The sequence below is a fragment of the Mobula birostris genome, chromosome 11, assembly GCF_030028105.1.
Source record: "Mobula birostris isolate sMobBir1 chromosome 11, sMobBir1.hap1, whole genome shotgun sequence".
NCBI lineage: Eukaryota > Metazoa > Chordata > Chondrichthyes > Myliobatiformes > Myliobatidae > Mobula > Mobula birostris.
In genome coordinates, this window is record NC_092380.1 from 6,414,173 (window position 1) to 6,486,261 (window position 72,089).

Here is a 72,089-nt window from a genome sequence, read left to right on the forward strand (position 1 = left end):
TCCAGTACTTATTCTTTTCCATAGATGCTGCCTGACCTGCTGAGTTCCTCCAGCATTTTGTGTGTTTTGCTCTGGATTTCCAACATCTAACAAGATTCATGATTGCTTAATGTCATTTCTCGTACACAAATGTAAAGGAGACCAAGATAATTATTGCTCTGGATCTAATGAAGCAAAAGAAACAGAATGAAATAAAGAACTCAATAATTATAATAAAAACACAATAAACATGAATACATAAGATAGCTTCTATACAAAGATTGATTGCATGTCCATAAAGTGATGCTAGGCACAGGAGTGTCTGTACATAAGACGACTCTGACCAGAAATGATAAAGTAGTGGTGATTGGGGGTGTGGGGGGGTTGGGTTAATGGGTGGAGGTGTTGATCAGCCTTACTGCTTGGGGAAAGTAACTGTTTTTGAAAATCCCTTGTGTTTAATCAATCTGATAGGTTTTTCTCTGGCAATTCTGATACCTTAAATGATACTAGTTTTCATCCTGGATCAATTAATTTAATTTGAATTTTCATCTCAGGGAGATTTTAATTTGTCGAGGATTGTTAGCCCACATCTCTTGGTTACTGTTCCAGGATTGTCACCAAAGGAGCTACTAGGCCTCATCTTAAAGAAAATAGCCTCATTCAATATTCCACTTCAACAACCTCTCAACTAAAGTTCTGCGAGGAATTAAACTGTTGGTGCACAGGGACTTTGTTTGAAGTGGATTATTGGTTATTGGCAAAAGTTAGTCAATCAAAATTAACCATCCAACACTCTCACTTCCCCAGCCGCTTGGAATCTGAACGACTGCCAATTTGTCCCCAATTATGCACACGGCTTTGCACTGTGGACTCACATCCGCTGACCTTTAATGAGGAACTCATCTCAAAACATCCAGACGTGAAGTCTCGCCTCGATTCAAGGCAGCAGCCCCAAGTGCATTTCAAATTGATTCAAAGAGAGGCATTTACCTCAGCAGTCTGGCTGGTTTGAAAAGTCCATATCTCACAGGTGAAAAAAAAATAACATCCAATAAAGTGTTTTGTCAGAGGGGAGACCTTCACGAGAGTGATCCCAGCGATGGAAGGGTTAATGTACGAGGAGCATTTGATGATGCTGGACCTGTATCTGCTGGAGTTTAGAAGAATGAGGGGGGACATCTCACTTAAACCTATCAAAAGGCCTAGAGTGGATCTGGAGGGGAGTAAAGGACAAGAGGGCACAACCTCAGAATATGAAGTACATCCCTTTAGAACAGAGATGAGGAGGGATTTCTTTCGCCAGACCACGGTAAGTCTGTGGAATTCATTGCCACAGACGGCTGTGGAGGCCGAGTCAGTGGGTATATTTAAAGTGGAGGTTGATATGGTCTTGATTAGTAAGGGTGTCAAAGGTTACGGGGAGAAGGTTGAGAGGGATAATAAATCAGCCATGATGGAGTGGTGGAGCAGACTCCATTGGGCGAAATGGCCTAATTCTGCTCCTACTTACTGTGTGTGTGATGGGCTTGTGGGTCTCCCTGTCCCCTCCAAGAATTCTTAGTGTTGCTGGTGACCTTTTGGCTTTTCTCCAGCTTTGCCCGTTATGTCTCTGCTGCAATTTGTGATAACGCCATGAATCACGGCAAGCTGAGCTCCCTATTGGAACATCACTCCTGTGGGCAAAAAGTCGATCTCAACTGTACATGAAGTCACACCTTCCATCACTGTTCTGCGCTTCCATTTCTGCCTCTGAGGACTGATGTACAACAAACGCAGTCATCCAGTCCTGAAGAAAAGTAAACTTCCCACAAAGCAAGATACACCCGGAACGTACATTGGTGACAGACTAGGGCTCACCCGCTCGGAAATCAACATCTGTAACATCGCTGTTCAAGCTGACAGAGCGAAAGATGGAATCACGGAGCACTACAACGCAAGGCCAGGCCCTTTGGCCCATCTAGTCCGTGCTGAACTGTTATTCAACCAGTCCCGCACCCGGACCATAGCCCTCCATGGCTGCACTCCACAGTAGTGCGGCAGTTAGCAACCCGCGTTCAATTCCCGCTGCTCCCTGCAAGGAGTTCGTACGTTCTTCCCGTGACGACGTGGGTTTCCTCCGGGTGCTCCGGTTTCCTCCCACGTGGGCGGCTTGGTTAAGTGGTCACATGGGTGTAATTGGGTGGCGCTGTCTTACTGGGCCATAAGATCCTGCTACCATGCCAAGTCTCTAAATAAAATAAAATAAATAACTAATATAAAACAGAAAATGCTGAAAATACTCAATGATTCATTCAGCAGTTGCTGAAAGAGAAACAAAGTTAGCACCTCTACGGGATTTCTGCCACAGACAGCCGTGGAGGCCAAGTCACTGGATATATTTAAAGCAAAGGTTGATAGCTTCTTGATTAGTCAGGGCATCAAAAGTTACGGGAAGAAGGCAGGAAAAAGGGATTGAGAGGGATAATCACTCAGCTACGATGGAATGACGGGGTAGGCTCGATGGGCTGAATGGCCTGATTCTGCTCTTATATCTTATGGCCTTATGTAAGAATTTAGAAGGTTATGGGCCAAATGCTGGCAATTGGGTCTAGGTTAGATAGGCATCTTGATCTCCATTGACCAGATGGAGAGAGAGAGAGGGGGGCATGACCTACTGAAAGCAGGCACTCTTGGAAGAGAAGAGGCAACTGTAAATGCAAAGGAAACTCTGCAGATGCTAGAAGTCTGAAACTGAAACGCAAGTGGTTGGAGACGTCGAGCCAGTCAGGTACGCCACCTGTGAATTTGTGCTGAATGACAGACGTTGACATACTAACCTACAACGGGAAATGCCAGCCTCTTAACATCATGAAGAAATGTTTTATGGATAAGAGATGTGTAAGCTCCACAGGGCCGTGTGTAAAAATTTCAATGCAACATGAATCTATTATATAATTGCCATATTCTCTATCTTTACCAAAAACCACACATCCCATATCCTAGAGATCTCTGTTCTGTTGGCCACCCACAGAGAGTACTGAGGAGAGTAAATTACTGCCAGTGACACCAGTATACTGTAGGATCAAAACTTATTTACACTTCGATAATAAATTTACTTAGAACAGGAACAAGCCCTTCTGCCCACAATGTTGTGCCGAACCGGCTAAAAAGTAAATTCTGAAAAAAGAACAAAAACTAACCCCTCCTATCTACACAACCTCCATCTTCTTCACATTGCAAGGACACGCGGGTCGGTAGGCTAACTGGCCACGTGGGTTTAAATGCACGGCACAGGTTCGCTGGGCCAGAAAGGCCAGTCACCGTGCTGGCCCTCTGCATAAATGTTTGCCCTGGAACTCAAGTGCAAGGACAGTTTCTCAACAGAGGAGCTGGCTTCAGTTGTGTACAAGCATCAGGACTGCACTCTGGCTTTGGCAGGGTAGGGTGAGAGTGAGGGTGGGATGAAGAGGGGAGGGAGTGGGCAGTTAACATAGAACAGTGCAGCACAGAAAAGGGTACTTCAGCCCACAATGATGTGCCAAACCAGCTAAAAAGTAATTTTTTTAATCCCACAAACTAATCCCTCCTCCCTACACAATGTCTATATCCCTCCATCTTCCTCACATCCGTGTGCCTAACCATACCAGGGATCTACCACTCTCTGAGTAAAAAAAACTTACCCCTCACGTCCCCTTTCAACCTACCCTCTCTCGCCTCCAATGCATTCCCTCAGATATTAAGCATTTCTAACCCCAGAAAAAAGATACTTTCTGTCTACTCTAAATATGCCTCTCAGAATCTTATCAACCTCTACCAGATCTCCCCTCAGCTTCCGCCACTCCGAGGAAAACAACCCAAGTTTGTCTAGCCTCTCATGCCCTCCAAACTTGAACTGTGAACTTTGACTGCCACCCTAGCTCAGTGCCAGAGCTATTGTCCCTTTGCATCTCCCAGGTGCTAAATCAAAGTCAAAGTACATTTACTCCTTCAAGATTCACTTGCTTGCAGGCATTTACAGGAAAAGAAATACAATAGAATTTATTTAAAATATATACATAAATAAAGACTGTTAAACAATAAGTGGTTATAAGGAGACAAATAGAGCAAATAAAAAATATAACTAATAAATAGATAGAGAGAGAGAGAGAGAGAGAGAGAGCCAGACAGACAGACAGAGAGATATAGATAGAGACCAAGAGATAGATAGATAGATAAAAAGATCAGGATAGATAGATAGGGAGAAAGATCGAGAGATAGGGAGACAGATAAAGAGATGGATAAAAAGATAGACAGATAAAGAGATAGATAGATAGATAAAGAAATAAACTGATAGAGATAAAGTGAGTGAGAGTAAATAAGTGAGAGAGAGAGAGAGAGAGAGAGAAGTAGATAGATCGATAGGTAAACATAAATGATACAGTGAACATGAGTTGTAGAGTCCTTGAATGTGAGTCCATAGATTGTGGAATTGGCTCAGAGTTGGGCTGAGTGAAGCTACCCACACTGGTTCGGGAGCCTGATGGATGTAGTGTAATAACTGTTCCTGAACCTGCTGGTGTGGCGTGGAAAGTCGCTAGTCCTATCTGCCCAGATAGCAACCTTCCACAGGCGTCAGCTCTAACTATTGCGATACTGATGGCAAACATTTCCAGCCAAACAAGGTCTAGAAGGCACTAATTCACAGCTACGGGCAGTGCTGAGGACAACAGCAAGCGCTCAGAAACAGTAGTGTAAAGACAAGTCAGCCGCAGGTCAGACTGGGGACCCCAACTTGGGACCATCTTCACAGCACCAACTCACAGACACGGCTGATGCTGAGGAAATTAGCAGAGCAACAGAGACAAAGTGGAAGAACCGACCGCTATCTGAATGCACATTGCATTCTTAACGAGGTGCACGACATAATGGCTCAAATGAAAATGGATGGCAGTGATCTAATACCTTCTCTGCAGTGTGGTTCCAAGGTGACCAAGACTGAGAATTAAATAGTCCAACACAGTTGACTCTCACAGGAGGCAGACAAAGTGGGAGAGGATTGGGATATTCCTATTATTAAAGAATGGAGAGGTTCCTTAAAGTTGTTCTAGCCAGGGGTCGGGGAGGCAGGGGCAACAAGCTCCCACTACCTATTAAATGCTCCCAATGGCGTGTGTCTTGAATAGCCTCTGACAACCAGCTCCTGGACTTCACATAAGGCTTAGCTACAGAGACTTACGGAGAAGAGGAGTTCGGTGGGTAGTAAAATGGATGAGTTCACGGTGCTAACCAGGCATCAGAGAACATTTCGGGAGTGCAGTGTTAAGTGTTTTACTGGAACGGGGCTGCACGAGGACATACCCGTTCGAAACTTCCAGACCGCTCGGGCTGACCGGAAGTGCACTGAGAGCGGTAAGCGTAAAGGAGTTGGGTGCTTACTGTTCTGGTTAACAACAGATGGTGCAATCCAGGTCATATTACGATCGAGGAACGTGTTTGTAGACCGGATATTGAACTTTTTACTCTTGGACTTCGGCCATATTCCACCGAGATACAACACTGGGCGGCACGGGAGGTTGTTCCTTCCTGTAGCCATCGAACTTTGCAGCTCCTCCCGTGGAGGGTCAGACACCGAGCCAATAGACTGGTCCTGGACTTATTTTCCATCTGGCATAGTTTGCACTTTGTTGTTTGATTGTTGGTGGTTTTTGTATTGCTATATTTATGCTCTATTCTTGGTTGGTGCGGCTGTAGCAAAACCCAATTTCCCTCGGGATCAATAAAGTATATCTATCTATCTATCTATCTAAACCTGGAGGAACTGTTTCTTCTGACAGGAGAAGGAGGAAAGACTCCTTAAAACAAGTCGTTTCAGGCAGATGGGGCTCATCAGCCCCGGATATTAGCTCTTCTAGGAGAAGGAAAACTCTGATCTCAAACCTCCGCTGCTTTGTAACTATAGCCACTCATGGGGAAGACTTTGGGAATAAACCCTGAGGGAAAAATCCGGAGCTGGAGTCCCTAAGGCTACGTTGAGTTCAATGCCGACTGGCAACTCTTGTGATGCCACAGGTGCCAAACTGTATTGGTCTCTGCCATTCCTTTAGATTCATCAGCTGCATGGAGAGGTAGGGCCTGCTGCCGGGGCAACGTGCCATACTGCCCTGACTTGTGTGCTGGCCTGTGTATCATGAAGACAGCTGGGACGCAACTTCCACAGTTGGTGCCAACCAATGGAGAGTCTCAAACATACAGTCACACAAACAATAATAGTAGTGTAGCCCGAGTGTCATGCCCTGGAGTACAAGGTAAAAAGGACAAACTGGGTCAGTGGCAAGAACAGAGCACTGCCCTGGCTCGTGTATCACATAGACAGCACACCCATGGTTGACCCCGAGCAATGGAGTGAAGAATGGGGTGAAGGAAGTAGAGAACTCAGAAAGGTTTGTGATTAAATCAGTTTGGGAGGAAACAAAAGACAGCAAGGCACAAAAAAGTTTGGTGAAAGGTCCCAAAGAGCAGTGACAATGGCCAGTGAAGTACAAATCAGGAGATTGCAAGGTCACGCAAAATTAGTGGCCCAGTAATCACTGGGTGCCTTAATCTACACTCAGTACCTCCTGTACTTAATAAAGTGGTCTTTATAGGGTGCAGGAGGTACTGAGAGCACGTTCATAGTCTTCTGCTTCAAGGCTTGACATGTTGTGCTTTCAGAGATGCTCTTCCACACACATCTGTTGTTTGAGTTACTCTCACCTTCCTGTCAGCTGAAAGCAGTCCAGCCATTCTCCCTTTGCCCACAGAACTACCACTCACTGGATGTTTTTTTTTTTTTTTTGCTTTTCACACCATTCTCCACAAACTCTAGAGACTGTTGTGCATGAAGATCAGTACTTTCTGAGATACTCAAACCACCCTGTCTGGCACCAAGAATCATTCCACAGTTAAAGTCACAAAGAACACATTTTTCCCCATTCTGATGTTTGGTCTGAACAAGAGCTGAACCTCTTGACCATGCCTGCATGCTTCTATGCATTGAGTTGCTGCCACGTGATTGGCTGATTATATATTTGCTTTCATGAGCAGGTGTACTGGTATACCTAATAAATCACACACACAAAATGCTGAGGAAACTCAGCAGGTCAGGCAGCATCCATGGAAATGAAAAAAACAGTCAGTGCTTTGGGCTGAGACCCTTCTTCAGGACTGGAAAGGAAGGGGGAAGATGCCAGAATAAAACGGTGGAGGGAGGGAAAGGAGGATAGCTGGAAGGTGATAGGCGAAGCCAGGTGGGTGGGAAAGGTAAAGGGCTGGAGAGGAAGGAATCTGATAAGAGAGGAGAATGGACCATAGAAGAAAGGGAAGGAGGAGGGGACCCAGGGGTGGTGATAGGCCGGTGAGGAGAGGCCAGAGTGGGGAACAGAACAAGAGGGGAGGGGGAGGGGGAGGGGGAGGGTTTTTATACTGGGATAAATTAATATTCATGCTATCAGGTTGGAGGGCACCCAGATGGAATATAAGGTGTTGCTCCTCCACCCTGATGGTGGCCTCATCTTGGCACAAAAGGAGGCCATGGATCGACATGTTGGAACAAGAATGGGAATCGGAATTAAATTGTCAGTTCTGCTGAGTGAGATCTTTCGCAGATTCCATTGTGTTTCTTGTATTTACTGTGAATGAGTGAATGTCAGGGTTGTATACAGTGACAGAAATGCACTTTGCTAATAAATTTACTCTGAGCTTTGAACTTTTTATAAAAAGTGGCAGAGATCAAAATCAATCAGAAGCCAGGGTCTTAAATTTAAGTAAAGCAAACCAATGAAGGCATGAAACACAAGATGACTACTTTAGAGAGTTTATCAGCAAAGATTGACATTTTAAGAACTGATACAGAATAAAAGTTCATATATCTCTGTACTCCTTGTAAATGTTAGGTGAAAAGTGATCCAGGTGTGATAAACAACGAAAGTTCTAGATCAGCGGAAAGGCATATAATGTTGTCACAAAAACTAAATAATGGGAATTATTCAGAATTTAGCAAGTGAGTCTCAAGATATTGAGAAGGAACATGAGGCACATAGAAGGAGATTTCCATAGATATACAGAAAGAAACTTATTTTTAACAGCTCGACAACAAGCCCTTCTGTCCCAATATGCCCGCACCACCTAAGTACTCCTATGCAACCAACTAACCTACTAGGCCGTACATCTTTGGAATGTGGGAGGAAACCAGAGCATCTGGAGGAAACTCACATAGTCACAGGGAGAAAGTACAAACTCCTTACAGTCAGTGGCGGGAATTCAACCCGGGTCACTGGGGCTGATTAGTAATGATAAACGAGTCCCCTACAAACTGAGAAAGGAGAAATTATTTTGGAGATCAAGGGAATGGCAGGGAATTTAAACAAATTTTTTGTGCTATGTTTTTTTTTATGGAAAACGCAGAAAATTTTCCAGAGATGGTGTTCACAGAAAGTAGCATCAATTCAGATCCAGTGTCAGAGGAATTATTAAGACGGAAAAGCAATACATTTCCAAGACCCTGATAATCATGTCCTGGGATGCTGAAAGAGGTGATGACACAGGTATAGTGTAGAAACTCAATAGATTGCAAATCTATTCACAGAAATTAGAAGGTAGCAAATGTAATCTTGTTATTTAAGAAAGAAAGGAGAAAACAGGAATTATGGACCACTTATCTTGACAGAAGCAGTGTGGAAAACACTAGAATCTATTTCAGTACTAAGGAAGTCTTCTTCTTGGGCCCATAGGCCGTCGACCACCTCCCATCCCCATCGTCCTCTGAAGGAGTCAGTTTCTCAAGCGTGGACCAAGAGTGTCCCCGTGATCTAATTTCAGCCTCAGTGCCTTTCCTCCCTGTATTCTTTGGATGTCCCCTTTTTCTCTTTGCTAAAATGGGGATTCCATTTTAATGGCTGCTTGGGGACGTTGTTGGTTGGCTTTCTCAAGGTGTGTCCAATCCACCTCCTTTGCCGTTTGCGTATATGTATCTTGAACTAAGGAAGTGGTAATGGGGAACTTTGAGAAAATTTAGAAGAGGAAGTAGAATTGGCATGGGCTTATTTATTTAGAGAAACAGCGCAAAATAGGCGCTTCCAGCCCAATGAGTCGTGCCCACCCTGCAACCCATCTATTTAACCCTCGCCTTATCACAGGACAATTTCTAATGGCCAATTAACTTACTAACCAGTACATCGTTGGACTGTGGGAGGAAACTGGAGCACCCGGAGAAAATGTACAAACTTCTTACAGACAGTGCTAGCGTTGAACTCTGAACTCTGAACTCTGAAGCCCCAAGTTGTAACAGAGTCGCGTTAAATGCTGCACTACCGTGGCACCCCAAAAACAGTGGGAGCACGTGTTGGTGGCAGGATTTGTACCTGTGCAGGAAAACCCCAATGGGTTTCTAGTCCATCACCTTGACCTCTCGGCCATGACGACCACATTATTGTAAGGGAAATCATGCCTGGAATATCTTTTGGGATGTAACTCACAGCATAGATAAGGATAAATCTGCAGGTGTGTTGGGTATGCACTTTCACGAGTTCTTCCAAATAATATTCCTCCCGAAAGTTCATGAAACATAATTAGGAGGTGCAATGGTAGATAATAAACTGGTGTGGATTGAGGAGCTGAAACAAAGTACAGCAACACACACAAAATGTTGGAGGAACTCAGCAAGCCAGGCAGCGTTTGTGGAGGTGTGTTGCACAAGATTTCCAGCATCTACAGATTCTCATTTGTGTACAGGAATGTGCAGGTCAGTTTTTTTTTTGTTGGGGTGGGGTAAACTGTGACCAGTAGGATGTCGAAGCCCCAACTAAATCCGTGAGACAATCAGGTGATATATCGAAGTTTGCTGATGACACAAAGCAGTGTCCGCTCTGTGCTGCCCTCCAGTGTTTGCTCAATGTTGCACTCCAGTATTCGCTCGGTGGAAGTACAAGCTGGATAAGGACAACTCAGGGACTGCGGCACCCGGAGAAAACCCATGAATTCCATAGGGAGGGCATACAGAGGCTCCTTACACAGAGCACCAACACAGAGCCTGTGTACAAGAATGGCCAGAGTCATCTCTACTTCCTGAGGAGGCTGAGGTCCTCTGGAGAATGCAGGCCTCTCCTTCACGTGTTCTACTTGTCTGTTGTCGCCAGTACAATCTCCTTTGCGGTGGTGCGCTGGGGCGATGGCATCAACACAGGTGATGCCAACAGGCTCAACAAACTGATTAGAAAGGCAGGCTCTGTTATAGGGGTCAAAATGGACACATTGGAGGCTGTGGTACAACAAAAGACCTGATTGAAAATCCTGGCAATTCTGGACAATGTTTCTCACCCTCTTCATGCCACAACACTTGGAGCACTTTTAGTAATAGATTAAGACAAAGATCACTGTTTGAGGTCGTTCTTACCTTCAGCCATTGGGGTCTATAAAGACTAAACCAATAGCCAGGGAAGTGATAACCCTCTCCCGTGAGATTGTTTGTGGTAACTTATTTTTTATTCTTTCTACTTCTCTTCTAGTATTTATATCTGTGCACTTGTAATGCTAATGTGACACAGTAATTTCCTTTGGAATCAGTAGAGTATCTATCTATCTAGCTACAGGGGCCATTGGGAACTCTGAACTCCGACACTGCGAGCTGTAATAGTGTCGCGCTAACCGCCACACTACCGCGGCGCCCAACATTTTGCTCCTCCAGCACTTTGCATGCGTTAAACCAATCGTGCACTTATACTCATTGTGTTCTTATACATATTATGTCTTTTAAAGCTGCACTGAATCCAGAGTAACAATTATTTTGTTCTCCTTTACACACGCTTGCTGAAGAATGACAATAAATAATCCTGAACCTCGAATGTCAAAACTAACAGGGATGATGATCATCTGTAGTGCTTTACCCAATCGCATGTGACTGGGGCGAACAGTGCAGTCCGCCACTTCCTCTGGCCCTTTTTTTTGGATTTTCCAGAATTTTGGAGCCTGTCGTAGCTCAACCAACAAGGCAAATTTCTCTTGAATGTGATTCAGGTATTTTAATTATAGAACTGAACAGATTGTCGCATCTTCTACCCGGCTTCACAGAGCCCAGCCCTTTTCATCCAACCTCAGATAAACCATGTTAATTAGCACATCGGCACCTTTTATTAACATGTCCTTACCGCCATCCAAATCGCCAAGTTTGACAGGACTGCCCTTGTCTTACATCTGTCCCTGGCCGGAAGTCCAAGTGAGCTGGAGTGGCCGTCTGTCAGCAGCTTCACCGGGACAAGAAGAGCTCCGTCTAACAGAATCAGACCTTCTGCCCATCATCAGAAACTACCCTCCCGTTCTTAAACACAGGCTGATGTAAACAAGGGATCCCAATATCTACGCAGGCAAATCAGTTGTTACCACGTTCATTCTCCGTCCCATTTGAATCAAAATCAGATACTTAATCAATTTCTCCTTCCGGTAAACAAATCCCTCCCTCCATCTCTATTCCACAGCTCTGACGTTTCACCTCTAAAACTAAAATTGAACTGAGGTAAAAGCTTTTTCAATTATATAAAGAATAAAAGGGAGGTGAGAGTTGATATTGGACCACTGGAAAGTTATGCTGGTAAGGTAGTAATGGAGACAAAGAAATGGCAGATGAACTTAATAAGTACTTTGCTTTGACCTTCACTGTGGAAGACACCAGCTGTGTGCCAGAGGTCGCTGAGTGTCAGAGAGCAGGAGTGAGTGTCATTGCTATTACAAAGGAAAAAGTACTAGGCAAGCTGAAGGGTCTTAAGATGGATAAGTCACCTGGAACAGATGGACTACATCCCAGAGTCCTGAAAGAGGTTGCTGAAGAGATAACAGATGCATTCGTCATGATCTTTCAAGAATCACTTGATTCTGGCATGGTCCTGCAGGACTGAAAATTGCAAATGACACTCCACTCTTTAAGAAGGGAGGAAGACAAAAGAGATTAGGTCAGTTAACCTAACCTCAGTGGTTGGGAAAGAGGTGGAGTCCATTATTAAGGACAAGGTTTCGGGCTACTTGGAGACAAATGATAAAATAATTCAAAACCAGTGTGGTTTCTGTAAAGGGAAATTTCACCTGACAAATCTGTTTGATAGGGTGGACAAGGGAGAGGCAGTGGATGTCATTTACTAAAATTTTCAGAAGGCATTTGATAAGGTGCCTCACATGAAGGTGCTTAACAAGATAAAATCCTATGGTGTCACAGGAGATATACTGGCATGGTTAAAGGAATGGCTGACAGGCAGGAGGCAACAAGTGGGAATTAAGGGGGCCTTTTCTGGTTGGCTGCCAGTGACTAGTGGTGTTCCTCAGGGGACAGTATTGGGACCACTACTTTTCACATTGAATTGACTTTATTATTACTTACATCCTCCACGTACATGAGGAGTAAAAATCCACGTTCTGTCTCTGTCTAAATGCGCAATTTATAGTAATTTATAATAATTATTATGTACAACAGGATAGTCAATATAAAATAGAGTTTGTCAATGATTTAGATAGTGGAATTGATGGCTTTGTGGCAAAGTTTACTGATGATATGAAGATAGAAGGAGGGGTAGGTCACTCCGCTATTTAAGAAGGGGGCAAGGAAGCAAAAAGGAAATTATAGACCTGTTAGCTTGACGTCGGTGGTTGGGAAGTTGTTGGAGTCGATTGTCAAGGATGAGGTTACAGAGTACCTGGAGGCATATGACAAGATAGGCAGAACTCAGCATGGATTCCTTAAAAGAAAATCCTGCCTGACAAACCTATTACAATTTTTTGAGGAAATTACCAGTAGGCTAGACAAGGGAGATGCAGTGGATGTCGTATATTTGGATTTTCAGAAGGCCTTTGACAAGGTGCCACACATGAGGCTACTTAACAAGATAACAGCCCATGGAATTACGGGAAAGTTACATACGTGGATAGAGTGTTGGCTGATTGGCAGGAAACAGAGAGTGGGAATAAAGGGATCCTATTCTGGTTGGCTGCCAGTTACGAGTGGTGTTCCACAGGGATCAATGTTGGGGCCGCTTCTTTTTACATTGTACATCAACAATTTGGATTATGGAATAGATGGCTTTGTGGCTAAGTTTGCTGACGATACGAAGATAGGTGGAGGGGCCGGTAGTGCTGAGGAAATGGAGAGTCTGCAGAGAGACTTGGATAGATTGGAAGAATGGGCAGAGAAGTGGCAAATGAAGTACAATGTTGGAAAGTGTATGGTTATGCACTTTGGCAGAAAAAATAAACGGGCAGACTATTATTTAAATGGGGAGAGAATTCAAAGTTCTGAGATGCAACAGGACTTGGGAGTCCTCGTACAGGATTCCCTTAAAGTTAACCTCCAGGTTGAGTCAGTAGTGAAGAAGGCGAATGCAATGTTGGCATTCATTTCTAGAGGAATAGAGTATAGGAGCAGGGATGTGATGTTGGGGCTGTATAAGGCGCTGGTCAGACCTCACTTGGAGTACTGTGGGCAGTTTTGGTCTCCCTCTTTAAGAAAGGATGTGCTGACATTGGAGAGTGTACAGAGAAGATTCACTAGAACGATTCCCGGAATGAGAGGGTTAACGTATGAGGAACGTTTGTCCGCTCTTGGACTGTATTCCTTGGAGTTTAGAAGAATGAGGGGAGACCTCATAGAAACATTTCGAATGTTAAAAGGCATGGACAGAGTGGATGTGGCAAAGTTGTTTCCTCTGATGGGGGAGTCTAGTACGAGAGGGCATGACTTCAGGATTGAAAGGCGCCCTTTCAGAACAGAAATGCGAAGAAATTTTTTTAGTCAGAGGGTGGTGAATCTATGGAATTTGTTGCCACGGGCAGCAGTAGAGGCCAAGTTATTGGGTGTATTTAAGGCAGAGATTGATAGGTATCTGAGTAGCCAGGGCATCAAAGGTTATGGTGAGAAGGCGGGGCAGTGGGACTAAATAGGATAAAATGGATCAACTCATGATAAAATGGCGGAGCAGACTCGATGGGCCAAATGGCCTACTTCTGCTCCTTTGTCTTATGGTCTTATGGTCTTATGGTATTGCTGAGGAAGAACATAGAACATAGAACATAGGATAGTACAGCACAGTACAGGCCCTTCGGCCCACAATATTGTGCCAACCCTCAAACCCTGCCTCCCATATAAGCCCCCACTTTAGATTCCTCCATATACCTGTCTAGTAGTCTCTTAAACTTCACTAGTGTATCTGCCTCCACCACTGACTCAGGCAGTGCATTCCACGCACCAACCACTCTCTGAGTAAAAAACCTTCCTCTAATATCCCCCTTGAACTTCCCACCCCTTACCTTAAAGCCATGTCCTCTTGTATTGAGCGGCGGTGCCCTGGGGAAGAGGCGCTGGCTATCCACTCTATCTATTCCTCTTATTGCAATTGCAGCAGGACTTAGACAAATTGGAAGAATGGGCAAAAAGGTGGCAGATGGAATACAGTGTTGGGAAATGTATGATCATGCATTTTGGTAAAAGGAACAATAGTGCAGACTATTATCTAAATGGGGAGGAAGTTCAAACATCAGAGGTGCAAAAAGGACTTGGAGTCTTCATGCAAGATTCTCAGAAGGTTAATTCACAGGTTGAGTCTGTGGTAAGGAAGGCAAATGCAGTGTTGGCATTTATTTCAAAGGGAACAGAATATAAAGACAACGAGATAATGCTAAGGCTTTATAAGACACTAGTTAAGCCACACTTGGAGCATTGTCAACAGTTTTGGGCCCTTTATCTCAGAAAGGATGTGTTGTCATTGGGGAGAATCCAGAGGATGTTCACAAAGATGATTCTGGGAATAAAGGGGTTAACATATGAAGAGCGTCTGGCAACTTTGGGCCTACGCTCACTGGAATTTAGAAGAATGCGTGGGGACCTTATTGAAACCTACCAAATGTTGAAAGGCCTAGATGAGGTGGATGTGGAGAGGATGCTTCCTCTGGAGGGGGTATCCAGAACTAGAGGGCACAAACTCAAAATTGAGGGGCAACCTTTTAGAACGGAAGTAAGGGGGATTTTTTTTATAGTCAAAGAGTGGTGAATCTGTGGAATGCTCTGCCACAGACTGTGGTGGAGGCCAAGTCGTGGGTATATTTAAAGCGGAAGTTGATAGATTCCTGCTTGGTTGGGGCATCAAGGGATATGGTGAGAGGGCAGGTGTATGGGGTTGAATAGGATCCGGGATCAGCCATGATGAAATGGTGGAGCGGACTCAATGGGCTGAATGGCCTAGTTCTGCTTCTAGGTCTTATGGTCTTATGGTCTCTTCTCACATGCCTATCACTTCCTCCTGGGTCCCCTCCTCCTTCCCTTTCTGCTATTGTCCACTCTCTTCTCCTATCAGATTCCTTCTTCTCCAGTCCTTGACCTTTCCCACTCACCTGGTTTCACCTATCACCTTCCAGCTAGTCCTCCTTCCCCCGCCCCCACCTTTTTATTCTGGTATCTTTCCCCTTCCTTCTCAGTCCTGAAGAAGCGTCACGGCCCGAAACGTTGTCTTTCTATTCATTTCCATGGATGTTGCCTGACCTGATCCTCCAGCATTTTGTGTGTTTACTTCAGAATCAGGTTTATTATCACTAAAATATGCCATTAAACTTGCGGTTTTGTAGTAGCAGTACAGTGCAATACATAGAAATACTTTACAGTGCCTATAAAAACTATTCACCCCCCCCCCCCCGGAAGTTTTCATGTTTTATTATTTTACAACACAGAATCACAGTGAATTTAATTTGTTTTTTTTTTGACAGTGATCTACAGAAAAAAACTTTCATTTCAAAGTGAAAACAAATCTCTACAAAGTGATCTAAATTAAATACAAATATAAAACACAAAATAATTGCTTGCCTAAGTATTCACCCCCTTTAATAAATAAATAAAGGCATCCGTTAGTCTTGTGATGTTGTCCAAGGGAAGGGCAAGGGCCGATACAGCTTGGCACCAGTGTCATCGCAGAGCAATGTGTGGTTAAGTGCCTTGCTCAAGGACACAACACGTTGCCTCAGCTGGGGCTCGAACTCACGACTTTCAGATCGCTAGTCGAATGCCTTAACCACTTGGCCACGTGCCCCCCCCCCCTTTAATATGACACAGCAAATCATCACTAATTGGTGCCGCCAGTTGGTTTTGGAAGTCACATAGTTAGTTAAATGGAGATCTGTTTTGGAGAACTGTGTGCAGTCAAGGTGTTTCATTTGATTGTAGTAAAACTACACCTGTATCTGGAAAGTGCAACTGCTGGTGAGTCAGTATCTGGCAAAAACTACACCATGAAGACAAAAGAACACTTTAAGCAACTCTGTGAAAAGGTCGTTGAAAAGCACAGGTCAGGAGTTGGATATAAGACAATTTCCAAATCACTGACTATCCCTTAGAGTACTGTTAAGTTAATCATCAAGAAATGGAAAGAATATGGCACAGCTGTAAATCTGCCTAGAGCAGGCCATCCTCAAAAACTGAGTGACCGTGCAGGAAGGGGACTAGTGAGGGAGGCCACCAAGAGACCTATGACAACTCTGGAGGAGTTACAAGCTTCGGTGGCTGAGATGGGAGGGACTGCACATACAACTGTTGCCCGGGTGTTTCACCAGTCGCAGCTCTATGGGAGAGCGGCAAAGAGAAAGCCACTGTTGTAAAAAACTCACATGAAATCTCGGCTAAAGTTTGCCAGAAAGCACGTGGGAGACACTGAAGTCAGCAGGAGGAAGGTTCTATGGTCTGATGAAACCAAAATTGAGCTTTTTGGCCATCAGACTGAACGCTATGTTTGGTGTAACCCAAACACAGCACATCATCAAAAACACATCATCCCTACCGTGAAGCATGGTGGTGGCTGCATCACGCTGTGGGGATGTTACACTGCAGCAGGCCCTGGAAAGCTTGTGCAGGTGGAGGGTAAAATCAATGCAGCAAAATACAGGGAAATCCTGGAGGAAAACCTGATGCAGTCTGCAAGAGAACTGCGACTTGGGAGAAGATTTGTTTTCCAGCAAGACAATGGCCCAAAGCATGAAGACAAAGCTACACAGGAATGGCTTAAAAACAACAAACTTAATGTCCTGGGGTGGCCAAGTCAGAATCCAGACCTCAATCCAATTGAGAATTTGTGGCTGAACTTGAAAAGGGCTGTTCACTCACTATCTCCGTGCAATCTGACAGAGGTTGAGCAGTTTTGTAAAGAAGAATGGGGAAAAAAACGCAGTATCTAGATGTGCAAAGCTGATAGAGACCTATCAACCATACTTAAGGCTGTAATTGCTGCCAAAGGTGCATCTATTAAATACTGACTTGAAGGAGGTGAGTAATTATGCAACCAATTATTTTGAGTTTTATATTGTAATTAATTTAGATCATTTTGTGGAGATCTGTTTTCACTTTGACACAAAAGAGTCTTTTTCTGTTGTTCAGTGTCAAAAAAGGAAAATTAAAACCATTGTGATTCAATGTTGTAAAACAATAAAACATGAAAACTTCCAAGGGGGGTGGTGAATACTTTTTATAGGCACTGTAAACTGCAATAAGAAATATATTTAAAAATAAATATGTAATGCAAAGGAAGAGCAAAAATAAAGAGTGAGGTAGTGTACATGGGCTATTTGTCCATTCAGAAGTTTGAATGGGAAACGGTACCGCAGCATAAAAGCCAGGACCAATAGGCTCCGGGACAGCTTCTTCCACCAGGCCATCAGACTGATCAACTCACGCTGATTTGAGTGTATTTCTATGTTACATTGACTGTTCTATTTATTATAAATTACCATGATTGCACATTGCACATTTCGATGAGGACGTAACGTAAAGACTTTTAATCCTCATGTACGTGAAGGATGTAAGAAATAAAGTCAATTCAGTTCAATTTAATTGATGGCAGAGGGAAGAGGCTGTTCCTAAAACGTTAAGTGTGTGTCTATAGGCTCCTGTGCCTCAGCCCTGAGGGTAGCAATGGGAAGAGGGTAGTGGAGGGGGGGGGGTCCTTAATGATGGAGGCCACCATTTTGAGGCATCGCCTTTTAAAGAAGCTCTTGACTTCCCTTTCCTGCAGCCCACAATCAATCCCTTGTCTTACTGACGATGAGAGCAAGGTTATTGCTGCAACACCACTCAACCAGCTGATGTATCTCACTTCTGCACACCTCCTGTCTGTCTGTGGTCTCATGTCCATACTGTTCTAATGAAAGCTTGAGGAGTAGAACCTCATCTTCTATCTGGCCACGTGACAGCTCTGAACTTGAGGCCGTATTCCACAGCTTCAGGTACTTTATTTTCTTTGTGTCAGAATTGGCCAATTCTTCTGCAGGTTATCCACCAGTAATACTCAGTAATTTTCTCCTTCTCTCCTCAGACAGCAGGGAAAAAGTCTCCTCAGTCCACCGTGCCAATCGTCAGGAACGCAACTACGCTAATCCCGTGAAGCACAGACAGAATGCCTGAGCAACTCAGCAGGTCAGGCAGCGTCCAGAGAGAGGAATAAACAGCTGATGTTTCGGACCGAGAAACTTCATTTTTCAAAATGCTGACTGCGTATTCCTCTCTATAGATGCTGCCTGACCTGCCGTGTTCCTTTAGCATTTTGTGTGCATTGTTCTGGATTTCCTGCACCTGCAGAATCCCGTGTGTTTACACTATTCGCATTCCGCCTTCCCTTTGTTCTTGCTAGATCCTACCTCTCACCCGCACACTAGGAACCTTTTACAGAGTCCAGCGATCGACCTGCAGCTGTTGGGAAAACAGAGCAGCCAGGAGATCACAGGGAGAACATGCAGACTCCACATAGCATCAAGGGGATAGGATTGAGCCCGGGTCACTGTGAGGGATCAGCGCCAGCTGTGCTACAGTGACATCCACTGTGATTGGCTGGGCTGTTCCTAAACATTTCAACCATTTTACAGTTCGCTCTGTGTGTTTTCTCTCTCAAAATCCCCTCACAATCAAAGATCTCTCTTCTATCTCCTCCCATCAGGCAGAAGACATGTACCACCAGGATCAAGGACTACTTCTATTACACCATTGTAAGACCAGTACAATCTGAAGGGCCCTTGACCTCACGATCTACCTCGTGATGACCTTTCACCTTGTCTGCCTGCACTGCGTTTCCCCCATCACTCAAACACTTCTTTCTGCATCCTGTTATCGCTTTCCCTAGTACGACCTCGATACACAATGTATTGATCTGTAGGGATTCAAGATTGTATAGTATATTCTTCAGTACACAAGTGTAAAGGAAAACAAAATGATTGTGAGCCCCGATCTGATGCAGCATTAAAAAAAACACAATAAATATAAATATGAAAGCAATCTTATAAAACGCAATGTGCAAGTAACTGTTATATTCATAGGCTGATTGTTTGCACCTAAAGTGACACTAGGTGATGTGAAATCAGTAGAATTTAAAAGAATGAGGGGTGACCTAAATGAAACCCATCGAATGGTGAAAGGCCTTGACAGGGTGGATGTAGAGAGGAAGTTTCCTATAGTGGCAGAGTTTAGGACCAGAGGACCTAAACAGAGGGGCATCCATTTAGGACAGAGATCAGGAGGAATTTCTTTAGCCAGAGAGTGGTGAATCTGTGGAATTCTTTTCCACAAGCAGCTATAGAGGCCAAGTCTTTACGAATATTTAAGACAGAGGCTGATAGATTCTTGATTGGTCAAGACATGAAGGGATGTGGGGAGAAGGCGGGCGATTGGGGCTGAGAGGGAAAATGGATCAGCCATGATGAAATGGTGGAGCAGACTCAATGGGCCAAATGGCCTAATTCTGCTCCTATATCTTATGGCCTTATGGTATGCAGTGGTTTGTAGCGTATATAGAAGGTTGGTGTGTAAAGTTTTTCACTGTTCCTGTGACAATAATAAACCAGTACTCAACCCTTTCATCAATTGCTTATCACCATGACAACCCTGATCTCAACCAATCAGAGATGTTCCCTTTGTTCATTGGTTCATTGGCGAGATCGACAGCAAGGAGCTGCATGGTCTCAGTTCTGCTTGGACTAGGCCCTCATGCATGGGGGTTGCCTGATACAGCCACCCAGGGGAGGAGGCACTGGACAGAACAGAGTAGTGCCAGATGCGCTGGAACCGTGCCTGAGTTCCAGGCCCTCACACACAGGGTTGCTTGTTACAGCCACCCAGAGGAGGAGGCACTGGAGGCAGTATGGGAGAGAACAGAGGCATGTTGGGCGTGCTGGAACCTGTGCTGTCTTGAGTGCTGGCCACTGCAGGCCAGCTCTCCCATTAGTGCTTTTCTCCAGTGTCTGCTCCCTGGAAGACAGACTAGATTGCCTTCACCTGGGGCGCCACAGTAGCGTAGAAGTTAACACGACGCTATTACAGCTCAGGGCTCAATCCCAGAATCCTCTGTAAATAATCTCTGTATGTTGTCCCCGTGGAATGTGTGGGTTTTCTCCGGGTGCTCCGATTTCCTCCCACAGTTCAAAGGCGCACCAGGTAGGTTAATTGGTCATTGTAAAATTCTCCCGTGATTAGGTTATGGTTAAATCGGGGTCTGGAAGGGGGGTGATTTGAGGGGTGGTGTGGCTCGAAGGGTCAAAAGGGCCTATTCTGTGCTGTGTCTCTAAATAAAAAAATAAACACATTCTGTGGCAATTGGAGATGAGGAACTGCTGCATGCTTGTCCTTGCGGAAACATGGCTCCAGGACAACATCCCATGCACCATCAGTCTCCAGGCCATGCCACTCAGGGACTTGTGCTAATGTTATTTTGTGACTGTATGTGCTGGTTCGTAACTCAATGTGCTGTGTGTGTCGGTATGTACTGTGTTTTGCACCTCGACTGCAGAGGAACAATGTTTCATTTAGCTGTATACATGTGTTTGGTCGCATGATAATAAACTTGACTACACCTGATTAAACATCAATCCGTCCCTCGCACACACTATCTGCAGTCTAAAACTAACTTGTTTGCTTTTCCAACTCTTGCAGTTTGTTTTCTCTTTTCTGACAATGGGTCTTTATTGTAAAACAGTGAAGTCGGTCTTTGGCCTCCTCTTGTGCCACGAAGAGAGCACCCTCAGAGTGGAGGAGCAACGGCTTCTATTCTGTCTGGGTAGCCTCCAACCTGATGGCATGAACATCGATCTCTCCTTCTGGCTAAAAAAATTCCCTCCCCTCTCCTCTTTTTCTATTCCCCATTTTGATCTTTTATCTCTTCTCACCTGCCTATCACCTCCCCCAGGTGCCCCTCCTCCTTCCCTTTCTCCTATCAGACCTCTTCTCCAGTCATAAGACCATAAGATATAGGAGCAGAAATAGGCCATTCGGCCCATCGAGTCTGCTCTGCCATTCAATCATGGGCTGATCCAATTCTTCCAGTCATCCTCACTCCCCTTTCTTCACCCCATACTCTTTGATGCCCTGGCTAATCGAGAACCTGTCTATCTCTGCCTTAAATACACCCAATGACTTGGCCTCCACAGCCGCTCGTGGAACAAGTTCCACAGATTTACCACCCTCTAACTAAAGTAATTTCTCCGCATTTCAGTTCTAGATGGACGTCCTTCAATCCTGAAGTCGTGCCCTCTCGTCCTAGAATCGCCCACCATGGGAAATAACTGCCATATCTAATCTGTTCAGGCCTTTTAACATTCCGAATGTTTCTATGAGATCCCCCCCTCCTCATTCTCCTGAACTCCAGAGAATACAGCCCAAGAGCTGCCAGGCATTCCTCATACGGTAACCCTCTCATTCCTAATTCAGCCTTTTGCCCTTCCCACCCATCTGACTTCTTCTGTCATCTTCAAGCTTATCCTCCTTCCCCTCGCCCCTTCATTTTAATATGGCATCTTCCCACTTATTTTCCAGTCCTGAAGAAGGGTCTCAGCCCAAAATGCCATTTCCATCGATGCTGCCTGACCTGCTGAGTTCCTCCAGCATCTTGTGTGTGTTGCTCTGGATTTCCAGCATCTACAGAATTTCTCAAGTTTCTGATCTGCAGCCTAGCCAACTCAGTGTTTCCAGCATTTTCTGTGTTTATTTCTGATGTCCAGCATCTGATTTTCATTCAGAGTGCAAGTTGCTGTGTTTTGCTGCTGAGGTTGTACCCCAGAGAATCTCAATTCAAATTCTACTCAGGCAGCACAAGAATGTGAATCCAGTTTCCAAAAATTAATAACTGGACAAATTAAAAAAAGCACCTGCACAGGAGTGATATCAAACGAATACAGCACTGAATCACAGGAGTAGATAGCTGGGCAGATTGTCGGCAGCTTAGTCAGGAATAGGTTTTCAGGAGTATTCTGAAGGAGGAAGGGGTTTGGAGATGGAGCCCTGGAGCTTAGGTCAACAGTAATGAAATGCACAGTCGCAAGAAGTGAGCTGCTCAAAATTGCAGGTGGGCAAGGAGACCATATACACAGAGTTTCTGCAGATGCTGGAGACGTTGAACAATGCACACACGATGCTGGAGGAACTCAGAAGGTCAGGCAGCATTTATGGAGAGGAATAAACAGTCAACGTTTCGGGCCAAGACCCTCCATCATGACAGAGTTTTGTAAAGCTTCATGCAACATCAATAACTTCTGGTCATTTTCCCCCCTCCCCTTCCCCCTTCTTTCTTTACCCACTGTGGTTCCCACCTCCTCGCCTGCCTATCACCTCCCTCTGGTTCTCCCCCTCCTTCCCTATCTCCCATGGTCCCATGTCCCCACCTATCTGATTCCTCCTTCAGCCCTTTGTCTTTTCCACCTATCACCTCCCAACTTCTTCCTTCATCCCTCCTCCCCACCCACCTGGTTTCACCTATCACCTTCTAGCTAGTCCTTCTTCCACTCCCTCCTGCCCTGCCCCACCCTCCACCTTTTCATTCCAGCATCTTCCCTTTCCCTTTCCAATCCTGATGAAGGGTCTCAGCCCAAGACATTGACTCTTTATCCTCCTCCTGAGATGCTTCCTGACCTGCTGATTCCTCCAGCACTTTCAATGTGTTACTCATGGAAATCTTAATTTGGTCCTCTCCCCGCAGATGCTACAGGAGCTGCTGAGTATTTAGGGCATTGTCCATCTTAAGTAAATTAACTTTTAACAAATCCAGTAATAATCTTCCCACTTTGATATGAAGATAATTTATTTAATAGCATGATGTCTTCGTTAATCTGCGAGAGGTGGAAGCGACCGAGATGCTTTAACTTTTTAGAGGTCAGAATATACACAGATTAGTAAACAACTGCATTACCCTCCACCACCTCCTGCTTCACTCAGCAGTATCCAATATGTTCCCTCAATAGTTCAATGGCTCAATGTAACATCAGAGAATGTATATTTCATATGATGAAAGACTGAATCGACTAGGGTAATACTCGTTTGAATATAGAAGATTGAGGGGGGATCTTATTGAAACGTATAAAATCCTAAAGGGATTGGACAGGCTAGATGCAGGAAGATTGTTCCCGATGCTAGGAAAGTCCAGAACGAGGGGTCACAGTTTGAGGATAAAGGGGAAGCCTTTTAGGACCGAGATGAGGAAAAACTTCTTCACACAGGGAGTGGTGAATCTGTGGAATTCTCTGCCACAGGAAACAGTTGAGGCCAGTTCATTGGCTATATTTAAGAGGGAGTTAGATATGGCCCTTGTAGCTAAAGGGATCGGGGGTATGGAGGGAAGGCTGGTGCGGGGTTCTGAGTTGGATGATCAGCCATGGTCATACTGAATGGTGGTGCAGGCTCGAAGGGCCGAATGGCCTACTCCTGCACCTATTTTCTATGTTTCTATGTTTCTATACAGTATGCAACCTGAAATTCTTACTCTTCACAGGCAGCCATGAAAAAAGCACACAAAGAATAAATGGCAGAAAAATGTTAGAACCCCACAGGCCCCCTCTCCCTCCCATGCAAAAGCAGCAGCAAAGCATCAACCCTTCCTCTCACCCTCCCTCCTCATGCTCCAGCAGAAAGTATCAGCCCTCCTCACGACCCACCATGCAAGCAATCGCAAGCCCTCAGAGGCCAGATTCCAGGGTCCATCAAAAAACTATTGTTCATCCCAATACCTTGACCCACAGGCCCTCTCTCTCTCTCTCACTAAAGAGGGGGAGAAAGAGGTACCACTCTTGCAACAGGTATCACTCCTAACTTTTCACATGGCAGGTCCCAAACTCCAGGGACTTTAACATCGAAAATATGATTTTCTAAAATAGGTTTGCTTTCCATTTGGGCAGTACTCCATTAATTATACACTTCAATAGACTAACTGTAATAGTACTTCAGCAGATTAGCTCAGAATTCAGCCTTTTCAAATGAAAGGCCATGTCCTCTGCTTCCACTGGACAAGGTTGAAGAGCCTCTCTTGGTGAAGGTTGTCGTATCCATCCAGAATCCTTAAAACAGGAGATGCACCAACTGGAAGCCTCACTTTTCTAGCAAAATCACTGCCAGATTATATAATTGCTTCCCCTATCCACCCCTTCCATCCTTTACATTATTCAACAGTCAGTGGCCACTTTATTTGGTACACCTGCACATTAATGCAAATACCAGCCAATCATGTGGCAGCAACTTAACGCATAAAAGCATGCAGACATGGTCAAGAGGTTCAGCTGTTGCTCAGACCAAATATCAGAATGGGAAAGGAATGTGATCTAAGTCACTTTGACAGCGGAATGATTGTCGGTGCCAGATGGGGTGGTTTGAGAAATCTCAGAAACTGCTGAAGTCCTGGGATTTTCACACACAGCAGTCTCTAAAGTTTACAGAGAACAATGCAAAAATAAAAAAAACATCCAAAGAGGGTGAAAGCATCTTGTTAATGAGATAGGTCGCAGGAGAATGGCTAGACTGGTTCAAGCTAACAGGAAGGTGACAGTAATTCTAAAAAAACACATGTTACAACGCACAACATGAATGCACGACATGTCGAATCTTGAAGTGGATGGGCTACAGCAGCAGAAGACCATGAGCTACACTCAGCAGCCACTTGCGGGAGGTACCAAATAAAGTAGCCACTGAGTGAAGTTTCTCCCCTCTTTCAGCTCAACAGCTGTAACATCCCTTTCTGTGACGCCCAGAAATGCCTGCAGTATTCCAAGAGATGTTTACAAGGCAGCAGGATTATTTAATAACTGGTTTATTATTGTCACATATACTGAGGCATGGTGAAAAACTTTGTTTTGCTATCCAAACAGATCTTTCCTCATATCAGTACACCAAAATTCTAGAAGCTTCCAGGCGACCATTTAAAATCTCCAATGCACAGAGGGCCATAGACCAAGTGTTTGTAAGTAGATCATTCTGACTTCTGCTCCCTACCTTTCCAGTCCTGATGATGGGTTTTGGCTCAGAACGTCGACTGTTTATTCCCCTCCATAGATGCTGTCTGACCTGCTGAGTTCCTCCAGCATCTTGTGTGAGTTACTCGGCAGAAAAAGCCTGGAATCAGTCTGAAACGACCCAAGCCACATACTGTAGGCTAAAGTGAACCATAGTAAACCCACGTCTGGTTACCAGCTGAACGACAAGCCCATAAAATCTAAGATGGGAGATTGCCACTGTACGTGAAGTAAAGAATGGAACTGCACACAGTTCACACAGGACGAGGCCTTCAAGCCTAATGGTTCACGTAGAACATAAGCACCAAGACTCAACACTACCAAAGGCTTACCTCACTATATAAGCACAGTGTTGTCAAGGTCGAGGTAAAAGGCGGGGCGGGGGGACACAGATATGAAATAAAACCATACAGAGCAGAAACAGGCCCTGCAGCCCAATTATTACGTGCCAACCAAGATTCCCATCTAAAATGATCCAGATTTGGCACATAGATATCTAAACCTTCTCTGTCCAAGTACCTTATCTTATTTTGGCTCCTTCCCCCTTCCTTTCTGGTCCAGGTGAAAGCTCTCAGGCCAAAATGTTCAACTGTTTATTCCTCTCCACCAAAGCTGCCTGACCTGTTGAGTTCCTCCAGCATTTTCTGCGTGTTGTTCTGGACTTCCCAGCATCTGCAGAATCACTCGTGTTTACCTTTTAAATGTGGTTAATATACCTGCCTCAACCACTTCCTCTGGCAGCTCATTCCATTAAAACTTTCCCCTCCCACCTTAAACCTGCGTCCATTGGTTCTTGATTTCCCCAGTGCTGGGTAAAAGGTTAAGTGAGTGAAAGAAAATAGTGAGGTAGTGTTCATGAGTTCATTGTCCTTTCAGAAATTGAATGGCAGAGGGGAAGAAGCTGTTCCTGAAACATTGAATATGTGTCTTCAGGCTCCTGTACCTCCTGCTTGATAGTAGCAATGAGAAACGGGCCATGTCCTGGGTGATAGGGATCCTTAATGATGGATGCCGCCTTTTTGAGGCAATGCCTTTTGAAGATGTCCTGGGTGCTGGGAAGACTAGTGCCCGTGATGGAGCTGGCTGAGTTTACAACTTTCTGCAGCTTTTTCCAATCGTGTGCAGTGGTCTCTCCGTACCAGATGGTGATGCAACCTGTTAAAATGCTCTCCACGGTACATCTGTAGAAATTTGCGAGAGTCTTTTGTGACATACCAATTCTCCTCAAACTACTTATGAAGTATAGCACCTGTCGTGCCTTCTTTGTAATTGCATCGGTATGTTGGGCCCAGGACAGATCCTCAGAGATGTTGACACCCAGGAACTTGAAACTGCTCACCCCTTCCACTGCCGACCCCTCGATGAGGACTGGGGTGTGCTCCCTCGGCTTCCCCTTCCTAGAGTCCACGTCACTGCTTTGGTCTCACTGACATTGAGTGATCTTACACTCCAGTGAATAAAGTCACAGTCTGCTCAGGCTCTCCCGGTAAATCAGTCCCTCGAGTTTGTAACGCAGGAAGGACCTTTGGCAGTAACACCTTTGAAAAGCTTACTACGTTAAACATTCTGAACGAGTGCACTGGCGTATGGACCACAGCTCCCCATTTGTCAAAGAGCCACCAAGACACATTTTTTCACTCAGATCTTCCTCGTTATTTTGTATTTTAGAGATACAGCATGATAACAGGATGTTTTGTAACTTCAGAGCATTAAACCAACTCAAAGGATGACACGGGAGTCTGAAACGTGAGTCTGACTTCTGGTTCACTTTAAGTGAGGCATGCACGTGTCATGTGGTAGTGTGAAAACGCATGCAATCCATGTATTTATACATACGACCATGATTAATTATGTAAATGAACAAGAAAGCTTAATCAGCCTAGCTATATATACACACAAATGCAAGATTACTCGGGTGTTTCTGAAATATTAAATACAGAACACAAGCCTTTCAGCCCATACGAGCCCATGCCACCCAATCACACCCATGTGACCAATTAACCTACGAACCCGTACGGCTTTGAAATACGGGAGGAAACCAGAGCACCCGGAGGAAACCCATCTGTCACGGGGAGAAGGTACAAACTCCTTACAGACGGTGCAGGGAACTGAGCGCAGGTCACAGGCACCGTAATGGGTCACGTTAACATCTCCGCTACCTTGCCACCCCTGGCACCACCGTTCTGCCTCTGGACCTGGACGACAGAAGGGTTACTGAGGCGTGCTGAAGGACATGGAACAAAACCACATAGGAGGAAGCCTTTGTGACCACAGTATGCGCCAAAACTAAATTCATTTTGCCTATATCCTATAACTGATTGTTAACTTCAGAAAGGGTAAGGTGAGGGAACACAGAGCGCGAGCAGTTTCAGGTTCCTGGGTGTCAACACCTCTGAAGATCGATCCTGGGCCCAACATACAGATGCATTTACAAAGAGGACATGCCAGAGGCTATATTTCATTAGGAGTTTGAGGAGAGTTGGTATATCACCAAAGGCGCTCGCAAATTTCTGCAGATGTACCATGGAGAGCATTCTAACTGGCTGTATCACCATCTGGTATGGGGGAAGGGGTGTGCTGGGCTTCTGTACAGGATCGAAATAAGCTGCACGGAGTTGTAAGCTCAGTCAGCTCCATCATAGGCATTAACCTCTGTAATATACTTTATGCTTTACACTTTATTGTCACCAAACAATTGATACTAGAACGTACAATCATCACAGGGATATTTGATTCTGCACTTCCCACTCCCTGGATTACAAATATTAAATATTAAAAATATTTTAAATAGTAAAAAATTAGTAAATATTAAAAATTTAAATTATAAATCATAAATAGAAAATAGAAAAATGAAAAGTATGGTAGTGTAAAAAAAACTGAGAAGCAGGTCCGGATATTTGGAGGGTACGGCCCAGATCCAGGTCAGGATCCGTTCAGCAGTCTTATCACAGTTGGAAAGAAGCCGTTCCCAAATCTGGCTGTACAAGTCTTCAAGCTCCTGAGCCTTCTCCCGGAGGGAAGAGGGACGAAAAGTGTGTTGGCTGGGTGGGTCGTGTCCTTGATTATCCTGGCAGCACTGCTCCGACAACGTGCGGTGTAAAGTGAGTCCGAGGACGGAAGATTGGTTTGTGTGATGTGCTGCGCCGTGTTCATGATCTTCTGCAGCTTCTCTCGGTCTTGGACAGGACAACTTCCATACCAGGTTGTGATGCACCCTAGGAGAATGCTTTCTACGGTGCATCTATAAAAATTAGTGAGGGTTTTAGGGGACAGGCCAAATTTCTTTAGTTTCTCAGGAAGTAAAGGCACTGGTGGGCCTTCTTGGCAGTGGACTCTGCTTGGTTGGACCAAGTCAAGTCATTTGTGATATTGACCCCGAGGAACTTAAAGCTTTTGACCTATTCCACTTTCGCACTACCGATGTAAATTGGGTCGTACGGTCCGCTACTCCTTCTGAAGTCAACAACCAATTCCTTCGTCTTGCTGACGTTGAGGGATAGGTTATTGTCTTCGTACCATGCCACCAGGTTCTTAATTTCCTCCCTATACTCAAACTCATCATTACCCGAGATACGGCCTACAATTGTCATGTCATCAGCCAACTTACAAACAGAGTTTGATGGAAACTTGAGGACATCTTCAAGGAGCGTTGCCTCAGAAAAGCAGCATCCATCATTAAGGACCCCCACCACCCAGAACATGCTACCAGCAGAACAGAGGTACAGAAACCCAAGGCACAAGCTCAATGATTCAGGAACAGCTTCTTCCCCTCTGCCATCCGGGTTCTGAATGGACGTTGAACCCATAGATCACTGCTTCAGTACTTCATTTATTTCCATTTTTGTGCTACTTATTTAAAATATTTTTAATATTTGTTACTGTAATTCACAGTTTTTATTGTTATATATTGCGCTGTACAGCTGACGCACAACAACAAACTTCACTGTATATGCCAGTGATATTAAACCTGATTCTGGTTCCGAGCCATGTCCTTACACCCCCAGCCTGCATACTCATACGTCTAACTAAACGCCTTTTCAATGCGTCCGGCTACCACGGCAGCGTAGCAGGACGGAGTTTGGAGGTCAAGTCTGACGCCATTGGTACGCCCTCCCCGTGGAATGCCCAGGATTTCTCCCACATTCCAAAGACTGTGTAGGTTAATAGGTCGGTGTCAATTGTCCCGTGATGAGGCAAGGGTGAAATCGGGGGTTGCTGGGCGGCACAGCTCGAAGAGTCAGAAGGGTTTGTTCCGCGCTGTATCTTAGTGAGTAAATGAAGAAACGTCTCTGCTTCCACCACCTCCACTGGCAGCCCAGTCCAGGCACCTACCAGGCACTTTGAAGGAGATCGTTTGCATGAAAAGTGCTCTATAAATAAGTTATTAAATATAAAGGCATCCGTTAGTCTTGCGAGACCATGGATCTGCGCCTGGAAAGTCTTCACTCTCCAGGGTGCAGGCCTGGGCAAGGTTGAATGAAAGACCAACAGTTGCCCATGCTGCAAGTCTCCCCTATCCACAACACCGATGTTGTCCAAGGGAAGGGCATTAGGACCCATACAGCTTGGCACCGGTGTTGTCGCAGGGCAATGTGTGGTTAAGTGCCTTGCTCAAGGACACAACACACTGCCTCGGCTGGGGCTCGAACTCACGACCTTCAGGTCGCTAGTCCAATGCCTTAACCACTTGGCCACATACCCACACAAATAAGTTATTTTTCAAAATAAGTTATTACTATCATTATTATTATTATCACTCTGCATTAAAAAGTTTCCCTGCGTATTACCTTTAAACTTTCCACCCTCTCACCTTAAGCCTTTTAAACCCTCTGTCCCTTTTCTCCGTGGAGAAGTGACACTGGGTAGCTCGGAGCCCAGGACCCTGTCAGGAGAGGGAGAGCGAGAGGACCAGTGACCTCGCTCTCCGTCCCGCTCCCTCCAGGGCCGATATCCGTCTCCACACAGAGTCACACCCCTGACGGTGAACATGCGGGGCAAAAACACGAATCACGGGCTCACTCTGCAGCAACCCCCACAGACAACCACGATCCGAAAAAGCCAACAAGGACATAAACAGTTGAATAGCCAGGAACATACTCCGACACAAACAACTCCGAGTTTGAATCTTGGCTGGTTTCCAGCCAACCATTTTGCAGATCACCATCTAATTTCTGTGAAGCAACACCCACTTTTCCGTGATTCACGCTGCAACCAGGCAGGTTTCCATGGCAACAAGAACTTATTTTGAGAATATCACAATATATGAAAGAGGTGATTGAGATGACAGACAATTGCAGACCGATTCACATCAGGGCTGAGTGGTCAGCAGAATGGTGTCAGGAACTGGGCAGTGTGGCTTCCAGAGCCAGCCAGTGGGTGCCACCTGCCATTTCCAGAGCCAGCCAGTGGGAACTAACTGTGATTTCCAGGGCCAGCCAGTGGGAACTAGCTGCAGTTTGCAGAGCCAGCCAGTGGGAACCAACTGTGATTTCCAGAGCGAGCCAGTGGGAACTAACTGTGATTTCTGGAGCTAGCCAGTGGGAACCAGCTGCCATTTCCAGGCCAGCCAGTGGGAACCAGCTGCCATTTCCAGAGCCAGCCAGTGGAAAGCAGCTGCCGTTTCCAGAGCCAGCCAGTGGAACCCAGCTGTGATTTGCAGAGCCAGCCAGTGGGCAGCCAGAGGGCAGGCAGTGACACCAAATATGTTTCAAACCCAGCCAATTGTAAGAGAGACCTGAAAACTTAGCTCCATCACTATCCTACGTAGTATCCGGGACACCTCCAAGGAACAATGTCGCAAAAAGGCAGCGTCCATCTTTAAGGACCCCCATCACCCAGGTCATGCCCTGTTCTCATTGCTACCATCAGGGAGGAGGTACAGGACCCTGAAGACACACACTCAATGATTCAGGAACAGCTTCTTCCCCTCCGCCATCAGATATCTGAATGGACATTAAACCCATGAACACCACCTCACTATTTTTTTGCACTACTTATTTAATTTAACTATTGTTATATATATATATTTACTGTTTTTTTTCTATTATCATGTATCACATTATGCTGCTGCTGCTAAGTCAACAAATTTCACGACATATGCCAGTGATATTAAACCTGATTCTGATTCTGAAAATTCTGGAAGCATCTAGGCGAGCATTTAGAATCAACAAGGCCCAGAGGGCAAATCAAGTGCACGCGAATGAGACCATTCTGGCTTCTGCCCCCTTCCTTTCCAGGCCTGAACGATGGGTCTCGGCCCGAGATGTCGAATGTATATTACCCACCGTAGATGCTGCCTGACTTGCTGAGTTCCTCCAGCATTTTGTGTGCGTTGCTCAAATTCTACTTCCAGCTTCTGCAGAATCTCTCGAGTCCAGTATCCGGATGGGATGCTTTCTATGGTGCAACTATAAAAACTGGTGAGGGCCAAATGGGATATTCTGAATTTCTTTCGCCTCCTGACGAAGTAAAGGCACTAGTTTGTTTTCTTGGCCATGGCTCCTGCATGCTTGGTCTAGGACAGTGATGTTCACTCCTCGGACTGTGAAACTCTCAACCCTCTTGATCTCAATGACGGCTTAAGCAGGAGCACGGGCCTGAGTACAGTCCTGGTTACCACACTGTAAGTGGACCTGATTGCTCTGAAGGGGGTACAGAGGAGTTTCACCAGGGTGTCAATGAGTACACCTCCTCCCGCACCAGCTTTCAGGGCCCCAAACAGTCCTTCCAGGTGAGGCAACACTTCACCTGCGAATCTGTTGGGGTTGTCCACTGTACCCTGTCCTCCCAGTGCGGCCTCCTGTATATCGGTGAAAACCCAATGTAGATTGGGAGACCGCTTCGTCGAGCCTCTTCACTCCGTCTGCCATGAAAAGCGGGCTTTCCCGGTGGCCGCCCATTTCTGTTCCACTTCCCATTCCCATTCCCACTTCGACTTGTCAGTCCATGGCCTCCCCTACAGCCGCAACAAGGCCAGACGCAGGTTGGAGGAGCAACACCTCAAAATCCATCTGGGTAGCCTCCAACCTGATGGCCTGAACATGGATTTCAGAAACTTCTGGTAATTGCCCCCTCTCCCTCCTTCACCATTCCCCATTCTTGTTTCCATCTCACGCCTTCTCTTCTTACCTGCCTGTCACTTCCCCCAGTGCTCCACCCACTTCCCTTTTGTCCATGGTATTTGACCTCTCCCCTTCTCCAGCCCTTACCACTTCTACCAATCAATTTCCCAATTCTTTACTTCACCCCCCTCCCCCTCTCCCGGTTTCACCTATCACCTGCCGCGTGTAGTTCTTCCTCGCCTCCCCCCACCTTCTTAATCTGACATTTTACCCCTTCCTTCCCAGTCCTGGTGAAGGGTCTCAGCCCGACACATCGACTGTTAATTCCCACCAATAGGCGCTGCCTGACCTGCTGAGCTCCTCCAGCACATTGTGTGTATTGCTCTAGATTCCCAGCATCTGCAGTACCTCTTGTGTCTATGACTGGATGGGCTAGGTCTGTTTACAAGGGATTGAGAAAGTGAGGTATAGAATAAGTAGGTATTAAGAAACTTTTCCCTTTAAAACTAGAGTACGTGGGTTTAAGAGCCTCCAAATTGGTCAGGATCGACCATGGGTGTTGCATCCTATTTGCCTATGTATATGCAAGCTAAGGTAGTACGATGTGGAGAGCGAGCTGTTGCCCATGTAGCTCTCTCTCTCCATGCAGCTGATGAATCCAAGGGAACGGCAGAGACCGATACAGTTTGGCAGCAGCGGCGTCTCAGGAGCTGCCAGTCAGCGTTGAACTCAACATAGGACTGCCTTAGGGACTTCAGCACCAGATTTTTCCCTTGGGGTTTGCTCGCAAAGCCTTCCCCATGAGTGGGTATAGCCCCCAGGCAGCGGAGGTTTCAGATCAGAGTTTTCCAGAGTGCATAGGATAAGTATTTTAGAGGGAATCCAAGGAAGAATTTTGTAACCAGGTAATTGCAATCTAGAATGCACTGCACAAGAAGGTAGTATAGACAGGTACACAAGATTTGAATCAGCCAGTGAATTATCAAGGCATTGTATATACAAGCCATGTCAACAAATACACTCAAAAACTTCGATAGTTCCACCGTGGAGAGCATTCTGACAGGCTGCATCACTGTCTGGTATGGAGGGACTACTGCACAGGACTGAAAGAAGCTGCAGAAGGTTGTAAATTTAGTCAGCTCCATCCTGGGTACTAGCCTACAAAGTACCCAGGACATCTTCAGGGAGCGGTGTCTCAGAAAGGCAGCGTCCATTATTAAGGACCTCCAGCACCCAGTGCATGCCCTTTTCTCACTGTTACCATCAGGCAGGAGATACAGAAGCCTGAATGCACACACTCAGCGACTCAGGAACAGCTTCTTCCCCTCTGCCATCCCATTCCTAAACGGACATTGAATCTTTGGACACTACCTCACTTTTTTTTTAATATATATGGTATTTCAGCTTTTGCACTTTTTAAAAAATCTATGCAATTCCCTGATTTACTTGTTTATTTATTATTATTTTCTCTCCGCTAGATTATGTATTGCACTGAACTGCTGCTGCTAAGTTCACATCTGATTCTGATACCCTAGTATAGAGATTTGTACAGATAATAACTTAATGGTCAGCATAGGCATGAAGGGCCAAAGGGCCTGTTTCTATGTAGTATACTATCCAATCGCCATCTGTAGATTCCCCTACAATATATCGCCGTTCTTGTATCATCACGGGGTCAAAGTCCTGGGGTGGATACAGCCTAGTTCAGGCAAAGATCTCCCCCCCCCAACCCCGCCTTTACGAGGAGCACTACCACAAGAAATCAGCATCCATCATCAAGAACACCCCCCCACCATTTGGGACATGCTCTCATCTTGCTACTTCTATTGGGCAGGAGGTACAGAGCCTAAAGTCCCACACCACCGGATTCAGGAACAGTTATTCCCCATCAACCATCAGGCTCTTGAACCAGCGTGGATAACTTCACTCTCCACAACTCTGAACTGGTTCCACAACCTACAGACTCACTTTCAAGGACTCTACAACTCACGTTCCTACTAATTTTCATTTATTTGCACAATTTGTCTCCTCTTGCACGTTGGTTATTGCGAGTCTGTTTATGTATAGTTTTTTTTTTGTAAATTCTATTGTATTTCTTTATTTCCCTGCAAGAAAATTAATTTCAAGGTAGTATCATCTATGGCACAGGGTACAAAAGTCAAAGTTCAAAGTAAATTTATTATCAAAGTACATATATCTCACCACTTACAACCCGGGGATTCACTCCCTTGTGGGCATACACAGTAAGTCCATTACAGAATAATAAACAGAACAGAATCAATGAAAGCCCGCACCAACGTGGGCGTTCAATCAGTGTGCAAAAGACAACAAACCATGCAAATATAAAAAGAAAGCATAATAATAAAAAATAAATCAGCAATAAATATCGAGACGATGAGATGAAGAGTCCTTGAAAGTGAATCCATAGGTTGTGGGAATGATGGGGCAGGTGAAGTTATCCCCTTTGGTTCAAGAGTGTGATGCTTGAGGGGTACTAACTGTTCTTGAACCTGCCGCTGTCAGTGTTGTACCCTTCCTCCTGACACAGAAGTGAGAAGGGAGCATGGCCTGGGAGGTGGGGGCCCTGTTGATGGATGCTGCTTTCCTGCAACAGAGTTTTGTGTAGATGTGCTCAATGGTGGGGAGGGCTTTTCCTCTGATAAAGTGGGCTGCATCCACTACTTTTCGTGGGATTTTCCGTTCAAGGGCATTGGTGTTCCCATGCCAGCTGTGATGCAGCCAGTCAATATACCCTCCACTACACATCTACAGAAATTTGTCGAGGATTTAGATGTCGTGCCGAATCTCTGCAAACTCTGAAGGAATTGGCGCCGCTGCCGCGCTTTCTTCGTAATTGCACTTACGTTCTGAGCCTCCGAAATAATAACAACAAGGAATTTAAAATGGCTGGCTCTCTCCGCCTCTGATTGCCCAATGAGGACTGGCTCATGGACGTCTGGTTCCCTCCTCCTGAAGTCAATAATCAGCTCCTTGGTCTTGCTGACATTGAGTAAGGGGTTACTGTTACCAGATTTTCGATCTCCCTGCTGTATGCTGATTCATCACCACCTTCGATTCGGCCACCAACAGTGGTGTCATCAGCACACTTGAATATGGCGTTGGTGGCTGTGCTTAGCCACGCAATCATGGTAAGTAAAGGGGAGAGAGCAGGGGGCTAAGCACACAGATTTGCGGTGCACCTGTGCTGATGGAGATCATGGAGGATCACCAACCTCTCAAACCATTTCTAAGTGCTACTGGACGATAGTCATTGAGGCAGATTACCACGTTCTTCTTAGGCACCAGTATAACTGAAGCCTGCTTGAAGCAGGTGGGTAACTCAGACTGCCGTAGCGAGAGGTTAAAAGATCTCAGTGAACACACCAGCCAGTTGATCAGCACAGATCAGCACCAAAGACTTTCTTGGTCTCCGGATTGAACACCTCCAATCTGGCTCTCAGCAGATAGCGGATCTCATAGTTCGTCTAAGGCTTCTAGTCGAGGAAGACTGAATGACTTTGTGGGGATACTCTCATCTGCAACTGCTTTAATAAAGTCCATCACAACCATGGTGTACACATTCAGATCCACAGAGGAGCTCTTGAACACGGCCAGTTCACTGGCTCGAAGCAATCCCGTAGCTTCTCCTCTGCCTCCCACGACCACCTCGTTGTTGTCCTAATCTCTGCAGTTTTGCTCTTCAGCCTCTGCCTGTATGCAGGTAGGAGAAGGGCAGCCAAGTGATCCGATTTACCAAAATGTGGTCTGGACGTGGAATGGTAGGCATTCCTTAGCTTAGAATAACAATGGTCTAGTGTGTTGGGACATCTGGTGCTACAGGTTATATGCTGATGGTAATTATGCAGGGTTTTTTTTCAAACAAGCCTGGTTGAATTCCCCAACTATGATTAGAAATGTGCTAGAATAGACTGTTTCTTGTTTGGAGACGGCATCATGCATTATCTCAAGCGCTTGATTATAATCGGCCACTGGTGGTATGCAAAGTGCAGTCAGGATTATGGAGGAGAAATTCTTAGGTAAATAGAATGGATGGCATTTGACTGTTCGGTATTCAAGGTCAAGGGAACATCAGTTCAATGAAACCGCCACATCGGAGCACCACCGAGGATTTATCATGAAACACGCACCTCCACCTGTTGCCTTTTCCAAGCCAGCAATCAGGTCCATTCAGTACATTGAGAAGCCTTCTGGTTTGACCGCTGTATCTGGTGCGCTGGAAGGAAGCCACGTCTCACTCCGACACAGAATGCAACAATCTCTCATTTCCCTCTGATACAGCAATTTTGCCCTCAGGTCCTCAGTTTTGTTCTCCAGCGACTGCACATTTGCCGACAAGATGCTGGGTAGAGGGGCCTCATCCGCTACATTTAAGCTTGACTTTGGAGTCTCCCCCAACCCCACCCCACCTCCTCATATCCGGCTATGGCAATGAGCCTTCATCTGCTTACTTTGATAATAAATTTTACTGTGACTTTAAACAGTATGGTGGGAACACCTTTAGCAGAAGGTTCTTGGCAGCGGCTCAGCCCCTCCTTCTCAAGGACAATAAGAGATGGGCAATAAATGCTGTCCTTGCTGGGGATGACCAGAGTGATCAATCAATCATGGAACCTCCGTGTGTACGCAAAGACATAAATAGTTTTTTACTATGTCTATCAGGTAATGGATGTTGCCAAAGACACAGGGTTACTTCTCTTCACAGGAGCTTCTTGGTTTAAAACCCTCAGAAATGCACCATCCTCTGCTGGTCTGATCCATTAGCTTGGTCAAGTCTCCAGAGTGTGATCCAAACCCATGGCCTGCACATTCAAAGATGAGAGCATGTCTGACTAAACCACATCTGACACCAGAGCTTTTAATTCCATCACATCACAACTGAACAGGCAATCAATTAGCAACCAAATCTGTTCCTTGGGGATATCCTTCCTGCTTAGCTCTGTTGGATTACGATGTGTTTGATCCAAGATTCTTTTAGAAGTCAGGAACGAGGCACAAAACCTGTTGCTTCACAATCATTTTATTAAGAGTTGGTAGAACAGAGGAAAGTTGAACAGGCAGTAACAGAGGTTCACTTAGCAAAGAGAGAGGCAAAGAAACTAGCACAGGACAGCTATTTTTATACCCACAGATAATGGAAATTCCATACAAATTTATGGATAACGTAGTGGTCATTTCTAACCAAACTGCGGCTAATTACCATGATAAACGCACAACACAGAATACAATGCAGAGAGAGAACAGATGCATGGCTCCTACAGATAAGGAAGTCATTATTCAAATAATGTGGATCAAAGTGGCTTCCAGAGCTTTCCAGAATTATACTTTGTATAACCACTAGGGGTATATTAAACTTATATGTATATAAAAACTACTTAAAATACATGCAGAAAAATAATTGCTAAACTGCAAAGGAAACAACAATTAAACAGTCCAATCTAAGAATTAAGCAGTTGTACCCAACAGTTCTGAAAATGGTTTGAGGTACAGTCAAGGTAATGAGGGTCACCCTTAACAAAGAGAGCCTTGTTGGTGGGTCAAGCCAAGCTCTCCCTTGACCACAGTCTCTTTAACCTAGACCAGAATCAGACAATGCTTCAGAACACTTTTTTCTATTGAAGTTGTGAACTTTAAATCTATTAACAATTGTAAACTGAAGGGCATGGGTATGATGGACTTGAAGTCTTGGGTCCATTGACCAACTTTCATTCCCATAGCACTTTTAACATAGCCAAGTACCCAAGAATGATTACAGACCATCCCCCAGGATAAAAATGCACAATTTATGGATACCTGCTCATGTGAACAAGCTCCCACAATATAATTAAATTCAAAAGTTTTTTTTTAATTTAACTCAAAAAAGCTTCCCTCAGGCTGTGAGACTAATGAATACCCTGCCATCACTGAGATCTCATCACCAGGACAGCCAGCTGTTTACTACTTACCTGTGCTGAGCACTGCATGCAATTTGAATTGTATTTTATTAACTTACCTATTGCATAATATTTTGGTTTATGTGCTATGTGCGATATATGCTGTGTGGTTGCACCATGGTCCAAAAGAAAACGTTGTTCCATTTGGTTGTATACATGTACAGTCAGATGACAATAAATTTGAACTTGGCGTTTTATATATGTTCATTCCTATGAACATCGGAAATAGTTTTGTTTCTCTCTCTCTGTAACCCAACACAAAATGCTGGAGCAACCCAGCAAGCCAGGCAGCATCTATGGAAAAGAGTAGAGTCGATGTTTCAGGCTGAGAACCTCAGGCAGGACTCCTTTCCATAGAGGCTGCCTGGCCTGCTGAGTTGCTCCAGCATTTTGTGTGTGCTGCTCTGGATTTCCAGTCTCTGCAGATTTTCTCCTGTTCGTCTCTCTCTCTCTTTTTTTCTTTCTCTCCCGACTTTTAGTAATCTTACTTTCTTTTCAGTCTGTCTTGCTTTTCATACCATTCACTACAACACTGTAGAGACACGATTACATAACAAGTGAACTTTCATGAATTTTCTGACTCACAGATAAAATTGACCAGACTGGTGACAAAGTTCCTCAACACAAACTCTGTTGAAAGCTTGTTTCCTGCCATTTCCTGTACACAAGTGTAAAGGAGAACAAAATAATTGTTACTCCAGATCCAATGCAGCACAAAAAATAAGGAATAGTGTTCTGGTCTAACACTACAATAATAATAATTTTATTATTGAAGAGTGTAAGGGAAGAGAAGTGAGTGCAGTTACTATTACAAGGGAGAAGGTGCTCAAAAAGCTGAAAGACCTTAAGGTACATAAGCCACCCGGACCAGATGAACTGCACCCTAGGGTTCTAAAAGGGGTAGCAGTAGAGATTGTGCAGGCATCAGTAATGATCTTTCAAGAATCATTGGACTCTGGCATGGTTCCGAAGACTGGAAAATTACAAATGTCACTCCACTCTTTAAGAAAGGAGGGAGACAGAAGAAAGGACATTATAGACCAGTTCACCTGACAGTGGTTGGGGATATGTTGGATACATTGGAGAGAGATGGGTAGCTCTGTCCGCCAGAGAAAGCAGGATCTCCCAGTGGCCACACATTTTAATTCCACGTCCCATTCCCATTCTGACATGTCTATCCACGGCCTCCTCTACTGTCAAGATGAAGCCACCCTCAGGTTGGGGGAACAACACCTTATATTCCGTCTGGGTAGCCTCCAACCTGATGGCATGAACATTGACTTCTCTAACTTCTGCTAATGCCCCACCTCCTCCTCGTACCCCATCTGTTATTTATTTATATACACACATTCTTTTTCTCTCTCTCCTTTTACTCTCTCTGTCCCTCTCACTATAGCCCCTGCCCATCCTCTGGGTTTTCTCCCCCTCCCCCTTTTCTTTCTCCCTAGACCTCCCATCCCATGATCCTCTCATATCCCTTTTGCCAATCACCTGTCCAGCTCTTGGCTCCATCCCTCCCCCTCCTGTCTTCTCCTATCATTTAGGATCTCTCCCTCCCCCTCCTACTTTCAAATCTCTTACTAGCTCTTCTTTCAGTTAGTCCTGATGAAGGGTCTCAGCCCGAAACGTCGACTGTACCACTTCCTGGAGATGCTGCCTGGCCTGCTGCATTCACCAGCAACATTTATGTGTATTGCTTGAAATTCCAGCATCTGCAGGGTTTCTCGTGTTTGGGGCCAGATCTTTGGGTGTATTTAAGGCGGAGATTGATGGGTTCCTGATTGGCCATGGCAGCAAAGGTTATGGGGAGAAGGCCAGGGAGTGGGGCTAAGGAGAGGAAAGAAAGAATCAGCTATGATTGAATGGCAGAGCAAACGCAGTGGTCCAAATGCTCTAATTCTTCTCCTATGTCTTATGGTCTAATAATAAAACACGCAATAAAAATAATTACTTAAGACAGCTTATATACTTAAGTTAATTGTATATCCATAAAGTGATACCAGGCTGTAGACAAGGTGACTGACGGAAAATAATAAAGTAGTGGTGGAGTTAATGGGTGGCGGTATTGATCAGCCGTACTACTTGGGGAAAGGAACTGTTTTTGAGTCTGGTGGTCCTGGAGTGGATGCTACGTAGCTTCCTCCCTGAAGGGAGTGGGACAAACAGTCCGTGAGCAGGGTAAGCAGGATGAGCAGGATCCTTCATGATGTCACTGGCCATTTTCCAGCAGATTTCTGTACATATGTCCTTGATGGTGGGTAGGCAGGTGCCAGTGATGCGTTGGGCAGCTTTGACTACCCGTTGTAGAGAGTTCCTGTCTGCCACAGTGCAGTTTCCATGCCAAGCAGCAATGCAGTTTGTTAGGGTGTTTTCTACTGCACATCTGCAGAATGGCGTACAATGAACCTTTCAGATGTCAGCCTGAACTTGCTTGGTCACCCGAGACCCCTTGCAGAGGTTTCTCTGGGAGAAGCGGAGACCTGTGTGTGTGGGCAGGGATGGGAGGGTGGGTTTGAGGCTTGTTTTACTGTTGCTGTCTTGCTTTGTTCCGTTGTTGCTGCTGCTCGTGTTGCCCCTCTGTTGTGCGTTGTCGTGTTGAACCAACGTTCCTCTCCGCGCCTTGTTAGGCACATCAGGCAGCAACCTTGCTGGTTCTTTAGCGTTCACCTAATCTATGAGGCCGAGCTGCTAGCTCGATGCTCAACCCAGTACGGAAGGAAGGCATGCAAGGAGATGCCGGGGTTCGAACCCAGGACCTCTTGTTCCGAAGTACGGGTGCGGATCCCACTACACCACCGGGGTGCACAGATGTGTGTTAAACACAGTGGACGTGCTATGTTGGCACCGGAATGTGTGGCAACACTTACAGTCAAATTTCAAAGTAAATTTATTATCAAAGTACATGCATGTCACCATATACTATCTTGAGATTCATTTTCTTGTAGGCATTCACAGTCGAACAAAGAAATAAACTAGAATTAATTTTTAAAATTATACACGAAGACTGACAAAAAACAATGTGCAAATCATGCAAATACAAATAATAATAATTAATAAATACTGCTGAGAACACAAGTTTTAGAGCCTTTGAAGGTGAACCTTTAGGTTGTGGAACCAGTTCAGAGTTGGGGTGAGTGAAGTTATCTGTGATGGTTCGGGAGCCTGATGGTTGAGGGGTAATAACTGCTCCTGAACGTGGTGCTGTGGGACCTGAGGTTCCTGTACCTCAGCAGCAAGAAGAGAGCATGGCCTGGATGGTGGGCTGCCTCCAAAACACCCTTGAGTATGTCAGTTTTAACACAAACGACGCATTCCACTGTGTTTCAATATACATAGGAGGGAGGAGAAGATGGCGGCACGACGCAGCACGCGCAGCCGTTCTGAATTTATATCGATATGTGTTAACTAGGGGGCCGTGCACAATCCGGATTTGATGGAGACAGACGTGAGAAGCATGGAGGAACATCTGGAGTAACTTCTGAAATGCCTGGTTCGCTGCCGCTGCTACTGTGCGATCGAGAATCTCCGGAGGGGAAGGCCCCAAATCCTCAGCTTTGCCTGCTGCCTGTTGCCGGGGCCGGAGTCGAAGCGCTCGGCAGAGATGGTGCTCGGTGTCGGAGAGCTGGTCGGAGGCTCGAAGTTTTCAGACGGACTCGGAGTTGGACTGTGGTCAGATGTTTCCAGGATGCTGCATCGGCAAGTTGCAGCACTGGAGGTTCACCGTCTGCGTGAGAAGACGGGACTTTCGAGAGACTTTGAGACTTTTACCGTGCCCATGGTCTGTTCTTATCAAATTATGGTATTGCTTTGCACTGTTGTAACTATATGTTATAATTATGTGGTTTTTGTTAGTTTTTAAGTCGGTTTGTCATGTGTTTCTGTGATATCACACTGGAGGAACATTGTATCATTTCTTAATGCATGCATTACCAAATGACAATAAAAGAGGACTGCGTGTCCTCATAATCTAATCTAATAAATGAGTCTGAACCTGAAGCTGAACCTGGACCTAAACTTGAATCTGACCTTGAACCTGAATCTGGACCTGAATGCTGATTACCACCTTGCTCTGGTGCTTTCCTGCCATGGCTCAGTGGGTCAGAAACCCAGGACCTGATCCTTCAAACAGCCAGCCCAAGCCCACCACCACTTCGATACACCACTGCAGTCCTGACCTGGGGGTGGGGGGGTGCTGCACTCAGATTATAATCTTTTGGAAGCTGACAGCCTGCTCTCTCAGGCACCCCATGAAGCTGTTTGAACAACAGCAGAGGAGTGTGCTCCCGGCAGTGTCAACAAACAACCCTCAGTCAAGAACCCCGAAACCAGGGAGCACAGCCCAGGAGGAGTAGAGAGACATCCTTCCAATTCAATTCAAGTTTAATTGTCATTCAACCACACAGGACTACCCATGGATACAGCCAAATGAGACAGTGTTACTCTGGGGCCAAGGTGCTAAAATGCAGTACCAACACTCACACATACAAGTCAAAAAAACCCAAATAGACTATCAGTAAAGATCATACAGTCCGGTCCCCCTAGCCCACCGATATCATCTGATAATCCACCCCGACACTCACTAGGCAACACCATGGCTTTGAGGCCCCGTCTTCGCATATACAAGCACATATAGAATATTATTAAAAATAAAACGACACAGAATATGCATATACGTATATAGTCCAGACCTCCTAGACCACTGAGATCATCTCTTGATTGGCCCTGACGCCCTCTAGGTGATACCATGGCTTACAGGCCCAGTCCTCGCATATACAAGCCCACATAGAATATTAGTAAAGACACAAAGAGACAAATATATATATATCTTGAACCAGAGGGTGGCAATTCTAAAGCAGAGGTTTTTAAAACGCAAACAACAAGAATTCTGCAGATGCTGGAAATTCAAGCACACACATCAAAGTTGCTGGTGAACGCAGCAGGCCAGGCAGCATCTCTAGGAAGAGGTACAGTCGACGTTTCAGGCCGAGACCCTTCGTCAGAACTAACTGAAAGAAGAGCTAGTAAGAGACGCTCTCAAATCTCTTTCTTCAGTTAGTCCTGACGAAGGGTCTCGGCCTGAAACGTCGACTGTACCTCTTCCTAGAGATGCTGCCTGGCCTGCTGCGTTCACCAGCAACTTTGATGTGTGTTGCTTAAAGCAGAGGTTGATGGGTTCTTGATTTATTTTACTGATTTTCTTTATTTGGTGAGGCACTGGAGCGTAGTGGTTAGTGGCTGTCCTGGCTGTCCCGCGATCTAAACTTAAGCTCAGGGGTGACTGGTTTTGCTATTGTAGCCCCTAGACTGTGGAACAGCATTCCCCTCCCTATCAGATCTGCCTCCTCCATCGACTCTTTTAAATCCAGGCTCAAAACTTACTTTTATTCACAAGCATTCAAATCCCCCTGATGTGGCTGATTTTTGGCTTGTGCCTAGGCCCTTATGTTGTTTCTTTTGTGCCTATAAGCTGCTTGCCTTATTGGTTACGTCTGTGTTTCTCGTGTTTGTAATTTTAGCTATTCTGCTCTGATCTGTACAGCACTTCAGTCAACGTGGGTTGTTTTTAAATGTGCTATATAAATAAATTTAACTTGACTTTACAGTACAGGTGACCTGGGTTCACTGCTGCTTGTAAGGAGTTTGTACATTCTCCCCATAACCACATGGGTTTCCTCCGGGTGCTCCAATTTCCTCCCACAGTCCAAAGACATATCAGTCGGTAGGTTAATTGGTCTTTATAGATTATCCTGTGATTAGGCTAGGGTTAAATCGGGGGATTACTGGGCATCACAACTCAAAGAGCCTGTTCCACATTGTACCTCAATAAATACATAAATAAATAAACAGGCCCTTCCGGCCTAACAAGCCGTACCTCCCAGCAACCCACCAATTTTAACACCAGCCTAATCACAGGATAATTTACAATGAACAACCAACCGAGTAACCAGTACGTCTTTGGACTGTGGGAGGAAAGCAGAGCACCCGGAGGAAACCTGCACGCTCACAGTGAGAACGTGCTGTACAAACTCCTCGCAGACGGTGCTGGAATTGAACGATGAACGCCATGATCTTTAATAGTGTTGCGCTAACCACCATGCTACTGTGGCACCCCTTGGCGTTATGGGGAAGGCAGGAGAATAGGGTTTAGAGGGATAATAAATCAGCCATGATGGAATGGCGGAGCAGAATCGATGGGCTGAATGGCCTGATTCTGCTCCTGTGTCTTATGCTATTATGGAAGCTAAAGTTAACTGCTTATCCTCCACACAGAGACATGTCCGCAACTCGCCTACGTTACAGCGCTTCAGAAGCAGGCAGCCGTGAAGCCGGGGAATCCACAGTGTGTGAAGGGCGTTATATCAGTGCAGGCTTCCCCCCCACCCCCCCCGTACTCAGCCTGCTCAGCTCCCTGCCTTCCGTAGCAGTGTGTGAAACTTCGCAAATCACCACCACCCCCCCACTTCACAGCACCAAACCCCCCCGGTTCACAACATCGCAGGAATCCCTCTCAGAACCGAATGGTGTTTGGAGCACGCTTCGCAATTTGCAGGCATTCAAAATAAAAATTCTGTATTGCGGAGTGAGTTCAGAGGAGGAACGGGGGGAGCGAGAGAACTGACGAAACATCCCGGAGCCTGAGCCCGCTGGGTTCACATTCCTCTTCGGAATTCTTTCACTTCTCTCTCTCCGGATATTTGTTGTTTAAACTCAGAGTACGCATTGCTTAGATTGAGCCCGCAGACAGCCAGCAGGGACAGAAAGTGGCTGGTGTTATTTATTGAGTAGAGGCTTTCATCGCTGGATTAACTGCTGTTGGAATTTATAGTATTTTTTTTTGTGTCTTGCATTGTACTGCTGCCCCGAAACAAATTTCATGACTTACACTCAATGGCTGCTTTACTAGGCACCTACAAAGGGGCCTACGCAGAGGTCTGAAAAGAGGAGAAGAGAAGCTGAGGCTTGCTGCTGAAGAAAAGCGCACTCATCGGAAAAACAGCACCAAGACAATACTGGAGGTCAGCGCCTTCAAGTGCAGTCGCTGCAACTGAGACTGTCACTCCTTTGTGGGACTCTACAGCCACAACAGACGCTGCTCCAACACAGACTGAAGCAAGACTTTCCAGGCGCAGATCCATGGTCTCGCGAGACAAACGGATGCCACCACCACCACAAAGGGGCCACTGAGTTTGTGGTCTAAAGGCTGATTTATACTTGTGCGTCAAATCAACGCTGTAGGTACTCAACGCTGTAGGTACGGCGTCGCCGCGAACCCTACGCAGAGCCCACGCGGATCCCTACGCCGTATGACGCGCACCTCTCCCAAAATGTAACTACACATCGCAGCAACGCAGACCGCAACAACTGTGATTGGTCCGCTTGGTAGCATCGCATTTCCTCCTACGCTACAATAGCTTCCCATTGGGCGACTGAAGGGCAGGGAAGGAACTCTGGCTGCAATGCTTTCCATAAAGCTTTACAGACCTCCGAAATTATGGAGGACACATTTCGCTTTTACGAAAAAAGACACTCACTTTAAACTTGTTTACCCCGAGAAGGACTACCACGACCATGAAGCCTTGCGCGGGCAGGTGTGTGCGCATGCGCGACGTGCCCGAATTGCAGAGCGACGCAGAACCACCAACGCACAAGTATAAATGCTCACAATACGTGTAGGCCGCTTGCGTAGGTTACGGCGTCGAGTTGACGCACAAGTATAAATCAGCCTTCACTGTTGTCACACGTGGTTATTTGAATTACTGTCACCTTCCTGCTTGCTTGAACCGATCTCCTCTGACCTCTCCCATTAATAAGGCGTTTTTGCTCTCAAAACTGCCATTCACCGGGTGCTTTTTTATTTTCCGCACCATTCTCTGTAAACTCTGGAGACTGTTGTGTGTAAAAATACCAGAAAGTCAGCAGTTTCTGAGGTCCTCAAACCACCCCGTCTGGCACCAACAATCATTCCACGGTCAAGGTCACTTAGCTCACATTTCTTCCCAATCAACACGCACAAGATGCTGGAGGAACTCAGCAGGCCAGGCAGCATCCATGGAGAAAGAGTAAACAGTCGACCTTTTGGGCCGACCCTTCATCAGGGGGAGGTGCGCTTGCTCCTGCTTGCAACAACAGAGCTGTGACAGAGAGGCCCTGAAACGCCCAGAGCAGGCCCACGTCCTTGGCCTCAGTGCAGCGAAGAGCGGAGGAAACGTCACAGAGCCCAGCCCAACCCCCTTCTGACACCTTGGCTTTTCAAAACATCTGGAAGGGTCTCGGCCTGAAACGTCGACTGCACCTCTTCCTACAGATGCTGCTTGGCCTGCTGCGTTCACCAGCAACTTTGATGTGTGGCCCAGTATTTAAATGGTCAAAACCTCAGGTCATTCCTGGCTCTAAGACCCAGGCCCTGTTTGATTGATATGCGCTGGTCTTGGACCCCACTGCCACGCTCCAGCCCGTACCCAACCTCTCCAAATTGGCCCTGCGCTTAGATTGGTCAAACCTCACTCTCAATTTCAGTGGACGGGGCCCAAAACGGCCTCTCGTACGCTCCGACTTTTCTCCGCTCCGTACGCCCCAACTCCGTCTCTAGTATTTCTTGACCTCGCCCCTGACTCCTCCTCACGCATGCCTCAATCGTGTCCCGACTGCCTCGCACCCGCACACTTCAACCCTCGAGTCAGCCTCGCCTCTTTGCAGTGATCATTTACCACAATTCTTTTTTTACAGAAAAGAATGCAATTGATTAAATGTTTCGTTGTATTTCTTGTTCTGGTAACCACCAGTAAGTTGTGCCTTGCCCCCAGCACCGCCATCTTAAACAAGTGTGGTCCTGGGCAGTGCGGTTCTTTGGGCCTGTTCAGTGTTGTATCTTCAATCAGTAAATAAATGCATGTCTATCACTCTACCTTGGTACATGTGACTATAAAAAACTAACTTACCAAAAAATTTGTAAAGATGAAGCCACACTCAGGTTGGAGGAACAACACCTTATATTCCGTCTGGGTAGCCTCCAACCTGATGGCATGAACATTGACTTCTCTAACTTCTGCTAATGCCTCACCTCCCCCGCGTACCCCATCTGTTATTTATTTATATACACACATTCTTTCTCTCACTCTCTTTTTTCTCCCTCTGTCCCTCTGACTATACCCCTTGCCCATCCTTTGGGTTCCCCCCCCCCTTTTCCTTCTCCCTGGGCCTCCCATCCCATGATCCTCTCATGTCCCTTTTGCCAATCACCTGTCCAGCTCTTGGCTCCATCCCTCCCCCTCCTGTCTCTCCTATCATTTTGGATCTCCCTCTCCTCCTCCCACTTTCAAATCTCTTACTAGCTCTTCTTTCCGTTAGTCCTGACGAAGGGTCTCGGCCTGAAACGTCGACTGTACCTCTTCCTAGGGATGCTGCCTGGCCTGCTGCGTTCACCAGCAACTTTGATGCGTTGCTTGAATTTCCAGCGTCTGCAGATTTCCTCGCGTTTGCGTTACCAAAAAATTATCAGTTTATGCGATATTCCAAAGATTTGTAAATATGCCAGCAAAATACTTGGGGTTAAGAGGGGTTGATAGAGGGGCGCCCTTTCAAAACAGAGATGCGGAGAAATTTCTTTAGCCAAAGGGTGGTGAATTTGTGGAATTTGTTGCCACAGGCAGCTGTGGAGGCCAGGTCATTGGGTGTATTTAAGGCAGAGATTGATAGGTTCTTGATTGAACATGGCATCAAAGGTTACGGGGAAGAGGCCAGGTAGTGGGGCTGGGGAGGAGATAGAAAAAAGGATCAGCCATGATTGAATAGCACAGTAGACTCAATGGGCCAGATGGCCTAATTCTGTTCCTATGTCTTACGGTCTTATGGTCTATACTTAGGGTTGAGAGGGAAAACATACCAATGATAATCAACCAATTTAAAATCCTCAACACTGGTGGGCAACATGGGGAGGTCAAATTTAATTGATAATCCTGCTGTCTACTGGGAATCCATCTCTCCAACCCACTTCAGTATGATGTTGGCAAAACAGCAACAATACTAATGAGCAAAACCCAAAAGACGTATTGCCAAGCAAAGCCATTGTATGATGTGAAGACCTCCGCGCAGGCAGTTTCTTTGAAACAGCTGGAGTTACCTCTCTCGGGCTGCAAGCCGAGGGAACGGGGTTGGGTGTGGGACACACTCAAACCGTGAGGGTTTCCCTCCTCTCCGGAGCAGCCTACTCCACAGCTCCCCTGTGGTTGCCATGGGAGACAGGTTCTTTAAATTTCTGACCCACCTTCCATCCTTCATAGCGGCTCCGATCAGCAGTTGTAAACTCTCAGATAACTAATAATCACAATGATGCACGTGGCAGTCACCATGAAAACTTCTTAGAAGTTCAAAGTTCAAAGCAAATTTATTATCAAAGTACATATATGTCACCACATACCACCTTGAGATTCATTTTCTTGCAGGCATTCACAAGGTAGTATTCGGTGACAGATGCGTACTTCAATAATGAACTTACTTTGAATCTTTACTTTCTAAACTAGCTTTTTTTTTTGCCTGTATTTGCATGTGATTTGGTACTCTACACCCTGCTATTCAGTTCACCACAGAAGGTTGAACAGCGATGTCAGCACTTTCAGCTCCCAAAGCATTGCTCTGCAGGTATGGGCAGAGGAAGGAGAGGTTAAAATCAGGCAATCTTTAAAATAGGCCCGTCTGACAAGAGTCCTCTCCTCCTTTGCCCACCGCCTTCTCAATGAGGGTAGCCTTTCGTTCGTGCAACACCCCCTCCCCCACCTTCCATAAAACCATAAGACCTCAGAGCAGAATCAGGCCATTCAGCCCATTGAGTCTGCTCCACCATTCCATCATGGCTGTTTACTATCCCTCTCAACCCCATTCTCCTGCCTTCTCCCCATAACCTTTGATGCCCTGACTAATCAAGAAACTATCAACCTCCACTTTAAATATATCCAGTGACTTGGTCTCTACAGCTGTCCGTGGCAGAAATCCCGTTGAAGTTTGACGCCCTGACTAATGAAGAACCTGTTAACCTTCGCTTTAAATGTACTCAATGCTTGGGCTCCACAGCCATCTGTGGCAATGAATTCCACAGATTCACCACCCTCTGGCTAAAGAAATTCCCCCTCATCTCTGCTCTAAATGGAGGTCCACCCGCTCTTGACCAACACAACCCAGATTCTCAAACCACAACCACCACCTCAGGCTTCAACAAGCCACTTGAGACCTCCAGATTTCCGGCAGCCGTGATACACTCAGCTCCAGAGGGCCAACCTACAAAACTGTGAGCAGCTGAAGCCTCCATTAGAGAGCACAGGTGCTCGAGGAACCTTTCCCGCAGTTCTGTCGCGGTGTTGCATTAGCTTCAGAAGAGGCGAATCAATCAGGGTTAGCAGGAGAGTTCAGAGTTCAAAGTTCAAAGGATGTGCTATTTTCACCATACTCCATACCGAGATTCATTTTTGTGCAGGCGTTCACAGTAGAGCAAAGAAATACAATAGTTTCAATGAAAAGGACTGACAACCAACCGACATGCAGAAGAAGACAAAACTGTGCAAATATATAAATAATACCAAGAACAGTATTGTAGAATCCTTGAAAGCGAGTCCATAGATTGCATTCAAGATTCAAGAAGAAAACACAAAAGATAAAAAATGTAATAATAATAATATTAAAAAGCTCAATGAATAGAAGTATATAAGATCGCTGATATACATAGATTGATTGTATGCCAATAAAGTGACGCTAGGTTGTACATGAGGTGACTGACAGGAAATGATTAAGTTGTGGTGGTGGTGAGTCAGTGGGCGGAGGTGTTGATCAGCCTTGCTGCTGCATGGAATAACACAGATTCCCACAAGAGCTCAGTGAGGCTGGCTTTGTTCTCTCCACTGGGATCCATCGAGCCTGTTGGTGCCCATTCAAAACACCACGGCTGTTCAGCCGAATGGGCTCTGCACGAGGTTTCTGATGGCTCTTAAACAGATGGAGATGAGAACACAAGATTCAAGATTCGAGATTGTTTAATGTCATTTCCTGTACACAAGTGTAAAGGAGAACAAAATTATTGTTTCTCCGGATCCGATGCAGCACAAAAGATAAAAGTACACAATAATAATAAAAAACACGATAAATATAAATACATAAGATAGCTTACATTCATAGATTGACTGTATGTCCATAAAGTGACTCTGGGCTGTACATAAGGTGACCAACGGGAAATAATAAAGTAGTGGTGGAGTTAGTGGGTGGAGGTGTTGATCAGCCTTACTGCTTGGGGAAAGGAACTGTTTTCGAGTTTGGTGGTCCTAGAGTGGATGCTACATAGCCTCCTCCCTGATAGGAGTGGGACAAGCAGTCCGTGAGCAGGGTGCGTGGGATCCCTCATGATGTTACTGGCCCTTTTCCATCACCTTTCTGTATAGTCATAGTCATAGTCATACTTTATTGATCCTGAGGGAAATTGGGTTTCGTTACAGTTGCACCAACCAAGAATAGAGTATAGATATAGCAATACAAAACTATAAATAATTAAATAATAATATGTAAATTATGCCAGGAAATAAGTCCAGGACCAGCCTATTGGCTCAGGGTGTCTGACCCTCCAAGGGAGGAGTTGTAAAGTTTGATGGCCACAGGCAGGAATGACTTCCTATGACGCTCTGTGTTGCATCTCGGTGGAATGAGTCTCTGGCTGAATGTCCTCCTGTGCCCAACCAGTACAATATGTAGTGGATGGGAGACATTGTCCAAGATGGCATGCAACTTGGACGGCATCCTCTTTTCAGACACCACCGTCAGAGAGTCCAGTTCCATCCCCACAACATCACTGGCCTTACGAATGAGTTTGTTGATTCTGTTGGTATCTGCTACCCTCAGCCTGCTGCCCCAGCACACAACAGCAAACATGATCGCACTGGCCACCACAGACTCGTAGAATATCCTCAGCATCATCCGGCAGATGTTAAAGGACCTCAATCTTCTCAGGAAATAGAGACTTGTGTATATGTGTTTGTGGTGGATAAGCTGGTGGCAGTGACGCATTGGGCAGCTTTGACTACCTGTTGTGAGCCTTCCTGTCTGCCCCAGTGCAACTTCCATACCAAGCAGTGATGCAGTTTGTTAGGATGCTCTCAAGTACACGTCTGCAGAATGTTGTGAATGTGGATCTACAAAGTCCAGCTCTCTTCAGCCTCCTCAGAAAGTAGGGACTTTGGTGAGCTTTTCTGACCGCGTAGGATCTATTCTGAGACTATGAGAGGCTGTGTGAGATGTGCACACCCCAGGAGTTTGAAACTGATCAGCTCAGTGTTGAGGTGAGCAGAGTTATCCACACTGGCGCAGGAGCCTGATGGTTGAAGGGTAATAGCTGTTCCTGAACCTGGTGGTGTGGGACCTCCTTCCTGAAGGCAAGTACTGAGAAGAGAGCGAGGGCTGGACAGTGAGGTTCCTTAAAGAAGGGTGCTGTTTCTGGCGGCGCTCCTTGTAGATATGCTCAATGGTGGGGCGGGGGGTGCTTTTCCTGTGGTGGACTGGACTGTATCCAACACTTTTTTGAAGGCTCTTCCATCCAAGCCCATTGGTGTTTCCATTCCAGGCCATGATGCAGTCAGTCAGGATCCTCTCCACCAGACATCTATAGAAGTTTTACATAGTTTGGGTCTTCGCTCACTACTGTGCTCATCGCCCGTGAGCACATATTGCACCTCATCTCTCTGACCAAGCACTTTACAAGTTACAAAGTCATGGTCACCTTGTGAAATCAATTTTATGTTATAGTTGAGCATACAAATCACAACCAGCAACTCAGATCTGTAAACACCGTAAACTAACGCCGTGAATTGAAGAATATCACGGGCTGATGATCACAAAACTGTAAAAATTAAATTCTGCACGTCTCAAATTGAGAAATTATTCACAACTAGGAACACATTAGCATGGGGGAGCTCACTGCAGGCATACCAAAGATTTAGTCTCTGCTGTTTCTTTGGATTCATGGAGAGAGGGAGCTTGCTACACGGGCAACAGCTTACTCTCCATATCGTACTGCCCTGGCTCTTAGAGAGTTGGGACACAACATCCGTGGTCGCCCCCCTAACCAACGGAGGGCCTCAAAACATGGACGATAAATTTGCTGGAGTTCTTCAAAAAACAAAACAAGCAGAACCAAAAGAGGGGAACCTGCCAATGACGTGCATTTGGATTTTTGGAAGACATTTGATAAGGTGCCCTATAAAAAGCTGCAAGATATGATAAGGGCTCGTGGTACTGGGGAAGCGCGTTAGTGTGGACTGGTTTGGTTATCGCCAAGAAAAGACGGAAAGAATAAATGGGTCATTCTCAGGCTAACTGGATTTAACCAGTGGACTGTCCCAAGGATCAGTTCATGTCCTTAATCATCTCCAATTTGTATTCACTGCCTGGAGGAGGGTCAGTGTGTAAAGAGCCCAGGTTTACCCATGACATGAAAATAAGTAGGAGTCTGTGACAGGATATAGAGAGGTTGTGTGGGTGGAGAAGAACTTGCCAAATGGAGTTTAATGTTTGAAAATGTGATGTTCAGACTCAAATTTATTCAAAGTTCAAAGTCAATTTTATTATCAAAATACATATATGTCACCATACATAACCGTGAGATTCATTTTCCTGTGGGCATACTCAGCAAATCTGTAGATTAGTAACCATAACAGGATCAATGGCAGATTAACGAGAGTGCAGAAGACAACAAACTGTGCAAATGTAAATATAAATAAATAGCAATAAATGAGAGCATGAGATAAAGAGTCCTTAAAGTGAGATCATTGGTTGTGGGAACATCTCAATGGATGGGCAAGTGAGTGTAGTTATCCCCTTTTGTTCAAGACCCTGATGGTTGAGGGGTAGTAACTGTCCTTGAACTTGGCGGTGCGAGTCCCGAGGCTCTTGTACCTTCTACCTGATGGCAGCAGCGAGAAGAGAGCAAGGCCTGGGTGGTGGGGATCTCTGATGATGGACGCTGCTTTCCAACGACAGTGTTTCATGTAGATGTGCTCAATGGCTGGTAGGGTTTTACCCCTGACGTACTAGGCCAAATCCACTACCTTTTGTAGGATTTTGTAGGATTATCACATGTATATCCAAACATACAGTGAAATGCTTTTGCTTACGTTAAGGGGAGTGCTGGACGTGGCCCCTAAGGGACATTACACCTTCCAGCAGAACAACACAAAACACAACAAGCAACTGAAGAACGACAGGAAAATGCAGCCCCGTTCACCCTTCCGAACTCCCTCCCACCCACACGCGTGGACAACGTTCCAAATGCAGGACAAGCCCCCAGACTCCGGACTTTGGATGTTAGTCTATGGAGCAGGACCGCAGATAGGTGGACCCGAGGTGGGTGCGGGTGTTCCAGTGTCTTGATTTGCAAAGGCAACAAGCAGATGCAGCGGGGTCAGGCAGGTCAATGGCACATCAGTCTGCAATCCCAGAGGGCTGAAGTTAGCATCAGCAAAGTTTTGTTACTATCGTACACGGTAATGGCAAGACCAGACTCGGAGTAAAGTGCACAGTTTTGGTTCCCTTCGGGCATACATGCATTAGAGACAGCCCAAAAGAGAGTTGCTAAGCTTATTCCTGGGTTGAGTACGTTTGCTCTGTTTTCAGCCACTTTGAATATTGTAGAACTTTAGGGATTGTCTTATTGAAACACACAAGATCTTTTCAGGGTAGATGTTGAGATGTTTCCGCTGGTGGGAGAGTAAAACCACAAGACCATAGAACATACTATAGTGTAGAAGAAGGAGTAGGCCATTCGGCCCATCAAGTCTGCTCCACCATTCCATCCTGGCTGATTGTTTAATCCTCCTAACCCTATTCTCCGGCCTTCTCCCCATAACACTTGACACCCTGACTACACAAGAACCAATCAACCTCCGTTTTAAATATACCCAACCACCTGGCCTTCACAGCCATCTGGGGCAGTGAATTCCACGGATTCGCCATCCTCTGGCTAAAGAAATTCCTCCCATCTCTGTCCTAAATGGATGAATCCCAAACAAGGGGACAGATTTACAAGATTAGGGGTAGTCATTTAAAACTGAAGTGTGCAGAGGTGGTCAACCTCAAGAATTGTCTACCTTGTAAGGTTGCGGAGGCTTGATCACCCAGGTACAGGCTCTTGGCCTGTACTCACTTGAGTTCAGAAGAACGAGAGGAGACCTGATTGAAACCTATTGAATATTGAAAGGCTGAGATAGAGTGGATGTGAAGAGGATGCACAACCTCAGAATACAAGGACGTACCTTTAAAACAGAGACGAGGAAGAAGTTCTTTAGCCAGAGAGTGGTGAATCTCTGGAATTCATTGCCACAGATGTCCATGGAGGCCAAATCATGGGGTATATTTGAAGCAGAGATTGATAGGTTCTTGATTATTGAGAGTGTCAAAGGTTATCAGGAGGAGGCAGGAGAATGGGGTTGAGAAGGATACTAAATTAGCCATGATGAAATGGCGGAGCAGACTTGATAGGCCAAATAGCCTAATTCTGATCCTATGCCTTATGGTCTAATGGGTGCTTGAGGAAGTAGATAATTTTTTTGAAAGATCAGGAGATTGAAGCCTATGGTGAACTGGTAAGAGCCATAGTAGCACGTGGGCCTTGAGCCACTCAGTTGCCTGTATCTGCTCCAATTTTCTTGTGTTTTTATGTAGAACACACTGAACATCTCAAATCAACAATATTTCACCTCTACACCTAAACCTGGAAAAAAAATCATGATTAGAGACCCGCTATTGTCAGAACTTCCTGGTTCTGGGAATTTTTAAATCCCAAATTATGAATGTGCATCATAACCCTACCACCATCTTGTGACAGATGGAACACCTCAAATTCATACCAATTATCTTGCTGAACGTTTTAAGTCTAGAGGTGTTGTTGACTCGATTGTATTATTAATCACACTTTTTCTGGTAAACGATCACAGCAATCTATAGTCTGTCACCTAACTTTTGGAGCTGAGCTTTTGAACCACTCGTACGACCTGGCATTTTTTGCAGTGTGAACTGAAGTCCCAAAGGTGCAGGACGATTGTGGCGTGAGCGGGGAGCAAGCCAATAGCTGGAGCGGACTTGGTGGTGATTCGATGCAGAACCCAGGCGAGGGGAGCGGCGCCAAGGCAGAGTTGAGGTGGCGGTGCCTGGGTCTGAATCCAAGAGTCTTTCCTCACTTTGATCAATTTAAGTGCCGGGCCAAATTGTAAAGGGTACCCAGGCCAAATCGAGGGGGCAGGGCAGGGCCTGGGCCCGAGAGTGCATCAAATTGGCAGGAGCGACCCACGATTTGGATAATTTAAGCACTGGGCCAGATTGAAAAGACGTGGGTGTCGGGGCCAGAGGTGAGGAACGAACTGGTTCGGCTCACTACCCTGCAACGTTTACTCGTCCCTGTGCTGAACTGAGACTGTAGCCTGCAACTTAAGGGGCTCCTGAATCACCTGCAGCGATGACTGGCTCGGGCTGAGGACTCACTTTCGTGAACTTCAGTTCTGAATGCTATTTGCTTACTTTTACTGTTTGCACAATTTGAGGTTTTTTCTCTCTGCACATTCGGTGTTTGTTGGTCTTTTTTTTAAATGGGTTGTATTGGGATTTCTTAGGCTTGTGGCTGCCTGCAAGGAGACAAATCTCTGGGTTGTATATAGTATACATACTTTGATAATAAATGTACTTTGAACTCTGCATATTAAATCCTGAACATCTCTGTTCAAGGACTGAACTGGCCTCTCTATCTGCCTAGAGCACACCCTTAGGTTCTGTTGGTTGTTAATGCAAATAACGCATTTCTCTGTACATATCATGAGCCCTGTGGGCCTCTGTGGGCAGCCATAGAGCATTAGGCACCTAGGTTACTCAAGCACCTGTTATTTACCTAAACATGAGGAATTCTGCAGATGCTGGAAATTCAAGCAACACACATCAAAGTTGCTGGCGAACGCAGCAGGCCAGGCAGCATCTCTAGGAAGAGGTACAGTCAACGTTTTGGGCCGAGACCCTTCGTCAGGACTAACTGAAGGAAGAGCTAGTAAGAGATTTGAAAGTGGGAGGGAGAGGGGGAGATCCAAAATGATAGGAGAAGACAGAGGGGGAGGGATGGAGCCAAGAGCTGGACAGGTGATTGGCAAAAGGGATATGAGAGGATCCTTCTCTCTCTCTCTCCTTTTTCTCCCTCTGTCCCTCTGACTATACCCCTTGCCCATCCTCTGGGTTTTCCCCCCCCTCCCCCTTTTCCTTCCCCCTGGGCCTCCTGTCCCATGATCCTCTCATATCCCTTTTGCCAATCAACTGTCCAGCTCTTGGCTCCATTCCTCCCCCTCCTGTGTTCTCCTATCATTTTGGATCTCCCCCTCCCCCTCCCACTTTCAAATCTCTTACTAGCTCTTCCTTCAGTTAGTCCTGACGAAGGGTCTCGGCCCGAAACGTCGACTCTACCTCTTCCTAGAGATGCTGCCTGGCCTGCTGCGTTCACCAGCAACTTTGATGTGTGTTACCTGTTATTTACTAATCATTATCTTAACTAGAGTCGTTAAGCTCCTGTACTTTCTGTTTAATCTTGTCCAGTTAATTGTGACTGGCACGGGTTTTCCGCTTTCTGTAATTATTTAATGCAGACTCCTGTTTAGCGCTGGTCGTGGAGTCTTTGTGTTTAGAATGATTTGTCTGGCATTGCCGCTCGGTCATGCCACCAACGTCCTGTTGGAATTCCGATACAGAACCTTTCATTTCCATCTCCTCATGGGAGTCAACCATTCTTCCGCACCTGGGTTCAGTCGTTGGCAATGCTTACCGTGATAGCACATGTGATAAGTGAATAAATCTGAATCTGATCGGAAGGAAGTTTACAGGCTGAACATTTATATTCCATTAAGTACACTGGACAACAAAGATTTTGCTTCCCAAATACTTTTGAGTATAACTTACGGAATTTGGGCTGGTGATCATGAAAATCACCAAGAAATTTTCCTTTCACACACCATTTTTTTTTGAAATTGTATATATTTGTTATTTCAATTCATAATTCAAGCCAATTAAAAAGTTGCCCACAATGTCAGCTGGAAAGTTTTCTTTCTTATCCAGGCATGCCGGGACATGCTCGGGCAGGGAGGATAGTGCACGGCAGGACAGGCTTTAGAAAGGATATAAATTTCTATGAAGGATTTTGATTAGGATATAAATTTCCATTTGAGGCTGATGTTTCCCAGAATAACTACCAAGATTAAGGAAAGCATTTTTGTTGGTCCACAAGTCAAGCAGGTCATCAATGATAGACAACTTGAAGAACTTCTAGTAGGACTGGAGAAAATTGCATGGAAGGCATTCAAGGATGTTGCTGAAAATTCTCTTGGCAACTACAGAGCACCAAACTACGTGCAGCTGGTTGACAACGTGCTTCAAGCATTCAAAACCATGAAGTTCAACATGTCAGTAAAGATTCACTTTCTGCAGTCCCATTTAGACTTCTTCCCTGCAAATCTTAATGCTGTCAGTGACACGCATGGTGAGAGGTTTCACCAGGACATTGTGGTCATGGAGAAACGGTATCAGGGCAACTGGAATCCATCAATACTGGGTGATTATTGTTGGACACTTAAGAAGCCTCAGACACTGAGTACAAATGAAAATCATCAGCAAAACATTTTGATCATAGTCAGCACCGTTATGCAATTAAATACATTATATTCAATAAAAGTTCATTTTTTGTTTCTCCAAATTCCTACGTGATACAAGTAGTCTGAAATTATATTTGTGTTCAGCTTCAACCAGTCAATCATATAAAAAAACACTGAGTAAGCAACACTTTCAAAAAAATTTGTAGTCCAGTGGTATCAAAGGGCAGCTCAATGCTGGAAATATAAAAAGCCGGTGAACATCTTGAAATGCAGCAAGTTAATGAACTGAAATCTCAACCCTAGAGACACCTCATGGCTTACCACCTCTAACCCAGAAGCATTACAGAGCGGAGTGCATCACATAATTCTAAGATTACATCCAAGCACTTTACTATCGCAGGTTGGTAAACATCTGACAACCTGGCACATCACAAAATGGGTAGAGGTCAAATATAGAAATCTTCAATGCAGCATGCCTCAAATCAAGAAACATCACCAAGTCAACGTGGTAAATCTTCCAATCAAACAAACAAAACTCCCAAAATCTACCAATGCTGAGTGCCAATCTCAAATTTAGAAATATTGTAGACTGATAAATTTTGCAGATTGATCATTTGAGATTTTTAATTTTATTTATTTTTATTTAGTGGTGCAGCAGGGAACAAGCCCTTCCAGCTCAATGAGCCACACTGCCCAACAACCCACCAATTCAACACTAACCTAATGAACAGTTGACGTGTTGGGCCAAGACTCCCCCTCAGGACTGAAAGGGAAAGTGGGGAGTTGACAGAGTTGACGAGTGGAGGGAGGGCGAGGAGGACTAGCTGGAAGGTGATAGGTGAGGCCAGGTGGATAGGGAAGGTCTTCAAGGGCTGGAGAAGAAGGAATCTGTTAGGTGAGGAGTGTGGACCGTGGGAGAAAGGGAAGGAGGAGGGGCACCAGGGGGAGATGACAGGCAGGTGAGGAGAAGAGGTAAGAGGCCACAGTGTGGGGAATAGAAGAAGAGGGAAGGGGGATAGAAATATTTACCGGAAGAAGAAATCAATATTCATGCCACCAGGTTGGAGGCTACCTAGATAGACTATACAGTGGCTTTATCATGGCAAGGGAGGAGGCCTCAGACCAACATGTCAGATTGGGAATGGGGATAGGAATTAAAATGGTCAGCCACCGGGAAATTCTGCCCATGGCGGATGGAGCAGGAGTGCTCGACATTTCGCTACTTTCTTTGATGTAGATGTGACAAATAAAACTAAACATTGATCTTTGATTCAAGGACTCTATCAGACTGAAACCTACTTTGAATCTAGAAAAAGAACAGCTGAAAAGCTATTAAACATTGATTAAACACTAAGAGGAGACAATGGAAATGCTCATCACGTCAGCCAGAATTTGTGTGTAACATTGCTTGACTAGGTTGATATTTTCTGCTTTATTTTATTTATTTTATTCGTATTTAGGGATACAGTATGAAACAGGCCCTTCTGGCCTTTTGAACTGCACTTCCCAGCAACCCACCCACACACGAGACAGTTTACAATGACCAATTAACCTACTAACCAGCACGTCTTTGGGCTATGGGAGGAAACCGGAGCACCCGGAGGAAACCCACGCAGTCGCAGAAAGGACCTACAAGATTCTTATAGACAGTGGCAGGAACTGAACCTGCGTCACTGGCGTTGTGAAGAATGCACTAACCAGACTGAACACCGCAGATCAGGAACCATTCAGTCTCTAATTCATGTTTCTGTTTAATCCCCATGTCCTCTAAATTACACAATGTCCGAATTTCAATCAATTTCATCCTTAAGTACACTTACCAAGAGAGCAAACATCAAACCTATCATGTAGAAACATTAGAGAGACTATATCTCAAATTTAATAGATGGGATATTTGAAATCCTAGCTCTGTTTGTGGGATGTAATGCTAAGGCTTTATAAAGCGTTGATCAGGCCGCACTTGGAGTATTGTGAGCAGTTTTGGCTCCCTTATCTCAGAAAGGATGTAATGGTTTTGGAGAGGATCCCGAGGAGGCTCACGGGAATGACTCTGGGAATGAAAGGGTTAACATTTGAGAAGCTTTGGATGGCTCTGGGCCTGTACTCGCTGGAGTTTAGAAGAACAAGGGGGTGATCTCATTGAAACCTATTGAATATTGAAAGGCATAGATAGAGTGGATGTAGAGAGGATGTTTCCAATAGTGAAGACCAAAGGGTGGAGCCTTCAGAATGGAGATGAGTAGGAATTTCTTTGACCAGAAGGTGGTGAATCTGTAGAATTCATTGCCACAGATGGCTAAAGAGGCCAAGCCATTTGGGTGTATTTAGAGCAGAGGTGTCAGGAAATGTGGAGGAAGTTTGACCCAAATGCAGAGCAGCAGGGATAATTTAGTGGGAGGGATCACATTAATATTAACCTGTGAGATAACAAGCCACAAGGGGCCACAAAACGAGATACTTAACTCAACAAGGTAACTGAAGGCCAGGAGCAGCATCTTGAGGATAGCTGGTTCAATGAGTGAACAAGGACCGTGGATGAGAGCTGGGTTTAAATAGGCTGCAGGTGCTGAGTTGGAAATGAGCGGCAGTTGACTCCTGTTAGTGAGTGGAAACCATAAGGTGCCTGCCTGTGCAAGGGGTTAACAGGCTCTTGATTAGGAAGGGCAAAAAGGTTATGTGAAGAAGGCAGGAGAATGGGGTTGAGAGGGATAATAAGTCAACCATGATGGAATGATGGAGCAGACTCGATGGGCTGAATGGCCTAATCATGCTCCTGTGTCTTATGTAGCCCAAAGACAAGGCATCCTTGCTCGATCAAGCCAATGGAAGTAATAATGAGATTATTCTATGCTGTAAGAATACATTCTCTTGCCTGCTGTTCAGTGGCTTATGTAGGGCAAGCCTGGAGATGGATGACATTCAGTAAGAGGCAAGTTACATTTGTGCCATACGAGTGCCAGGTAGCGACCATTATGAGTTGCAGAGTGAGAGCGCACTACAAAAGCAGGCATCTATTCCATGCCGAACTATCATCCTGCCTGCTCCAATCGACCCGCACTGGACCACAGCTCTCCATACCTCTCCCATCCGAGTACCCATCCAAATCCCTCCTAAATGTTGAAATTAAACCCGCTTCCACCACTTCCGCCGGCAACTCATTCCACACTCGCACCTCCCCTCTGACTTGTCACCACCTGCTCCCCTATCAGCCTCCTGCGGTTTACCCCGAGGACAAGGAAACCTTACAACCATCTGTAAGGGCACAAGAAAGCAAGAGGCCTGATCCCAGACTTCGACACCGTCCAAAAGAGCAGCAGTGCGCTCCGTACCTGACTGGCTGAGAGCTGCTCCAAACCTCAGACACAGCGAGGCAGACCACCGGCTGGAAGACCCTTCCGACGCCCTGCCGAGTCCCTGCCTGCTCACCGCTGACACACTGTGGCCACAATGTGTACTGTCCACAAAGGTGACCTCAGCAACTCGCCAGGGCTGTCTCGACAAGAAATCAGGAAAAACCACAAACTCTATCTTCAAAGGGCAAGCATCCATTATTAAGCACCTCCACCACTCAGAGGAAGCCCTCGTCTCATTGCTACCATCAGGGAGGAGGTACAGGAGCCTGAAGACACACACTCAATATTTAGGAACAGCTTCTTCCCCTCCACCATCAGATTTCTGAATGGACAATGAATCCATGAACACTACCTACCTATTTAATCTGATTTTTTTAATAAACATTTCATATTTCCTATTAAAATTTACAGTACATTTTTTTATCTGGCACTGTACAGCCGCCACAGAACAACAAATTTCATGACATACTGTACGTCAGTGGTAATAATTCTGATTCTGCTCGAGGAGAGTGATTGCTTGAGAAACACCATCAGCTAAAAGTGGATTCCAAGTTATACAAGACCAGCACAGTAACACAGTGGTTAGCGCAACGTTTCACAGAGCCAGCCAAGAGATCGGAATTCAATTCCTGCCGCTGTCTGCAAGCAGTTTGTAAATTTTCCCTGTCAATTTTCCCCAAGTGCTCTGCTTTCCTTCCACCTTCCAAAGACGTATAGCTTAGGGTTAGTACATTGTGGGCGGGCTACGCTGGCGCTGGAAGCGTGACGACACTTGCCGGCTACCCCCAGCGCATCCTCAGACCGTGTTGGTCATCATGCAGGTGGCATGTTTCACTGTAGGTTTCCATAAGACCCCAAGACATCGGGTCTGCTCCCCATTCAGATTTACTATCCCTCTCAACCCCTGTCTCCTGCCTTCCCCCCATAACCTTTCATTTCCTGACCAATCAAGAACCTCCAGTTTAAATATATCCAATGACTCGGCCTCCACAGCCGTCTGAAGCAGAAATCCCGTTGAAGTTTGACACCTCGACTAATGAAGAACCTATTAACCTTTGCCTTAAACGTACTCAATGCTTGGGCTCCACAGCTGTCTGAGACACTGAATTCTACGGATTCACCACCCTCTGGTGACAGAATATCATCCTTCCATCTGTTCTAAAGGTACATACTTGTGTTCTGAGGCTGTCCCCTCTGGTCCTGGACTCCCCCACTATAGGAAACGTCCTCTCTACATCACTCTATCTAGGCCTGTCAATATTCAATAGGTTTCAATGTACGCGTGACAGATAAAGGTAAGCTTTAAGTACCATCCTAGCTCCACATTGCTTCAAATCATTTTCCTTCATTATTCAGTCAAATTCCTGGAATTAATTCACATCAAATAATACAGTGAAAGTTTCAAACTGGAAAAAAATATAAGTCAATTGTCACAAGTCCGGACAATTGAGTTAGCCCAGTCCGATATGCAGTTCTGCAGAACATTGTTATTCCAATCTAGAAATGCTACAGATTAAAACTTTGAATATGGAGATAACACAGGCTGAGTTTCACACCTGGGACAATTGCTTTAACACGTGCTTTATCTGGAACAGGGGTCCCCAACCTTTTTTGCACCATGGACCGGTTTAATATTGACAATATTCTTGCGGACCGGCCGACAGGGGTTGGGGGTGTGTTCAAGTAGGGTTGCCAACTTTCTCACTCCCAAATAAAGGACAAAAGTAGCAGTCAAATACGGGACACTTGTGTTTACCCCGAGAAAGACTACCATGACCATGAACCCTTGCGAGGGCACCTGTGTGCGCATGTGTGACGTGCACATACATGACATGCGTATGTGTGTACGTGCCGATTTTTTTTCCACTAATTGGTTTTGGCTTAACCTTCCTGATTCTGTTAAGTGAAACTACACTGTACATACATTATTTTTACTTTATATAGGCTGTGTATTTATCATATCATTCCTGATTTTACTATATGTTAGTGTTATTTTAGGTTTTATGTGTTATTTGGTAGGTTATTTCAAGTTCAACAGTGCGTGACAGGGAATGAGGAAAGGTGCAGCTGACTCATCGTTACATATCGCCAAATCATATCGTTTCCTCGCGGCCCGGTACCGGTCCGTGGCCCGGTTATTGGGGACCACTGGTCCAGAAGTACCATGGATTTATCATTGCGTCTAGAAACTTTACAGATTAAACCTCAGACCTGAAAAAAAAAACACTGCTGAAGGAGGATTGCACATATGGAATTACCACGGACTGCTGAAAATCGGAAAAGATTATAGGCAAGCTAAATCTAGGAAGAACTGCAACCCAATGACCAGCTTGCACTTTGAAATATACAGTAGACACCTCATTGAATACTGAAATTACTAAGCACCTCCAGGCACACCACAGAGATAATGTGGCAAGCAGGCTAAGCAGCATAAATCTGCAAATTACAAAATAAGAAAATTAAATTAAGAAAATGAAATTTTACTTATTCAGTATGTCAAGCCCTTAAACAAACTAATCCTTGCAGAAAAATGAACTACTGCTTTCCCAGCGTATATGATAAATAAACTCTTCTCGGGCTTCCAGCCGGGCACAAGTATCGATTATAACCGACGTTTCAGTGACAAACTCTACCATTCATTTCTAGTGCTTTCAAAATGAATGCTAACATTGCATTTGCCTTCCGTACTACTGACTCAACCTGCAAGTTAACCTTTAGGGAGTCCTGCACAAGGACTCCCAAGTTCCTCTGCACCTCTGATATTTTTTAATTTTCTCCCCATTTAAAAAATGGTCCAAGCTTTTATTACTTCTACTGAGGTTCATGACCATACACTTCCCCACATTTTATTCCATTTGCCACTTAGGGGTGAATAGCTCCTTGCATTTCCCATCTGTCACCTCCCCATCCTTCTAAATGAGCCGAAGGTCATCAAGCTGCAGCTCCAGTTCCTTAACACGGTCTCTAAGGAGATGCAGCTCGATGGACTTCATGCAAATGTTGCTATCAGGGAGACTGGAGGTCTCCCAAATCTCCCATATCTCACTCAAGGAACATGCCACTACCCCCAGATCCATTCTCAGTGCACTGGCTATGTACCAGCAAAAAAAAACTTACTAGACAGTTTCTTCCTTACTTGCATAGAACCTCCGCCTTTGCTCGCCCAAGCTTGTTCTCTCATCGAAGCCTGTTGAGCCAAAGCCAGACCGCTCTAACAAAACCCCGCTCCAACAATCGCAGCTCCAAAAGCGGCTGCTCCACTTACACCTCTTTCCTTTTTATTGATCCCGCATTGATTGCTGCCCACTGAGAAAAAAGCCAAAAACTACCTAAGCTCTTTTTAAACCTCGCGCTGAGACCTCTCGAGCTGATTTCCGCATTGGGAGAGAAAAGCCAAGGAGTACCCAAAAACAAGACGCTTTTCACCCACAGAAATGACGCTCACCGGATTTTGTTTTTGTTTCTCACACCGTTCTCTATAAACGCTTGTGCGTGAAAATTCTAGTGTATCTGCAGTGTCTGATTTACTCAAACCACCCCATCTGGCACCAGTGATCATTCCACGGTCACAGTCACTTAGATCACATTTTTTCCCCATTCTGATGTTTGGTCTGAACCTCTTGACCATATCCGCGTGCTTTTATGCATTGGATTACTTCTACATGATTGGCCGATTAGATATTTGCATTAACAAGCAGGTGCACAGGTGCATCTAATAAAGTGACCACAGAGTGTATACTACCCTGCGATTCATTTTCTTGCAGGCATTCACAGAAGAACAAAGAAATACAATAGAATCAATGGAAAACTACACATAAAGACAAACAAAAACTGTGGCATTTATGGGTTCTTTCTCCATTCAGAAGTCTGATGGCAGAGGGGAAGAAGCTGTTCATAAAACAGTGAGTGCGTATCTTCAGGCTCCTGTACCTCCTCCTTGATGATAGCAATGAGAAAGTTAAAAGTTCAAAGTAACTTTTCTTATCAAAGTATATATATATATGTCACCTGAGATTCACTTTCCTGCAGGCAAACTCAGCAAATCTATAGAATAGAAACTATGATAGGATCAATGAAAACTCAACCAGAGTGCAGAAGACAACAAACTGTGCATTTACAAATATAGCTAAATGATGATAAATAACGAGAATATGAAATAACCAGATAGAGTCCTTAAAGTGAGATCATTGGTTGTGGGAACATCCCAATGGATGAGCAAGTGAGTGTAGTTATCCCCTTTGGTTCAAGAGCCTGATGGTTGAGGGGTAGTAACAGTTCTTGAACCTGGTGGTGTGAGTCCTGAGGCTCTTGTATCTTCTACCTGATGGCAGCAGTGAGAAAAGAGCATGGGTGATGAAGATCTCTGATGATGGATGCTGTTTTCCTACGACAGCGTTTCATGTAGATGTGCTCAGCGGTTGGGAGGGCCTTACCCATGATTTACTGGGCTGAATCCACTACCTTTTGTAGGATTTTCCTAGGGGATGGGGGTCTTTAAAGACAGATGCCATTTTTATGAGACATCGCCTTTTGAAGATCATAAATCTAGAAAAATGGCATCAGTCAAATTTTTAAGTCTTAAAATATGAAATCAATAATACCTGGCACGTTTCCATTCCAGCTTTTTGAACAAGGTCTGTGCCAGTGTTGTAGTGACATCTGCCCCGCACTTTGGGGCAAGAGGTCGTGGGTTCGAATCCAGCCACGCTCCTTGCGTGGGTTGAGCATTGAGCTAGCAACTCCGCCTAGTAAGACAGACAAACGCTAAAGAAATGGCAGGGTTGCCACCCAGTGCGCCAAATGAGGTGCAGGGAGGAACTTTACCTCTTTCAAACAAGGACGGAAGAGAGTAAAATCAGAAGGGGCGAAAAGGAATAACGGAAATCTCAACCATGATAGGTTACTGAACCCAACGCCCTGACACAGATCCTTGTGCCGATGGCTGGATCTTTCCTGATGCTGCCTCATACTGTCAGGCGACGCAGACATTCCCACCAGCTTGGCAGTGAAACATACTCTACTTAAAAGAGAAACAAACCCCTTAAGAACCGACAGAAATAGGCACGGAGAGGAAAGCTACACAAAGGGGATGGCAGTGCTAATTATGATCCTCCACAGCTAGCCTCTTTTTAAAAGCAGTCCTAAGGAAAAATTCTTTAGTCTTTAGCCTGGTGGGGAACACTGAACTTTAATTGTATCAGTCCCACACAGCTCCCCCCTAAAACTCCACGGGGATAGGGCATGTGCGCATTAATCACAGGGCCCTGGTGATTATGCATTCACATGGCTGCGGAGATCGAGTTAATGTTGCAGACTATATCACACCAAAAGTCCCTTTGGAGATTTAGTCCCTACGTGTGAGTGCGCAGTTGCGTAAGCATGCTTCCATGTTCCTGTATATGCACGCGGATAATGCTGCATGTCCCTGTGTACATAATCGTGTATTCTCTCAGTGGCCGCTGTTTTAGGTACGCCTGTACACTTGCCCGTTAATGCAAATATCTGATCAGCCAATCATGCAGCAGCAACCTGTGCAGGATTTTCACGCACGACAGACTCGAGAGTTTACAGAGCAACAAAACATATATATATCCAGGGAGTGGCATTTCTGTGGGGCTTGTTAATGAGAGAGGTTAGAGGAGAATGGCCAGACTGGTTCAAGCTGACAGGAAGGCGACAGTAACTCAAATAACCACACATTACAACAGTGGTGTGCAGAAGAGCAGCTCTAAACACACAACACATCGAACCTTGAAGTGGATGGGCTGGAGCAGCAGAAGATCATGAACATACACTCAGTGGCCACTTTATTAGTTACGGGAGTTACCTAATAAAGAGATTACTGGCAATGTTCCCTCTATTTATAATGACCAGTGTGCACAAAACTCTTGAGCTGTGCAATTTTTTGCCCCGTGACGACAGTATGTGCGCTCTGAATAATTTCCTCAATGAAAACAGTATCAATAAGCCAATTCTAAAATCTGCAGACAATTCATTGCAAACTCCACGTTGTCAACCCCGTCCGCACCAGAAACCGGAAAAGGAAGTATGATTGTGTACCGATCGTGAAATATACTTAACACGCCAATGAGGTAGAGGGTGACAACCTTTTGTGCGCAGTTTAAACTCTGTGCACCAGGAGCAAAAGCTGTGTGCACGCACACGACTCAGAGGGAACATTGGTCACTGAGTGTAAGTGTGTGCGATGGTGTGCACATGAATAGCTTCACCCACCAACCCATCTTACCCCTCGTGGTGACAGGGAAACCAATCGCAATATTCTTGTAGCTCACTTGCCAGATGCTGGGAACCGGAACTGGATCTTAACGGTTGTCCAGTTCAGCAACTCCCTCAGGGTCAACCAACCCAGAATGCCAGAAATGGTGAATATCAATCTCATGTAAACCAAATTTCCTCCAGTGTCGCCAGCAGAAGAGGCGCAGGAGATCAAAATACCAAGACGGCAAGCGCGACTCAGGGAGGCTTCTGCACTCGAGCGACTGCTCTCTCTCCCCCTCTCAATGGGGAGAGAGAGTCTGCTGATTCTCAAGGTGTGGGAACTCAAAATAAGCGACATTGCAGGCTGTTACGTCGAAGCAACAAGCTGTTGGCCTTCCCTCTCACTGTGGCAGGCACAATACCTCTGTCTCCCTCGTCAGTGAGAGAGAGGGCCTGATGAGATGTCAAAGGGTTCAGATGGACAGTAGTTTTTTTATGGTCTATAGATCATGATCTCTGGGGGCTTGCTATTGCTTGGTGGGCTGTGTGTGGGAGGGAGGGTGGCTGATGCCTTTTTGCCAGAACAAGATGGGGAGGGTTGATGCTTTGCTGCTGCTTGTGATTGGGAAAAGGGATCAGGGCTTTGGAGTTCTAATGCTTATGTTATTCATTCTTTTGGTTCTTTTGCTCTCTGTTTCGTGGATGTCTATGAAGAGAAAGGATTTCAGGTTGTATACTAAATACATTCTCTGACATTAAATTGAACTATTGAACCATCGAACTATAGAGTCAGAATGAGGGTTGTCAGTCCAGCTGGTCCATGGCAACCAAGATTCCCTTCTAAGCAAGTTCCATCTGCCCTCAAGACCTTTCCTATCCATGTACCTGCCCAATTGTCTTCTTAATATTGTTTATCTGTCTCAACCACTGTAAGGAAAGAGTTCAATCCCATTCCTCATTGATATATGCTAAGATGTATAACACAAAATGGAAGTTTGTTAGACAAAATGGTATCTGCTTGGAATGTGGTAATGGACTGGACATGTTCGTGGATGCACAACCTTGAGATTAGATACTGGTGAAGAATGTTTTCCTCCTTACAGACCAGTTAACTCTGTTTCTAAGTTATGTGCCCAGGTCAAAGGCTGCAAGAGATAAGAAGGCACAGGCTGATAGAGGAACAGATGAGCAAATTGGCCTAGGTATAGGGGGGTTGAGGGCATTATGAGGAGCATCAGGGATCAGGAACATGACTGAGTTCTGTGGAGTCAAGAGCAACATTCCCAGCTAGCCAGACCAACCATTGCTCTGAGCAGGAAATTTATACACAGCCCGAAAACTGCACGGCACTTTAAATGTTTTTAGTAATACGATGTATATTTAGAATAAAAGTTTAAAAATCACATACTTCTGATGGTATTTATCAATTGAAGGGTATAATGAAATACAGTACAACAAAAATTCTGTAAAATTTTTCTCATCTGTCCTCAAAATCCATTGTCTATAACACTGTCCAGATAAATTTCACATCCAGATGAAAGATATGTCTTTATCCTCATTAGATCATCCAAATATTCCACTTCTAGTCTGTTTCTGGGTTTACATTTGTTTGAATTCATAAAAGTGAATCAACATTTGCAGTCAGCACCAGGAGCTTGACCACCCAGGCCATGCTCTCTTCTCGCTGCTGCCATCAGGTAGAAGGTACAAGAGCCTCAGGACACACACCACCAGGTTCAGGAACAGTTACTACCCCTCAACCATCAGGCTCTTGAACAAAAGGGGATAACTACACTCACTTGCCCATTGAGATGTTCCCACAACCAATAATCTCACTTTCAAGGACGCTTTATTTCATTAATTCATATTCTCATTATTTATTACTATTAATTTAATTTTGCATTTGCACAGTTTGTTGTCTTCTGCACTCTGATTGATCTCTCATTGATCCTGTTGTAGTTACTATTCTATAGATTTGCTGAGTATGCCCATAAGAAAATGAATCTCAGGGCTATATATGGTGACATATATGTACTTTGATAATAAAATTTACTTTGAACTTTGAATGTTTGATATACTGTAGTTTGGCATCTGGGAACATCTTTATTGAACCAGTCTTAACTTTCTCAGAAATGACAAATTTGAAATCACGGTATTGCTGCAATATTTTTGAGGCAATGCTTTCTTCGCAGTTCAGAATAGCTGAGTATTCTTTTGTCAGTCGTACAACACTCTCTTTTCCAAATTCAAAATTGGTGGCGTTTGCAATACCAATAATTAATTACAGGGTATTTCACAACTATGTTAACATAGATTTCAAATTTATACTGACATAATCTCAAAATTATATTAGTATTATAAAAAAAGAAAATTCCAGATGCGCGGTTACAAAGGCTATGTGCATGGAAGCATTTCAGTTACTGTGCGGCTGTGCACCCATATACTATAGCTTGGAGGGAACAGTGGTCAAGAGGCACAACGGAGAGAGGTCCAGTCTGCAGCAGCAACAAAGGTGTGGACCATAAGTCATAGGAGCAGAAAGAGCGCTATAGCGTAGCGGCTAGCATAGCGCTTTACAGCGTTAGTGATTGGAAGATCAGGGTTCAATGTCTGCCATTTTCTGTACGTTCTCCCTGGAGCCACGTGGATTTCCTTCAGGTGCCCCAGTTTCCTCCCACATTCCAAAATCATGCAGGTTAGGGTTAGTAGTAGACACACTAGATTGCTGCTAGAAGCGTGGTGACACTTGTGGGCCTCCCCCAGCGTGTCACAAACAATGCATTTCACTGTATGTTTCAATGTTTCAAAGTACATGTGACAAATAAAGCTAATCTCATGAATCTCAGGGTGATATATGGTGACATACTTCAATAATAAATTTTCTTTGAACTCTGAACTTAATCTTTGACTATTAAATGGAGTGGTGAACAGTATCTTCTCCATTGCTTAAATCTGACAGATTCCTCTGCCTCTTTACAATATCTCACTAAAATAAATACTATTAAATAAATATACCTCTGTTTCCTAAGGCACTGCAATACGTCATAAATCACTGGCAATTGGTGCCACTCTAATTAAGCTTACAGTAAGATTAGCTTTATTTGACACAGGTACATCAAAACTTGCAGTTGGACGTGTCATCCACATCAACACCCAACACAGTCTGAGGACTGTGCTGGGGTGCTGACATAGCAGGCCCACAACTTACTAACCCTAACCGATATGTCTTTGGAATGTGGGAGGAAACCAGAGCACCTGGAGGAAATCCACACAGTCACGGGGAGGGCATAAGAACTCCTCACACATATTTGAACTTGAATCTCCTCTGGACCCTCTCCAACGCCAGCGCACCCTTTCTTAGATAAGGGGCTCAAAACTGCTCGCAATATTAAACCCTGACCGGTGATCTCGGGCGCTGTGAAGTGATTGCGTTAACCGCTATGCTGTCACACCACTGAGAGACAGCCAGTCAGAAAGCCTCCTTCCCTTTTTGCATTCCAAGTGAGATCTCCTTGTGGTTTATTTTAATGCTCCTAGTGTACGCAGCCATCGCTCTAATGGAACAGCTGCAATCTTTGCAACACACACAGTGACCAGCTCAATAATCCAGCCTGCAATGGTGCATTCCTGTGATCAACTCTGCAGAGCACCTTCAAAAGTCATTATTGCTTCAGTACCTGGAGGAAAGCATTCTATAAATATGAGCAATGTTTTTAAATCAAAGGATCCAGGCACCTATCATGATTCAGTGACACCCCAAAAGACAATGATCAATGTTTTCCTTGGACTGAGTTCGAGGTAGAAAGACAGTATCAAAGTTTGATCTATTTTTATGCAATATAGAACAGGCAGATCTAGAGACATAAACACCACAGTCCAGCAAAATTAAATCAACTAATCAAGTCTCTAGCTAAATGATTTCTAATTCTCTCACTCTTGATCATTAAATACTTCTTTCTGTAATGAGGAATCAAACGCTTTGAATAATGAAAGCAGATTTAGATGAGATAATGTTCTACACAAATGGGTCACTTCATCTACATCTACCTCTTGCTACAAATATTAAGAACTGTGCTTTCCACCTCTTTAAGCAAGCTTTTGGTCGTCTTATCCCCTTGCGGTCCTGCTCTTTCAAAAACCTCGGGGTGTATTGCTGCATTGAAGGTGTTAGCTCAGTACACATTAGAGTCATAGAGAAGTACAGCACAGAAACAGGCCCTTCAGCCCATCTAGTCCATGCCAAAACCATTTAAACTGCCTGCTCCTACAGACCTGCACCGGGAGCATAGCCCTCCATGCCCCTGCCATTCATGTACCTATCCAAACTTCTCAACGTTGACTTCGAGCTCGCATGCACCAATTGTGCTGGCAGCTCGTTCCACACTCTCACCACCCTCTGAGTGAAGAAGTTTCCCCTCATGTTCCCCTTAAACTTCTCACCTTTCACCTTTAACCCATGACCTCTGGTCATGCAGTTCCTTGCCACTAGAGGAATTGAATTTAAGAGCAAGGAGGTTATGCTGCAACTGTACAGGGTCCTGGTGAGGCTACATCTGGAGTACTGCGTCCAGTTCTGGGTCTCCATACTTGAGGAAGGATATACTGGCTTTGGAGGCAGTGCAG